Below are 71,431 nucleotides of genomic sequence, written 5' to 3' on the forward strand. Positions count from 1 at the left end.
GCCATCACGTGGCGCGATGGCTAGCAGACCAGCAGCTGCCATTTGTGTTTTCTTGTTGGTTCTTTTATCCAAAAGTCGGTTTTTACACACTAAAACCTCTTGTTTAACCCTTCAAACCTTGTCCTATAAATACAAGACCCTTTCCTACATCCATCCCTGCTCTTATTTCATTTTCTCACTCAAATTCAAGAGTCTTTATGGTTGTTTTTTCTTTGTTCTTGAAGGTTTGACTTTCAAAAGTCAAACTGATCAAGTTTTGCATTTTAATTAGTTTACTTAGTCTTAGATAATACTTGTAACTTATGGCACCACATATATATAATACACCCCTTGTTACCTTGGTGGTCACTTCCCCGGTCTCGGTCGGTGGAGTGTCGGGCCTCGTAAGGCAAGGCTTCATGGAGGACTTTCGTGGTCCTTGATATATATTTAACTATCAAACCATATAACTTTATTATTGCTTACTAACCATGCTTAAATTCTGCTCATCTTGCTTATTCATTAAGTTCCATGGTTACGGGTTTGAAGAGACTAGCCTCGGTTTAACTGTATATAGCTCTAAACCGTAAACCGAACTTTGTTTACTAGTTATGTTAAATAATTGTTTAAACATGCTTATTGTTAGATTTAAGTTTCTAAAATCATTTTTATAAGTTCTATGGTTATGGGTTTGTAGAATCTTACCTCGGTCTTAACCCGAAACAAGATCCGAACCGAAAAAACCGAACTTTCGTTTAAAGACTTTATTGTTAACTGTTTGGTTGTAAAACTTAAGTATCATAATTTATACTTAATTATAATTTCTTTGATATTTGGGCATGTGGCAACCATCAATGAACTTATTGGGAGATGGAAACCGAATCAAACTGAACTAAACACACCAAAATGGAATTACGATCCTAATTCCAACGAAACGAGCATGTCGTGTCATGTGATTTTAATTCCAATTCTTTTGAATTCCCACGAATTATGTGAAATGAACACGCCCTAGGAGTTCTTTCAGTAAAAGAATTTATCATCCTTTCGTATATGCAATGAAGGAAATAACCAAGGGATTAGAAAAACTGCTAAAAAGACGGGTATCAATTATCCAGGTGCTTACCAATTGATTTTATTCATAAACCCAAAAAATGTTGAAATGTTTTAAATTACCGCCATGTTTCAAAATATAATTGGTTTGATGGAAAAGCATTACCAATCATCGGTAAACCGTCAATAAAATTTTTATTAGGTTTCATGGATAATATTCCCGCGCATTCTTTTCACGCAATTGTCGATGTGGGCTTAGTATTCCTTCGCGTAAGACAAATTTAAAGTGTAGTCACTGTGGGATGTCAGGCCATACTAGAGACCAGTGTTTATAGCTCGTTGGCTTCCCCGAATGGGCAAAAGTTACCACCGACGTCGGCAAATCAGGGGCTCCGGAAAGGTGACACCAGGGCCTTTGGAGGTATGGCAATTGGCACCAACCAAAGATGGAATCCAAGAACTATCTGATAGCAGCAGTCATACAAGTAATGGGTTTGAGAGACTTACCTCAAACCCTGTTATTTACAATCACAACTTTATTAACCATATGATTTTACAATTGCTAAATGTTCCCCCTTGAAGAACTTAGCGATTCTGAACAAACATCTAAAGTATTCATTAATTTTGATACTTACCAAAATTTTAAAATAATTAACACCGAAGCACCCGATAATTTATTTTTTTTGAAAAAAATAACACAATTAAAATTACGAGGAAGCTAATATGGTTAAAACATGTGAAAAATTTAGTAAATCATGGATTTTTTTTATTGTGGTGCTACTGACACCATGACTTTCGATCCATCCGACATAGTTTTAAAGCCTAAACCTAAAATTGATCACATTAAAACCACTAATGGGGGGGGGGGATAGTTCCCGTAAAGGGGGGAGGAACTATCGAAATCTCCCACTTTAAAACTTTCAAATTCTCTCTATGTTCCGTCTTTATCACATAAACTATTATCCATAAATCATGTAACAAAAGAATTATATTGTTCGGTTTTTAATACACCTGACATTATGTATTTTACAAGATATTAGGACGAGAGCGATTATTGGGTGTGGCACTGAACATTATGGATTGTAATATATAGAAGAGGTGACTCAGCATGGTACTTTAATATTGGCTCATGGAACTGTCAATAGAGAAGACATGGTTATGACATAGGAGATTGTCACACTCATCTATATGTTATTTACATCTTTTATTTCCAAAATTATTTTCTTTAAATGAAACATTAAATTGTGAAACTTGTATCTTGGCTAAAAGTCATAGACATACATTTAAACCAGATAACACAAGAGTAAATTTACCTTTTTTTCTCTTATCCATTCGGATGTATGGGGACCGGCACAAGTTATTGGTGGACAAAATTTTCGGTTTTTTGTTCTTTTTGTTGATGATTGCACTCGTATAACATGGGTTTATTTTTTAAAACATAAATATGAAGTTTTTGATAAATTAACTATGTTTTACGCCATGATACAAACACAACTTAATACCAATATCCAAGTTCTTAGATATGATAATAGAGGTGAGGGGGGGGGGGGGTCATAAATGATTCAATGAATCATTTTCTCAAACAAAAGGACAATTCACCAAACATCATGTTCCCACACTAACTGGACAAAACGGTACCGTTGAACTAAAAAACTGCATTCTTTTAGAAATAGCGCGTACCCTAGTGCTCAAATCACAAGATCCTAAGTCCTTCTGGCCCGAAGCCCTTGCTACGACTACGTATCTTATCAATTGGATACCAACAAAAGCCCTTGACCTAAAAACCCCTCTTCACGTCCTTTCAAAATTTACCGACCTTCCACCTGCTGTCACGTTACAACCACAAATATTTGAATGCTTTGTTTTTGTCCACATACAAAAAAAAAATCGAAACAAACTTGATCCATGTGCTGAAAAATGTGTATTCGTTGGCTATGGTGTCAACCAAAAAGGGTACATGTGTTATAGTCCAATATAACGTCATGTGTACACCACCATGAACTATGACATCCTTGAGAGCAAATTCTTTTATACCTCCCAACTTAGTGGTGAGAGGGAGAAAGAAAATCGCACACTAAGTTGGCTATAGTGGGTTCCAAAATGGGCCTCATCATCCGAAGAAGTTAATCACAATACCAAAGATGAATCACCAACTTCACACCAATCTAATGAATCAACAATTAGTGCTACAGTTCTAGTACCTCCCGACCTAACGTCCGAGGTAAGTAATTCCCAAGTATATGAAAATACTACAAATTAAGGATCTCATGAAAATATTGATATAACTAAAAATCATGAGATAGAAATAGAACAAACAATGCAGCTGGAACAAGAAGAGCATGTACAAGAAGAAACAACAGAGAGCTATGTCCTCCCCCCAAGAGTCAATAGAGGAATTCCTCCAAAGAGATACTCACCAGAAAAAACAATCCAAATCCTCCAAATATCCCATAGCCAAGATAGTAGAAGCAAACATATCTAAAGAAGCTAAGGCCTTTAACACTTCTCTATACGCTGAACAAATTCCAAACTCTGTGGAACAAGCATTAGGATTAAAGAACTGGAAGGATGTTATGGAAACGGGGTAGAAAGCATTGATTAAAAATGATAAGTGGGAAATAACCGTCCAGTAGGTAAGAAACATGTAGAATGTCGGTGGGTCTTCACGATTAAACGTAAACCATACGAACCATTGAAAGATACAAAGCACGGTTGGTGGGTAAAGGCTACACTCAAATGTATGGAATTGACTACCAAGAAACTCTCCGGTATCCAAGATTGACACAATTAGGGTCCTTTTCTCGATAACCTCAAATGAAGGATGACCCCTTCACCAATTTGATGTTAAGAACAGTTTTTCATGGATAATTAAAACAAGAAGTATATATGGAAGCTCCACTGGTTTAACGTAAAATTTCAAAGCAAAAGAAGTTTGTCGCTTTAAAAAATATCTATAGGCTAAAACAATCCATGGAGCTTGGTTTGGCAGATTCACTCTAGCAATGAAGGGATATGGATTTAGACAAAGCAATTCTGATCATACGCTCTTCCTTAAATCCAAAGGTAACCTTGTAACTTGTCTAATCATATATGTTGACGACATGATCATTACAGGGAACGATGACGAAGAAATGAAGAAGTTGAAAGCAAACATGTTCAAAGAATTTGAAATGAAGGACCTTGAAAGGCTTAAGTACTTTCTTGGAATTGAAGCGCCATGATCTAAAAATGGTTTTTTTATATATAAAAAAATATATATATTCTTGACCTTTTAGATGAGACAGGAATGATCGACAACAAACTGGCCGATACGCCAATGGTGGTTAATCATAAACTCCATATAGAAGAAGTAGGGGACCTAGCAGACAAATAAAGATACCAACGCTTGGTAGGAAAATTAATATATATCTCTCTGATGTGTGGGTAAAATTATGTGAGTTAAGTATGTAAATTCGTGTGTTTTGATTAGTTATATATTGTGAACACGATTACTTTGAGTGTGTTTATGGTTACAGGTGTGCGGAGCTTAATCGGAGCTCATTTGGAGTGTTTAAGGATGAAAGAATCGAGAGAGGCGATCGGGAGCTTAACCGGATGTTTGAGAATCAAGAAAAACAAGAAAACGGAGTTTTGGAGGAGGTCCGACCGTAAGCTACATTCTCTAGACCGTAGCATACGGTCTGGTAGCAATCCGTAGGCAGAATCCAAGGGCCGTAAGCTACGGCTGAGCCGTAAGCTACAGTGGCCCCAACCGTAGCTTACGGTTGGGTCTGGCGGAAAAAGGGATTTTGGTGAGTTTCTTCTATATTTAAAGCATAAAACCCTAAAGTCGATTTCATTCAATATTATTCAGTTTTGGGACTTCTTAGAGGCGATATTACACCACCAACACTCACCCTAATCACAAGATTGATCCATGAACACCTTCTCCAACACAATCATCAAGAGCATGAAGATCAAGATGAAAGGCTAAGGACTTCATAACCATCTCCGGGTGTAGGGTTGAGTTGCATGTTAGGTTTTGTTATTCTATACTTCAACTTTGGATTTGTAATTGATCAATCATTCAGTTGATCAATTCTTTGTGTTTGCTTTTATGCTTAAACGGCTTTTATTAATTGATTACTTAATCTTTTGTTAGTTAATTGATTTGTGCTTATCAACAAATAGGATTAAGTTCTTTCGTCATTGACTCGTTTATCATTAACCATATTATCATTAACTATTAGGATTAAGTTCTCTTGCATACTTGTCCAGACATTGCATATGAGTGGTGGGTAATCTCTTCCAACCAAATAAACAGTATGGAGAATTGTTAGATATCTCAAAGGGATAACAGGCCCCTGGGTTTTCTTACAACCAAATAAACACCTAGAAGTTATGTGACATTCGTCAATTTCGAGTCAATCGTATCTTCGTTTCATACTTGTTTATTATGTAAACCGACCCATTTTCCAAACCGAAACCCTCAATATATTCAAAATGGTAAATTTTATGTTTCATATTTGTTTTACACTTGATGGGTCTCAAAAACATCCTTTTCGGTCCTTAAAACGCGTTAAAAACACTTAAAACCAAATCCATGGACCATTTCTGCCATTTTGGAAAAGTTTGATCATGCTGGCCATCCACCCCATAGCGTGGCGCGGTGGGGGACACCCTCTGCCATCACGTGGCGCGATGGCTAGCAGACCAGCAGCTGCCATTTGTGTTTTCTTGTTGGTTCTTTTATCCAAAAGTCGGTTTTACACACTAAACCTCTTGTTTAACCCTTCAAACCTTGTCCTATAAATACAAGACCCTTTCCTACATCCATCCCTGCTCTTATTTCATTTTCTCACTCAAATTCAAGAGTCTTTATGGTTGTTTTTCTTTGTTCTTGAAGGTTTGACTTTCAAAAGTCAAACTGATCAAGTTTTGCATTTTAATTAGTTTACTTAGTCTTAGATAATACTTGTAACTTATGGCACCACATATATATAATACACCCCTTGTTACCTTTGGTGGTCACTTCCCCGGTCTCGGTCGGTGGAGTGTCGGGCCTCGTAAGGCAAGGCTTCATGGAGGACTTTCGTGGTCCTTGATATATATTTAACTATCTAACCATATAACTTTATTATTGCTTACTAACCATGCTTAAATTCTGCTCATCTTGCTTATTCATTAAGTTCCATGGTTACGGGTTTGAAGAGACTAGCCTCGGTTTAACTGTATATAGCTCTAAACCGTAAACCGAACTTTGTTTACTAGTTATGTTAAATAATTGTTTAAACATGCTTATTGTTAGATTTAAGTTTCTAAAATCATTTTTATAAGTTCTATGGTTATGGGTTTGTAGAATCTTACCTCGGTCTTAACCCGAAACAAGATCCGAACCGAAAAACCGAACTTTCGTTTAAAGACTTTATTGTTAACTGTTTGGTTGTAAAACTTAAGTATCATAATTTATACTTAAATATAATTTCTTTGATATTTGGGCATGTGGCAACCATCAATGAACTTATTGGGAGATGGAAACCGAATCAAACTGAACTAAACCGATTTTCACTAGCTTAAGACACACATGTGTGTTTTTAGCTATCAAGACTTGTATAAATCTTTAAAAATACTTTATAAGCCGATTCTAATTATTTTCTTAAGTACTTAGAAATGTTGGATGCAACTTGATCTCATAACAAAGTTTAGACCGACAAAACCGAACACTCGCTTAACGGACGTTGTTACTTCTAAAACAACAAAACTACATACTTGGTTAAGTCTTATTAAATTTTATTGAGTTATCTCATAACATTCATTATTTTGGAAAGTTGACTTTGGGTTTGACCACCTATCAAGATCTGAACCAACAACCCGAAACACTCGTTAAAACCCGTTTTAGTATTTATATTACAAAGGGACTTGCATTCTTGCATTTTTAACCGCCTTATTATTTAACATAGGTTGAGTAAAATTAAGGGCTAGATATTTTAACCCGGTTTTGAGCAAACTTTTCATTTTTAAAAGACTATTATTATGTTTTTCTTATATATTTATATTTTAAACCTTAAACTTTAAATTGTTTACTTTTCCTAGCATTTATTTTATTTAAAGACTTCCTAAGACAACCCTTTTAATACGAGACTTCCTTTCACCTAGACTTTGCTCGTTAAACCTCATCCTTCCGGTTACTCATCAATTTACCAAATCAAGTTTGTTACTTGAACGTGAGTACTTTTCATACCCCGTTTTTCATCTTTCGTTTCGGGGGTGATATTGCATACTTATTCAAACTAAATGTTTTATACTTGAGTCTTAAACCACAAAATTTATTGTATACTTTACTTAAATAAATGCTCGATTTGGTGTTATATGCTTACATGCTAATGTGTTTACCGCTTTTGGTTGGTTGATTCACGAAATCTGAATCTGTTTGGTATTCTCTTATAGACGGTGTCGTTAATGTATTCTTATTAACGATCTCACATGAAATCCGAATCTATTTGGTATTCTCTTATAGACGGTGTCGTTAATGTATTCTTATTAACGATCTCATATAAAATCCGAATCTATTTGGTATTCTCTTATAGACAGTGTCGTTAATGTATGTTTATTAACGATCTCATACAAAATCCTAGGCTATTTTGGGCAATCCGTTGCACCGCGGCATGTTCAGCCGCCTTTGGTCAGGGTGTGACGGATTTGTATCAGAGCCACAAGACTATAGGATAGGTGGTTAGACGTAATGACCTAGTATAGTTTTTTTTCTTTAGGGTCCTTATACGTGTTGCCTATACATGTTTACCCTACTCGATTGTTCATTACACTTATTTATTTATATATACTTATTTATTTCATCAAATCGTAAATATACCCAAACACTCGAAACATACTAAGGTATCCTTACCTTACTTTAATTTAATTTTATATATACACATACACACATTCTCATAATAATCTAAGGTATCCTTATCCTGCCACAAAAACATTAGTTTTTATTGTGTTTTATGGATCACGAGCTTAACTTGGATCCCGTTGTTTCAAATCTCCTTAAAGATTGTCTCATATGAGACAACCACTTTAAGTTATAAAATGCAAGCGTTCCGGTTGCTTCCTTATATTTTGATGTTAAGAAATGAAAGCCCCGGTGGTACGTGGACTAGTGTTTTGACATCCCGTTGTATCTCGATTTATTAATTTTTTTTTCGTTATCGTTATTTGAGTAGAAAACATGAAAAAGACGCGGTGGTGCGTGCATATGTTTAGACTCTAACATGGTATTTTTGTAAAGAGGTTTTTTGTGTCGGAATATCAAGTCATGGTGATTCATGCACGATTTTTCCGCCTTTAAATCTTAAGACATTATTTACAAATTTCAAAGATTTAAACAAATTTACCTTTTTACTTTGTCATATAAGTTCTCATCACAAAATTCTCATTTATATAATTTTATTTGTCCGTTATGATTAATTCTCATATGTTTTGAATTCACATAGTAAAGTTATTTTATTTTTATTTCACACCACTATTTTCATTACAAGATTTCGACTATTGTGATTTTTCTTCAATTTAAGTTAATATATTTCGAATTACTCCTAATGATCTTCTATATGCCATATTTGTTCATTTAGACTTTTTACAAACAAGACTCTTATCACATGAAGTTCATAATATTAAAAAGGTTTTATGATAAATTTTACCTTGAAGTTTCAAGTAAATTCCCATTATATAGATTTTAAATTTTCTTTAAAGTTCTCATACAAGATTTCATAACATTTTATTTTTATAACAATCCCGTTTATTTTGAAACTATCATCTCACAATAACGATTGTTTAAATTTCTCACGACATTTTAATTACACTATATTATATGATGCACATGGTAGAATTTTCATTACCCAAATTTATTTTCATAACAACTTTCATTATGCAATCTTTGGTTCATTATAAATTTTCACAAATTAAATTTGCATTATACAATTCAATTTGTTTTAAATTTCGTAAGATAATTTTGCCTTGATTTTTTTAGAAATTCACAAACTCATAGCTTGTAATTTTCCTGAAAATTCTCATGCAAAACTTCATAGAAATTCTAATTGTAAAGAAAATGTCATTTAATTCGATTTCTCGATTTACAGTGTCAGTCATTTTAACTTACCATGATATTTTAGTTATACGATATTGAATAACAAACTTGGTAAAAATTGTCATTACGCAAATTTGTATTTCCAAATGACATTCATCATTCATATTGATGCCTCATAACAAATCTCGACATTCAGTTCACTTATTTTAATTTCCTAATAAGCAAAAATTTTATTTTGATCCTTATAAAATTTATTTTGCTTCCTCATAACAATCTATTTTTATTTTTACAATAAACTTTAAATTAAGCAAACCTTATTTTCTTAGTTTCCTATGATGTTTTCCACTACTCAACTTTAAGCATAACAAGAACGATTTATGCGAGTTGGATTTATTCCAAATTTTCTCGCAAATTATTTTACAACCTAAGCCGACCCGGCGTATCGTAACAACTCTCATTTTGGTGGAAAAATTTTAGCAAAGAAATTGTGCTGATTCACAAGCTTGAATCTCAATATTTTTATAAAACTTTACGTGTCAAACATTTGTAGGAATCTCCTAAATAATTTTCTCTAACTATTATAACAACCCTTTTACGAACATGAGTTTGCTAAATCGCGAACAATCTATGGTGGTTCACGAAGGTTCCGTTTTCTCGCTATATATATATATATAGATTAATTTGTAAATTTTATTATCAAAAGTTTCATGAATGTTTCCATCATTATTTATAAATTATGATATTTTCAATTTAAAAATTGTTGTTAGTAAAAAAAAAATTTAAACGCAACCTCAAGTTTCCAAACACTCGTATTCCAACTCAACCTACCACCTTAAACCAACCATCCTTACACTTCAAAAGTTTTCACACGCACTCAAATATTTCCCCAATATGAACGAAACCTAACATACCAAGGTTATACCCTCACCAACTCAAACCCCAAGCAAATCCAAGATGTACAATATCAACCCAACAAAAAACCCTAAATACCGACACATTTACGCCATGAAACCCTATCAAAAACTCACTATCTTGATACTCCGAAGACTCCGACAAACACCTCCACAAATGCCTTGAACATATTCAAACCAAAGTTTACCCAACTATGACTCAAATCCTTCGACCCATACTATGTCAAATCATCAACCATGTCGCCACACCATTTCCATCCAACCATAGAGTTCGATAACAAAATAGCAATCCCAAACACTCCTTGCAAAATACATGTACAAACCAAATCTCAACCCAAACTAGTCAAGACTTATATAACCCATCAACTTAACCCGAACTCTAAAAAAAAGGCAAACTCTTCCAAATAGCCCAACCACTACTCACACAAGCCATCTAAGCCTAACCCACTCAAACGACCTAAACTCAACAAACCCCATCAACCCAACTCAAGAAAACCCAATTTCGCAAGACACCCGAAACACACTCATTCTTCACCAAATTTCCAAACCATTCACCATTCGAGGCCTAAAATCTCTCCATACACAAGCAAGCTTCATTTTTCCCTTAAATGTTTTTTATTATATATATACAACTAGCGTATTTATAATGACCACATGTGTTCAAATAGTCATTTTTTTAATTATAAACTCTTTCAAGGATAACGATTTACGTATTATGCACATATTTTATAAATCATCTTTGTATAATATAATATTGTCGTGACAACAAAATTCGATTATGAGGAATTGTTTTCAAAGATTATTAAACAATTATATACGTGTTTTCAATATTTTCATCTAAGGTGATAATCCCATAATAACTTTATGAATACGAGGTTTCATTTTGAATGTTGAATTCGAGATTTATTCAATAACAAATACAACTTTCATTATTTTGCATAAACTCAAGGATCATGTCGTTACAAAATCTTTTTTTGGGACATACTCATAAATGCTTCATACATTAAATATTGTAACATGAATTTTGTTCGATAACGGTTTATGCAAAATTTACTCCTTATTATTACAAGCATCGTTCTTTCATGATTATTCTCGTCGCGACAACTTTACGTATGCTAAATTCCTTAAACAATTTAACTTGCAAAATTTTCATTTGATAGCAATTTAAATGTCTCTCTAGCTACGCGTTACCGCGATACTTTGTTATTACATACACTTTCTTGGAATTGATAAAATGGCTTTACTTGAGACTTCATTTTCGATGTTACTTATATAATTTTAAAAGAGCATATAATACGCGATTAACATATTTCGTCATTTTTCCGAGTCCCACTGTTATTACGATTTTCTTTTCAATTGATGAGATGTTTCGATGGTAATTTTTTTGCATATAAGATTTCATTTTGTTTTTTGATTATTCATGACCGAATTCAAGTTATTCAATAACAATTGGTGTACTACTTTCAAAGCCTCATTTTCGCTAAAAACTTTGTTTACATTTAAACGTTATTTTCATGACTATGTGTTCATGTTTGGGTATTATTCTTTTAAAGCGAAACACAATTCTATGCGTTTTGCCACATCATTTCATTCACTCAATCAACGGACTATGTGTGGCTGTCCGCAAGTTTTGGCGCTATTGGAAACCGTTAGTATAATCGTGATTTTGTGAATGGTTTCACAATAGAAGCCGTATTCACATTTTATCACATTTCATTGATTGGTTTGTTAATCAAAATTCTATTTATTTTTAGTTTGATACATGTATACATCACCCCATAGAACTCATTTAATTCTCATGTTACCACATTTCACACAATCATATCCTCAAATACTTATAACCTCAAGTTTGTTCACGTGTGATGTTATTGTTAATTTTATAGTTGTTTATCCCAACCTTAGGTGTTCATTTATTGGACTTCTCATTTTTTTCACTCATCGGATTCTCGTTTCTATTTAATGGACTTTTCATTTCCATTTATTGGAGTCCTCATTATCGGGTATCATTTATCGATTTTATTTAGTACCTCGATTTATAGACTTTGGCAATTATCTTGATAACTTTTGACTTCAAATCTCATTTCATATTTTTTACCCTAAAATTTATTTGTTAATTTATTTGATCGTTGTTACCGATTTAAACCGAATTGTTATTTCCTCCTTGATTTATATTTGCAGATTTTTGTTGTTTCAATTATTTACCCCATTTTTCTTTCTTATCTTATTTAAAAGTCAATCTCAAAATTTTCAACCGCTGGTATTGGCTTGTCCATATTGGTGAAATTCAACAAATTTATTTACACATCTACTATTTAAAGATTTCAAAATAAATATATCTCGTAAATCACACAATGGAACGAACCATGTGAACCATACGACAATCTAAATAATTATGGGTGCACACTTAATTATCGAAATCCCCGTATGAAAGCCATAGTAAGTGCAGTTGTGTGCGATAAATCAGACCGATGATGATAGCGGAAAGACGGTAGAAATGCGAGTTATGATAAGGGCATGGTGGATACGCCGCTGGTACATCCTATATATAAATGCCTTTATTATGTTCTCGTTTGTGACGTTTTTCGAGTCATGCAAGGATTTGACGTTATTCTTTTGCTTAAAATTTTTCATACAATTGCTTTTCTAAAAACGACATTAGTTAATAATTACTTTAAGTTTATTTTAATTTTGGGACGAAATTTTCAAAAAGTTGGGGATACTGTGACATTCATCAATTATTGAGTCAATCGTATATTCGTTTCGTACTTGTTTATTATGTAAACCAACCCATTTGTAAACAGAAACCCTCGATATATTCAAAATGGTGGATTTTATGTTTCATATTTGTTTTACACTTGATGGGTCTCAAAAACATCCTTTTCGGTCCTTAAAACGCGTTAAAAACACTTAAAACCAACTCCGGGGACCATTTCCTACCATTTTGGAAAAGTTTGATCATGCAGGCCACCCACCCCATAGTGTGGCGCGATGGGGGACACCCTTTGACATCACATGGCGCGATGGCTAGCAGACCAGCAGCTGCCATTTGTGTTTTCTTGTTGGTTCTTTTATCCAAAAGTCGGTTTTTACACACTAAACCTCTTGTTTAATCCTCCAAACCTTGTCCTATAAGTACAAGACCCTTTCCTACATCCATCCCTGCTCTTATTTCATTTTCTCACTCAAATTCAAGAGTCTTGATGGTTGTTTTTCTTTGTTATTGAAGGTTTTACTTTCAAAAGTCAAACTGATCAAGTTTTGCATTTTAATTAGTTTACTTAGTCTTAGATAATACTTGTAACTTATGGCAAAACATATATATAATACACCCCTTGTTACCTTTGGTGGTCACTTCCCCGGTCTCGGTCGGTGGAGTGTTGGTCCTCGTAAGGCAAGGCTTCATGGAGGACTTTCGTGGTCCTTGATATATATTTAACTATCTAACCATCTAACTTTATTATTGCTTACAAACCATGCTTAACTTCTGCTTATCTTGCTTATTTATTGAGTTCCATGGTTATGGGTTTGAAGAGACTAGTCTCGGTTTAACCGTAAATAGCTCTAAACTGTAAACCAAACTTTATTTACTAGTTTTGTTAAATAATTGTTTAAACGTGCTTACTGTTAGATTTAAGTTTCTAAAATCATTTTTATAAGTTCTATGATTATGGTTTTGTGGAATCTTACCTCGGTCTTAACCCGAAACAAGATCCGAACCGAAAACCGAACTTTCGTTTAAAGACTTTATTGTTAAATTTTTTGTTGTAAAACTTAAGTATCATCATTTATACTTAACTATACAAGTTGTTTGATATTTGGGCATGTGGCAACCATCCATGAACTTATTGGGAGATGAAAACCGAACCAAACTGAACTAAACCGAGTTTCACTAGCTTAAGACACACAAGTGTGTTTTTAGCTATCAAGACTTGTTTAAATCTTTAAAAATACTTTATAAACTGATTCTAATTATTTTTTTAAGTACTTGAAAATGTTGGATCCAACTTGATCTCATAACAAAGTTTGGACCGACAAAACCAAACACTCGCTTAACGGACGTTGTTAGTTCTAAAACAATAGAACTACATACTTGGTTAAGTCTTATTAAATTTTATTGATTTATCTCATAACATTCATTATTTTAGAAAATTGACTTTGGGTTTGACCAATTATCAAGACCCGAACAAACAACCCAAAACACTCGTTAAAACCAGTTTTAGTATCTATATTATAAAGGGACTTGCATTCTTGCATTTTTACCCGCCTTATTTCTTAACATAGATTGAGTAAAAATAAGAGCTAGATACTTTAACCCGGTTTCGAGCAAACTTATATTTTTAAAAGACTATTATTATGTTTTTGTTAAATATTTACATTTTAAACCTTAAACTTTAAATGGTTTACTTTTCCTAGTATTTATTTTTTTAAAGACTTCCTAAGACAACCCTTCTAATACGAGACTTCCTTTCACCTAGACTTTGCACGTTAAACCTCATCCTTCCGGTTACTCGTCAATTTACCAAATCAAGTTTGTTACTTGAACGTGAGTACTTTTCATACCCCGTTCTTTATCTTTCGTTTTGGGGGTGATATTGCATACTTATTCAAACTAAATGTTTATACTTGAGTCTTAAACCACAAACTTTATTGTAGACTTTACTTAAATAAATGCTCGATTTGGTGTTATATACTTACATGCTAATGTGTTTACCGCTTTTGGTTGGTTGATTCACGAAATTTGAATCTATTTGGTATTCTCTTATAAACGGTGTCATTAATGTATTCTTATTAACGATCTCACATGAAATCCGAATCTATTTGGTATTCTCTTATAGACGGTGTCGTTAATGTATTCTTATTAACGATCTCATATGAAATCCGAATCTATTTGGTATTCTCTTATAGGCGGTGTCGTTAATGCATGCTTATTTACGATCTCATACAAAATCCTAGGCTGTTTGGTATTCTCTTATAACAAGGTGTCGCTAATGTATTCTTATTAGTAATCTCATTTATCCAGATTCTTTCTATTATTTATTGTTCCGTATACAAGTTGTGGGATTTCATATTATATACTTAAGAAATTGCTCACCAACCTTTGTGTTGACAAATTCTATTTAATGCAATGTTACAGGTTTGACTTTAGTTTGACTCGAGAACTTGAAGAAAAACATTATCAAGACTATTAGGATATTAGAAAAACGAACAATATATTACTTATTGGTTGAATTCGATTATTGTTTGAACAAGTTATGTGATTCTTATGATTTTATGAAATTAAATGAGTTGATTAAAGATTGTCACTTTAATAGTGTTTGTGTTTTGGGCAATCCGTTGCACCCCGGCATGTTTCGCCGCCTTTGGTCGGGGTGTGAAGAGTTCAACTGTATACTAATGCAAACTGAGTAGGAGACAAAGAAGATGGAAGATCAACATTGGGTTACTTCACTCTAGTTGGTGGAAATTTAGTTACATGGAGAAGAAAAAAAGTAGAAGGTCGTAGCATTATCCAGTGTCGAAGCTGAATTATGAGGAATTGCACGTGGAATTGCAGAGGTTCTATGGATACGTAAACTTATGATAGAAATTGTTTTTTTTTAATTTTCAAAATGAAGCTAGTAGAATCATGTGTGACAACAAAGCCGCAATACAGATTTCAAAAAATCTTGTCCAACATGATTGCACAAAACATATTGAGGTTGACCAAAAGATTATCAAATAAAAACTTGAAGCTGGAATTATAGAGTTGCTATTCGTCTGTTCTAAAGACCAATTGGCAAATATTTTAACGAAAGCGGTCAATGGAATAATAGTCAACGAAATTCTTTGCAAGCTGAGGATTGGAGACTCCACTACTCAACTTGAGGGGGAGTATTAGAAAATAAAAGCAAAGGAAAATACAAAAGATACATAAGGCCTCATTTCCTTAGTTAGAAGACATCACAGCCTAATCAATTGACCGTTGTATTCCAAGAATCAAGGCTCGCAATCTTTTTATTATTGTATTTCTTTTTATAGAACCTTTTTGTTCACCTTTATATCTGTAATTATTTTTCTTTGTAAACACAACTCAAACACCACAATGAATATATGAGCAGACTCTCATGTCCAATTTCTAATACTTATCGACCTCATCTTTTCCCACTACTCAATACTCACTCACTTTCACTCTACGAGCAACACACAAAACTTTGGTCAGTAAAACCGCGTTCATTTTGTTTCTCGGAAAAAAGCGGCCATACAATCGTTGGCACCCCACATACCACACTATCTAGTATCAAGTTCCACCCATAGTGTGTCAAGAACCCTCCAGTAGATCCATGATTAAGGATCTCAACCTAAGGGTCCCATGATGACACAACCAGACCCATGTCTTCAACCCGCCCTGAAAACCCGACCGGTAAAGACTCAAACAGCACAATGGGTTTGAGCACTGAAACAACGTGCATCTTATTTTCCAAGTGGACTTTTTACAACCCAAAGAAATCTATAAACATTTTACTCCCACATAAAAGACAGTTCATTGAGCAGCTCTTGGAATAGAACACCACCACTTCTAAATTACAAAAACAAAACCGACCCAACTCACTGCTTATCCAACCACCTCAAACATTCAAACCCTTCACCAATCTCGTATCAAGGGTCCAACAGGGTAAAATTTGGGTTTACAGATGTCACCTTCTTCCATGAACTTAAATGGACTTGGTTCCAATTCAAGAAAGTCATTCACTAATGCATCCTTTGCCTTCCAAACATTTTGGTCGACTCAACCATCCGTAAATATTGCTCCCTCTACTTATCATGAAGCGCCTCATATATATCTTCTCCTTGAAATGGAACACATCTGGGTAATCTCACCGGCTTAGCCAAGTCTTTATAATCACATGCATACATTTCCTCTAAATTGGTGTGTGGAAGACACTAACCACTACCATAGTGAATGTGTACAAAGCAATTAGACTATGATATTGAACTATTTGACAATTTTAACACTAGGTGGGCTAAATATAGCTACAATCAAAGATGTGGGTATGTTATTGATCGAGTCGCTGACTAACTCGGTTAAGGTAGGTATGACGTAGAGCATGAATTGACCAAACTATAGTATATGAGAGCTGCTAATATGATATGGCTTTAAGGATGTCGTTTTGGGGTTTAATGGGAGATCTAACGGTTGTGGGATAAAGAAGGTGATGGGGAAACGGTGGTGGAGGAGAATGTAGTTTGGTAACCAGATGCGAAAAACACAAACACTATTTTATATCATAAGCTCGATCTTTGTAATCTCATTAGCTCGAAAAATTAAAATCCTCAAAACTCTTATTGATATAACTCACAAGCTCGGGTATATATACTAATTTAAACTTGAAAACCTAATTAGACTATAATACAAAAACTCATCATACTTAAATACTAATTAGTAAAAACAAATTTATATACTAATAAATAAATTCCTTGTTGTCCAAGTTATTTGTTTAACTTGTTCACCAAGTAATTTATTCCATGTAAACCAAATTATTGGCTCAACTTGATAAATAGGAAACTAACCCATCATAGGCTCGATGAGTAAACCCAACCCGCCTCATTGACTCGAGGACGAGAATTAAAGCCAGTAATCCACCCCCTAATTTCCGACTTGAAATAGGTGGATCTTTTTATTCCAAACTTGTCTCCTTTGACATGTCTAGTTTGACCCAAGATATTGACATTCTCGGCTTTAAAAACCGTATTGGTCTTCATCATCTCGGTCATTTTTTTCTCTTGATCCAAATCTCCCGAACTGACTTCCTTTGTGACCATGTGCCCAACCATTCCATGATATACACTCCTTTGATTGTGATTATGGTCATCTTGTCTAGTGAACATCAATATTCCTTGATCTCCTCGCCATTCTTCAAGAGACAAGTTGCTTTGCGCCAAATCTTGAAAACAAAAAAAACAAAAATTCTCAACGTGAATTAATTGTTGTGGAACAATTAATCGTATTATAATAAAAGAAGCCTCCCATCATGATCACCAAACTAATTCTTTGAACAAAAAAGAATTTTTGTTGAACAAAAATAAATCAAATTTGATTTTTATGATTCCTCTTAGAACTAATAAAATTCCTTAAGAAAGAGAAGCCCAACCTTTCTGTTGACTTTATGTTGCACCTATATGAAACCCCACTTCAACAAAACTCGGAACCCAACTTTGTTGAGCCAAAACAAAAATCAACCAAAACTTTGGACCTTAAACCCTTTTCTTTTCCTCCTTGTTTAGTCTTAAAATAATTTCAATCGGAAACCAGTTGTTTCTGAGTTGACGCCGAAAGAACAGAAAAGAACGTTGTTGTCTACCAGTCACCAAATCTCAGTATGTCACAAACCCTTGTCTCGATCGCCGACCCTCACCTCGATTATTCGATCACAGCCTGTTTGAACTTGGTTGTAATTCCAATCACAAGTTGACCAAACCCTTCGTATTGATCATGACGTTGATTGATGTCTTATGCCTTCGGTCTCCTCTTAATTAATCACGGATTTGATCGATAAACTCCCAATAGCGTCACGGCTCTGATACCAATTGAAGTTTGGTAACCAAAACTGAAAAACACAAACAATATTTTAGATCATAGCTCGATCTTTGTAATTTACATTAGCTCGAAATATTACAATCCTCAAAACTCTTAATGATATAATCCACAAGCTCATGTATATATACTAATTTAAACTTGAAACCTAATGAGACTAGAATACAAAACCTTATAATACTCAAATACTAATTAGTAAAAACAAATCTGAATATTCCATGTAATCCTTGTTATCTAAGTTATTTGCTCGACTTGTTTACAAAGTAATTTATCCCATGTAAACCAAACTATGGGCTCAACTTGATAAAAAAAAACTAACTCATCATAGACTCAATGAGTATACATAACCCACCTCATTGAATCGAGGATGGGAATTAAGTCCAACAGAGAAGCCTATTAGCAAACTCAATGGGTATTTACAATCATAATTTACCATTAAGTACATGTGCAAACCTACTCTTGTAAAAGGAAACCTTAAACCCATGAATTAAATCCTTTTAATCCCTTGAATTATTAATCTTTTATTTATTTTTAGGACACTCATAAACAGGATGCAGTACCTGTAATCGAATATATGACCTATCTAGCCTCGCACCAATTAAGTTAATGGGGTCACTTCAATCACATGACGAATGGACTAATAGAAGCTTAACTAAGAAGCAAATAAAAGATGATTAACAAGAATTACAAGTAATGGTGGATCGACCACAAGTTGGGTATGGGCTAAATGGAGCTAGAGATAGAGGTAGAAGCCCTCCCTGAGGTAAGGACGTGGCAGAAGTTTTGATAGGAATAGAGTACCATAAATCCACAATGTACTTTATGAAAAAAATTGGGCATTTAAAAAGAGATTGTTGGTTATGGACAAGCAAAGAGTACCGGGTGCTAGTATCGTACTGGCACCAAATCAGGTACTTTCGGTACCAATTCGACACCGTGTTTTTGACATTTCCGGACGGTACGGTATTGGTATTCTCCATAATTATGTCCTTCGTTACCGATACCTACCCAAAATTTTCAGTGTTGATGCCCATTTTCAGGATTTTGGTATTAGTACTTTCGATACCTGTACCGAGTTTGTCCTGTTGTCGGTACAACGATGAGAAACATGAAAATGTAGCAGCTAATAATGAAAATGCACCAAAAGACAATGCAAATGAGGAACTGCTACTTTTCGTGGCCTTTGCACAAGAAAACAATTATTGCTTGGCTACTCACATCAGCATTGGATTGATTACTATGTGACATTTGCTCCTATTGCCCAATTTGAAACAATATGTGTTGTGATTTTTGTTGCAGCTCAACTTGGTTGGGTCGTCCACCAACTATATATTAAATATACATTTCTTAATGAAGAATTAACCGAGGACGTATATGCATGCATGGTAAAGACGACAAGGTATGCAAACTAAAGTGTGGAGTGTTTATCTTTCAAGAGGAGTATGCGTAGCTGAAAGTTGAAAGGTTAGGTTTACATAAAACTAAAACAACTTTCTATGAAAACTTGCAATAAAAAGTAATCAATAATATTTTAAAAACAAAATATGAACGAATGGTTGTTTTTAAACCACCGTTACAATTCAAATGCAGAAGAAATAATAATAAATTAAATAATAGCTAATAACATGAAATGAACTTACGAAAACAAGAATACCGATATAAATGAAAGTAAAATAAGGCATGTGCAGGCTGAGGATTTATGTTAATCAAAGGTTCCTTAAAAGAGATTTTGGGCCACCTAAGTGAACCTGTCTATCTTTCAGGATATAACGACCGAATCAGTGTATACTGACGGGATTAACCTAGCACCCAAACTATACCAGATATAAGAGTTTCTATGAACGAGAAAGCTGGAAACAACTATGTTTGAGGATCGGTTTGCATGAACGATAGTCTTTCATCGTCCTACTATATATTGCAAGTGTAGTATACTTAGGAGGTGACACTTGGCTGCTGACTAATCTCTCAACTCACCAAGTGATGAAACCTATGTTGCTGACTCATCACTGGATGATGACAAGTGTCACGCAACACGACTAGATGACCACAAGTGTCACACACGTAGGTATACTGGGTTAAGGTGTTGACACATAGCGTGATGACTCATCACTACCGATGTCATGTTTCTCACTACACCAAAAAATACTAAGGCGTGCGTGTTGGGTAATGCCACTGAACATGTCTCGTCATACTAAAAAAACAATCTTTCTTATAAGTCGTTCCAAAGTTTATCATTTCAATGCGGGACAACCCCATTTTCCTATTTTACCATTGTGGGAAAAACCCATTTTTTTGGTTCACGCTCTCAAATATATAACTTGAAGTATCGATGTCACATATATCATCACTCCACCTTATAAGCATTAACAATAATTATACCATGGGAAACAGACTCATTCATCTATAAAAGAGCTCGAAATATGTTGACCTGTGTTGAACAAGAAACCAATAAGCCTCAACATATAAATTTTTCAAAGTCTTGTAGCCAAGAACAAAGAAGACACCTCTCGTTGAATATTCTGAAATATATTGACCAACTGTACTAATTCGTCTTAGGTATACAATACGAACATATAGGACTATAAATTTCTTGAAAAATTCTCAAAATAGGCCATTTGAGGAGAGAGAGTCTCAAAATAGGCCACAAATTTCAAAACGTCCATTAATAATCCATCTCTGCTGGGACATTTGGTTTCGTTGTGACATTTGGTTTTGTGCCAAATTCTTGAGATTTCAAGCCAAATCTGCCTGACCCATGAGATTTCAAAGAAAATCCGTCTAACCCATGAGATTTCATGCCAAATCCGCCTGGCCTGTGAGATTTCAAGCCGAACCCGTTTACTTGAAAACCATCTCCTCCGTGATATTTGAAAAAAGTTTGAATTCACCTCTTTTTGATTCACCACCACCTCATTGCTTTGTAATAATCCCGATTAATCTTTGTAATCTTCTCCGTCCTTCAACATCCAACATCACCATCTGCGGCTACCGTCGGCTACTGATGTGCGGATAATATATATATAAATAATAAACACGAATCGCAACTAAGTTTTAAAAACCAAACAACATATCCTAGTTTACACAAACGACAAGTGTACCAGTCGTGTATAGCAAAGATAAGGAAAGTCCGGATATCGAACTCGAAGACACGTGAGAACGACTCCAATTATAAACCCTAATACAAATCCTACCCTGAAAGATTTTAATATTATTAATAACTACTTGACCTAATTTACTTTAACTAACTTAATTAATTAGACTTAAGTAATTGGACTAACTGACAAAAATTACCAAACTTAGAACACTTAAGAACCCTTAACTGATACGATAGAGAACACATCTACCTAGGTAAGAATCAAATTGACTACTCAACAAGTAAATGGATTGAATGATCTCACGACACTGGTATCTAAAGATGACACTACTAAGGTTCGCTCAAGCTAGCTAGATCACTTCTCGGTCTCACTAACAAACCGTAACTTCACTTAATTGATTAGAAAAGCATACCGGAAAACGATTACTAAGGTGTTCTAATGTCGACTCTCCTCTCAGAATCACCGACACTCAACCATAATGGAAATGAATACTACACAACCAAGGATAGAGGAACAATTCAATTGAACACAAATTAGATCAATTAATCTCTCCAAAACCCCAAACCCGACAAGAACCAAACTCGCTCTCTCGCAATCCTAATCCTAGCATGCAAAGGCAATGAGACAACCCTAACTTCTTATCACCTCTTGGTCTCTAAGAAGGTTTAATCCCGCTGATTTATATTAAATAACTTACTTAACAAAACCCTACGGTTGTACATACCGCAAACAAACCCTAAACACGAAGTTTAGAATCAAACATGCAAAAATCAATCAAAACACAATCAATCAATTAAAGCATGAGGTTAATGAAGTAATATTAATAAAATCCCAGCAACTAAACATAAACTAATTCATATATAAATCAAACTTTACAATAGCAATTCAAGTCTTTTGATCAAACAATCCACAAAACTCATCAAACTTAAACAATTATCATCAAACCTAGGTAGAACTAACATGATTAGCCAAGCATCTTAATTGGACAGCATCATATACTTATAAAAATATTTATATTACTCATCCAAATATAAGTAAACTCATTCAACAATCAAGAATAATCAAACAGAACTCAATACTTATTTCAATTGCAAAAGAATTCAACTTTATGATAAAAAAAAACAAGGCAATTATGAAACTTAAATCAAACCAAAGTATATGATGAAGTATGATGATGATGGCTGTCTTTGAAGGCTTAAAACACTTAGAAAACACTTGTAACTTGGTTGCAAAACTCTCTTTTTTTCCTCCAAGCTGCTGCCGATCAGAACCTTCACCAAACTAGGGTTTATAATTTTTTTCTTCTTTTCTTCCTTGCTGCTGCTGATTTTGGGATTATGGGGTTGGTTAGGGTTTATTTTCTTGTTGTTTATTATATTAAAACACATATGGGCTTCACAAAATGGATATGGGTCGGGCCTTTGACTTGGTTCTTCAAGAATAGTGCATAAATAGCCTTAAAGTGTCTTGAAAAGATCGGTTTCTTATTCTTTAAACCCATAACCTACAAAATACATATTCATGTAAGATCATACTAAAACAAGTTAAAAACATTAAATATTAGATAAATAAGATTAAAACAATGATAAATAGCGCGGGAAACAAGTGTGTTTTACAACACATTAGCTACACTATCTTCGACCACCATCACGTTCACCATCTCCGGCCATTTTCGTATTCACCATCCAACATCAACATATCCGCCCACCGTCTCCATCCAACATCACCATATTCGGCCACCCGCCATCATCATCCAACATCAATATATCAGGCAACCGTTGTCTTCGTGCTAGCCTCCATTTCGTGGTGAACCAACTCTGTAGTCTTCCAACATCAACATATCTGCATCACGTCATCTTCTCTGGTTTCCGACAAGTGGCGGCGGCGGTGGTGGTGAATCAATGGTTCCGTCATCCTCTCTAGTTTCCGGCAAGTGTCGGTGGTGGTGGTGGTGGTGTGAATCAATGATGGAATGATGTGGATTCAATTTTTTCAAAAACTCACGTAGGAGACTGTTTTGGTTTGAAATCTCACGTGTCAGACGGTTTTCCTTTGAAATCTCACTGATCAGACGGATTTGGCTTGAAATCTCACGAATTAGGCATGAAACCAAATGTCACTGTGGGAAACCAAATGTCACAGCTGAGAGGGATTTTGGTGGCCTGTTTTGAGACTCTCTTTTTCTCAAATAGTCTATTTTAGGAATTTTTTTTTTCAGTATGATTTAAGGAGAGTATTTTTATTGTATTTTTATTATCATTTTAATCAACATCGATTAGTTTCGTATTTTAATCAGGCGGGCTAGTTGATGTTTTATGAGAAAAGATATTATCATCACTAGGTGACAAGGGTAATTAATTAATGAAGGTGATAACTCACTTAAGTGAAAGATAAGAGGTACCTTTTCTGGACTCATGTAGAACGGCCATGTGACCATCTTATTATTGTCTGATGGGATTCCTCAACCACTAGATAACAAGGGGAAAAATAAGAGGTGTACAGAAAACCCAAACTTGGAACAGGAACTGAAATAAAAATCTGGAATCGGTTTTTTAATACCCGAACTCGTACCTGATTTTACCGTAGGGTACAAATAAGGTATGCATTTTGGCACTAAAACCCGAACCCGAACCCGAACCCGAACCGGACCCGATTTGTACCCGGTAATACCCGAAAACCCGAACCGGTTCCATACCCGGAACCGGGTTTTTCCAATACCCGAAAGCGGGTATTTCAAATACCAGATGTATACCCGAAAAATACCTTAAAAATACCCGAAAAACACCCCTAAAAAGTGTTTAAAAAATCCAATCTATACCAGAAAAAATACCTGGAAAAAAACCCGAAAAAACTCGTAAATAGGGTTTTTTCAATACCCTATAATAAGGTATTTAAATACCCGGTTTTAAAATATCCGGTACCATACCCGACCCGAACCCGATGCATAGGGTATGGTTTTTAGAGATAATACCCGACCCGAACCCGACCCGGTTATTATTTATACCCAGTTCTATACCCGAACCCGGTTATTTATAAAACCAGATTTGTGCACCTCTAGGCGAAATTGCCGTTGGCGCAATTTTTTGTACTATAATCAATTGGGTTGGATTGGATCAACATTTATTAGATCATGTGTGATGGATGGAGTCATTTTATAGGTGTTTTGTGACCTTTAACGTCACATCAGTGTAGTGATTTTTGGTTTAAAGGCATACAGTGAATGAAGCCCCAACAATCGTTACCTTATTATTATTTATAAAAAAATAACATATACATGTGTAGAGTTAATTTGGTAAAAATGTGAAAAGTTTGTAAGAACCTCCAGGATATATCATTAGTTGAATAATCACACAATATACATGTGTCTATCTTGATCATATATATATATATATATATATATATATATATATATATATATATATATATATATATATATGAATATACAGAGATAACATGTATATCTTTATTCACTTGAGACCAGACCTATCACACCGAATTGGGCCCTTGCTTGTTCGATTCGCATAGGTTTAACCTTCCGAGAAATAATCTGATAGTTTTAAACTTTGAGATTCAACTGGTGAACCGTTAGGTTGGGTAGAACAAATATTGTGCTGTGCAGTTTGTTCCAGTCCGTTTGCAAGATGCGTTCAAAAAATTATTTGGCTCCTTTTTATAGAACCTGAAAGCGGATGAAGAGCAAGACGAAATAATAAAGTTCAATTTAAGAGGAATAATGTGACCAAAGGTTGTTTGATCTAGTCATGAATACCAAAAAAGGTGATGCATGTATAACACCAATAAATATAATATTAGCCACACAACATATGAGCCACTTCTACAAAAGACTTGGTTGATGAACCATCTGGACTTAGTGCTGCTACACCAAGACCTTTGAACTCACTAATTTTCACCCTCATCTTGCGCCCATCTTCTCCTTCAATCAAACTTCTGACGCACTTACCGATTTCATCTCTTCCCACCAATCCATTTTCGCCCACTTTCACCCTACGAGCAACGCCCAAACCATCAGAAACTAAAACCGCGTTCAATTTCTGCTCCGCAAAAAGTGGCCACGCAATCATAGGCACTCCATGGACCACACTCTCCAGTATAGAGTTCCACCCACAATGAGTCAAGAACCCCCAGTAGACCCATGGCTTAGAATCTCGACCTGAGGGGCCTAAGACGACACAGCCAGTCCCCGATCTTCAACCCGCCTCAAAAACCCTTCAGGTAAAAACTTAAACGGATCAAGATGGCTATGTGCAGTGAAATAACTTGCGTTTGATTTTCCATGTGGACTTTTTATGACCCAAAGGAATCTTTGACCACTTTGTTCCAACCCGAAGGCTTGTTCATTGAGTTGTTCTTGGGACAGTGTACCACCACTTCCAAACGATACAAACAAAACCAACCCAACCGGTTGCTTATCCAACCACTTCAAACATTCAAACCCTTCTCCGGTCTGGCTCTCCGAACCAGACCGTATCAAGGGTCCAACCGGGTAAATTTTCGGTTTGCACCAATCACCTTCTTCCATAGCCTTAAACGGACCGCATTCCAATTCAAGAAAGCTGTTAAGAAATATACCCTTTGGCAAACTATACATCTTGGCTATCCCAAGCGCTTCGAAATACGTCTCATTCTTCTTATCTTGAACCGATTCCAACATATCACTTCCTTGAAACGGAACACACCCGGGTAACCTCACCGGTTCATGCAAGTCTTTATACTCACATGCATACATCTTGTCTAAAATCGGTGTTTGGAAGACACTAACCAATACCATAGCAGAAAGTGCACAAAACATGTAGGCTGGAATATTAAATTCTTTAGAAATTTCAAAGCTAGGAGGGCCAAACATATCAACAATCAAAGCCGAGGGTCGTTTTCTAGTCGACTCGCTGGCTAACTCGGTTAAGGTACGACGTAAAGCAGGTAATGAACGAGTAAAAGTAAGTAATATCCGACTTTCTAAGGTGGTATCTTCGGGAATGTCGTTTAGGTCTACAGGAGGGAGGAAAATTGAAGCAATGTTTTCTGGCATGTTGTTGAGGATGTCGTTTTGGGGTTTAATGGGAGAACCAGCGGCTGTGGGGATAATGAAGGTGATGAAGAAAGGGTGGTGGAGTTGAAGCCGGTGACCGAACTCAACGAGTGGAATGAGGTGACCCATTCCTGGACTCGGGAACATGGCAATGTGAGATTCATTTTTTGAGTCCATCATTAAATCCTTATTTCACAATTTCTCTTGCAACATATTTATAGAGCTATGTTTCATTTTCCCCGTTTTATAATACATAATTTTTTTTAAAGACAAAAGCTATAAAAGTAACAATATAAAGTACACTATTAATATTTATGCATATGAGAACTTTCTATATATTTTGGAATTTCTATTTTAAACTGACTTAGAACATCCACCACAATATACGTTTAAGAAAAATACAAAAATAGAGCATCATATATATTGATATATAAAAATAAATATTTAAAAAAATACAAAAATAGAGCTTTGTTTTCATTGTATATGGTTGTATTGTATTTTGTGATCTATATTACTGTTGTATTATATGTTCTGCCTTACTGTGTAGCATATTTTTGTGCGTATTATGTGCTTCAATTTTGGGGTATATTGTTGTATTGTATTTTCATGTCATGTATTTGTGAGACATTTTACATGTATTGTTTTAACCTTTTAAGCATGTTGTTTTACATGTTAGTTTTTTTATTTACCCGTGTGACATTTTGAAATTATAGATATTTCCCAAAATCAATAGTGCAACTCGTTTAGTTTTTCGAGGAGAACACAATTATAGTGTTCAATTTCACTCTAGAACTTAAAATAGAAAACCCCTGAACTGAAAACTCTAAGGTTCGTCGGACAATTTAAACAGTCAGATCCGACGAAAGCATGAACTGAACCGTCAAATCCAACTGTTTATTATTACGTCGGTTTTTTTCATTAATCCGTCGGACAAAACCATAAACCGTCGGACCTAGTGGAAGAGTATGCTACGTGATGCGTCAGGATAGAGTAAAAATTATGTCAGATCAGGAACGACTTCCGTTGGATTCAACGGATTAGTTTAGCTATTTTTGAAATTTGTTTTGGTCTTGGGCTAAAACTAGAAGAAGTGCACGGTCAAAAGTGGCTAGTTTGGAATTTTTCCAGTATTTAATCTTTGTTTTAAATATGTGTTGCATTTCAAATCCAACACAACCCCTTACTCTTTGATTAAATCCAGCACATCTCTTACATGAGGTGGATATTCAGGAGTAACTATGGATAAACCTCTTAAGTATTGAATGAAGCTAAATTAAAAATATGATAGTGGTGCAGTTGGATTGATGGTGATATAGTTTTGTCATGCACGACATTAGAAATCGTATGAAGTTTCATAAGATATTCTAACTTCATGTCTTTGATGATAATACGGTAGAAAGCATTAGCTATGCTTTCACGATAGTGATGAACTAATCGTCTTCCAGTAATAGGTCAAGAAAGATCAAACTATTGCCTCATGGATATAAAATACGATGCTGCTGAGGCTCTGGATTAAGTGTATGTGGTAGACAGAACAATTTAGATTTGTGGGAGCAGAATAGAATGTGCTGGATTTTGAACAAAAGAAAAACTCCCTCCGTCCCATTATAAGTGTCCTAGTTTGACTTTTCAAGTCTTTCTTTTGCAACCTTGACCGTATATATTTTTGTTCGTGTCATATAATACTTGATGAAAATTATGTCAATGTAAAATACATTTAAAACCCAACCTATTCATATATTTTACATCAAGTATTATATAACACAAACAAAAATATTATCGGTCAAAGTCAAACAAAAAAAACTTGAAAAATCAAACTATGACACTTATAATGGGACAGATGGAGTAACATTTTTGTTTGTCATATGTCACTCTCTCTTTCATTCTTCGCCAACTTTCTATTTGATTCACGGGCTATATATATAGAGAGAGAGACACACACACACATCTACCTTAGCAAATTGTTTATGATACTTAACCCTCTTAAACATCATAATACGAAAACGGAGATGATATAATTATTAATTCAACAAAAGGTAAAGGCTCATATACTTTTAAAGAAGCTCCAAATTGGTAAGTTAATAACGTTGCTAACATAAACAAGTCATGTCCGTACCTATTTTGCTAGATGTCACAAATACGCGTACCTAGGGTGCAATACCAATCTCCTTTCAATAAACTTACAACATTGCATAGCATTATTAACAATTTAACTCGATTGAACTATTGAATAGATCTTTAGCATCGATTGATCATCTTTGATATGTTTGGATCACTGTTCTTAGATCATATACCAGTGATGTATATAGATCTCTTCATCTGTCTCTTTGTATTTTTTTAAAGTTGCTTACGAATTATGATACTCATTGCTTAAACTTCATGTATAAAACGTAGACCCAAATGAAATAAACAAAACATGTGAAATAAACATGTGAACTTTCAGAGTTGAATAAACAAAAATAAGATATTTTCAAGTTTGTGGATATTAAATGAAATAAACAAAACTTGTAGAACAACTGAAATAAACATAACTTTTAAAACAATTGAAACTTTGTGGTCGATCAAATGTAACATTCTAGATTTTAAGGATATCGATTTGAATAAAATTACACTAAGTTTAATGCGATGTATGAAAAAAACATATAAGGATTGAGTTGGATAGGTTGAGAAAATTAAGAAAATATGGAATACATGCATGTGGCTTCTATCACTTAGTTTTGGGTAAACAATTAAATTCAATAACCGGTCATAAACAGCCTACTAGATCGTGAAACTGAATGCAACAACAACATACTAGACAATGACGAGGAAAACACCATAATTGATTTGATAATGTAAAAGTGATAAACATCAAGTACTTGAAATTATATGTAAACAACCGAAACATAAATTCTGAAGATCTTGAGTACAAGGTATTTATTGGAAAGACATAAATGAAAAATGATAGATTGTAAGGTTAACGTCCTTCCGGGTAGCGGTAGAGACTTCAACTTCCTACTGATTGATTACTTGGAATTCATTAGCGTAGATCATTCGTCCTTAAGCACCTTAAGTGGCTTGATCTCCTTGAACTTGATTGAATGGATTTGGTTGGGCTAGTGTGTAACATCCTACTTTTGATAATAATAAATAAAAGAATTCCATTTACTTAGTGTGTTATTATTTAGTTTAGTTAGATAAAAATAATAGAGTGTGGGTTTGGACAATAAAAGATGGAATAACAGATGGTGATTGGTCTTAGGTCCATAGGCTTAATGGTATATAAACCCCCTTAAACCTCCCCAAAACCCTAAAACCCTCATTTCCATCTTCTAGCCTCCATAACACACTCAAAAACACACACAAACACTCTCATCATTTTGGACCTATATCCGAGCTGAAGAAAGGTTGAGTTTCGTGCTCAATATCATTAAACAACAAGATACAAAATCCAGATTTACGTGTTGAATCCAAGCCGAAGCAAAACCAAACCTAAAAGGTACGTTTTAGATGTAAAGCTTAAGTTTTTGAGGTCGGTTTGCCCTAGAATTTGATACTAAGGCAAATCGGGCCTTATTATGTAATAAAAATATGAACTTGAAAGTAAACAAGATGTTGGTATGAAACGGGACAAACGTGTAACGTTTGAACCAAGTTAGTGCAAGGAAACAACATGGTTAAAGTCCTAGGCTCATTTATTATACCAGACGGGCAAAACGAGTCGAAAAGAAAGGCTGGAAAATAATGGGAATAAAATTAGATTCAAACGAAAAGTAATCGAATCGAGTGGGCAAAGTAATCGATCGAATGGACAAAGTAATCGAACCGAAGGAAAAAAGTAATCGAATCGAATGGAAAAAGTAATCGAATCGAATGGACAAAGTAAGAGAATCGAATTGACAAAGTAATCGAATCGAATTCGATTCGATTAGAAGCTATCATTCGATTAAAATCTGCCATTCGATTAGAATTTTTTATTCGATTAGAATTTCCATTCGATTAGTTCAAACTTAAGTTTTCTGATGAATTTTTAGTAAATGACTGTTAATGATTCTTTAGAATTTCCAGCTCGACTCCAGCCAGGGGCTCTGCCCTTTGGACCCTTCTAGGGGCTACTGCCCCTAGACCACACTGCCAGAAGCGTTGTCCCCGGACCCCTGTTAGCTAGGGGTTACACTAACCTAGACGTATGATATAGTTAGAGATAGTTAATTGATATTTAGAATTATTGCACAGTTAGTCGTGCACAGCTAAGGAGGGGTATTACATTTAACTCTGAGAAGCACAGGACACAGGTGAGTTTCTAGCCTCATTTCCTTGTTATGTTTTCAGGGTTGTGTGCATACTCGATCTGATTAGTTAATACACTTACCTTAAGTGGTATGTGTATGTTATGTGAATGTTTTATGAATGATGTGTGAATGATATATGAATGATATATAAAGGATAAAGAGTATGTATAAAAGTATATAAAAATAAATATAAAGAACATACGTATGGTTGTATGGTAAGAAGGTGGCATACCCTATTAATATCTGTGAAAGGAGGGTGTCAGACCCTAAAAATACCTGAGAAATGAGAGTGGCAGACCCTAATAATATCTGTGAGATTATAGAGCAAAATGCTCTTTAAAACGTATAAGTATATCTGTAAAGTAAGATAAAATATGAAAGAATGAAAGAACAAAAGTATGAAAGTAAGAATGAAGGTATATACTTGTGTATGTACAAAAGGAAGTAAAGCAGGTTATGTATGTAGTATATGGACGTATAGTATGTTACCTGATTAAATAGAAATCACTCAGCGTAGCTGACTTTTAGTATGCACGCAGGTGAATAGGTTAAAGGAGCTAGCTTGAATGAAGACACATGGCATTGGACTGAAGATAGTGGCATCTTGAGAAGAATGTTATGATGTAATTTTTTATTATGTTTTTATTTTGAAAGACAAATTTGAATGATGTTAAGTTAAGAATTAAAAAATGTTATGTAATATACGGTTGACTTGTTAAATTGCGCAAAAAGTTTTAATTAAATCTGATATTTATAACTATGTTTATGACTGATTCCAATGCCAAAGTAGGGCACCGGGACCGGGGCCTTACATAGTGATATAATGCTAAATACATATGTTTCCCCTGTATAGTTTGTATAATATTTTATTAGTTTTCGTGTGTTTTTATCTAGAATTTGTATTATTACTAACGTATGTGTAATATAGGTTTTGGAACTTGAAAAGGCGTTAAAAAGAGCAAGAAATAATGCTAAACGAGCTAGCATCAAGAACCGGTTCGAACTATAAGTGAATTAACATTTAATCGACATGAGAATCGAGAAAAAAGGCAAGTCTCGTGTCACACCATGCCATTAGGGGGGGGGGGGGGTCGTTTTATGGAAAACTAGATACCATTGTAAGCAGCGGAATATTATTGATAAAATAAGCTACAAGGTTTAATATATATATATATATATATATATATATATTTAAAACAAGGTGTAACTACACAACTATCTATTCTTTGACACTGCTGCAAACTCGTGTTAGTTTCTAATAAACTTGGCCCCTAATCTTCATTGTTACTATTGGGCCTACACCTTAATCCTTAGTCATACTAATTACAATGCTAATCCAAAATCCCTATCCACAACACAAGTACTTGAATACATGCTAAAAAGCGCCAACTAAAAAGTTGGTGAGTTAGTGAGTTTAGCTCACATACACATAAAAGAGTTCAATCATAATAGTGTGCAAGTTTGCGTGTACGTAAGTATAAAGCATGGAACATCAATCAAGTTCAAAATCAATCATGCATCCTATCATAAGTCCCCGACTTACAATCAAATGCCACCCATCCCCAATTATTACCCTGCCAAGCAATAATCAAATGTTTAGGTCATATGCCGCAATGGTTAGCAGACCTTAGTGTGATTTACCTAACATAGGGTCACTGTACGTGAGGGTCTTCCAAATAGTACTACCCATAAGAGTCATAGGCTCACTCCCTGAGTTAATGATTGTGTAATTCAAAGTGGGACAAAAACATGGCAGAAAACAGTACTTGATAAAAATCACACCACCCATAAAGCAGTTCACAACATGTATCCAGCCCAAAAAGTTTAAGTAAAAAGTGGAGCACGAAACTCACCTTGGTCCGTATGAAATACGTATATGAAAGATAATCAATGAGCTTGAACTATGCTAGAAATCACCAAGTACGCCTAGTATATGTATTAATCAATAATAAGTTATCGAAGAACAATGTAAAATTCGTTATTGGTATTAACTACTAGTTAATTTTAAGTTTTTGCCAACGTGTTTTGTTCCTGATAAATAAAGTTTCCTTTTATAGGAGGCTTGTACTTAAATAACTTAATAGCATTGATGTTTTGTGTTTAGTTATATAATTCAAATTCTGTCACACCCACATCTACGGCGTGGGCGTGCGACCAACAGTTGTTACCTCTTTTGTAATTAAATCAGAGTTGAGGATTTTAATGAGAAAATATTAGCGTGGATTAACATATTTTTTTACATAACAAAAGACGGGATTATAAAATACCCGTTATTTACAAAATGATTACTTGTTTCATAAACCACCATTTACATATATTTTAAAGTTTATAAAATGGATCTGAGCCATCAGATCATCTACCATCAACTTCTATTCTTCAAGCGCGGCTAACCTTCATTACCTATAAAAATGTTTTAAAATACGTCAGCAACACATGCTGGTGAATAAGATGACACATAAAATATTTTCTTTACTTGATTACCCCTCGATACATAACTTAGATACCATAAGTATACACAATTATAAACTTAAGTTCTACACGAACCACTCAGCAAACACCTCAGCGTTCGATATTACTTAGAGACCATCATTATACACATGATTACCCTCACTCGGACGTAACTTAGGTCCGGCCCATCATGGCGGAGGCTCATAACCAGGGGTGGCGTAGTGTGCCCACCGACTTACCACATATGTAAGGATCCAAACAAACGTACACGACAACCTGAGGGCCAATGATTACTTTTTTTATAATGTTTTAGATATAGGTAATCTCATGTAATCAATTTATTTGACTCAATTAATACAAGTTATAAAAGTTGGGCATATTCACCTTTCTTTGAAAAGATCAGCTTCAATACACCGATCAGTTCTTTATTTGACCTATAGTACTTTTCTTAAACACTACATTTCTTCCTTAAGAAGAAACTATACTTTATTTCTTTACTTATTATTTAAGAAATTCAAATAATAATAATATCAATAACAAAGATATAATTTATATCATATTCTTAACTTATATTTTTCTTTGTTATATTTTCTTTATTTTCATTTTCGAGGTATCGATTATATATTCGACTTAGGGTTTTAAGCCTTTAATATTATATTCGGGCATTATCCCTACCTTGACTGGCTTATTAATTCTTAGGCACTCGAGCAGCACTTCGACGCCTTTACATTTCCTTGGACATCCTTTGATCAACACTTTCTTTGCACGTAAATCGAGGCACACCAATCTTCGAATCTTGTTAGCGCGTACTACGAGGTGGCGTCAGGTCGTCTCTTGAGCATTGCGTTCTTCAAAGCATCGTCACTTTATGGTTTATAGGGTATAACGTTGGATTTATGGCACGAACAACGAGGAAATGAGGGTAGGGTCGGTGGCACGCAAAATGAGGTAGTTAGAGAGTATGTTTTCTAGAGAGTGAAAGTGTGTTTGGGAGTTTGTGTGATGAATGAGAGGGTCGGATGCCCATATTTATAGGCTGATCTCGGGGACCCATTGCGATACGCGATGGTCCATAAGACAGTTGTCGCGTTTCGCGACGTAGCTGTGATGAATCATCACTAGCTTTGCCACGTGGAGGCCGCGGTGCCACATGGTGACACGTGGCGGACATTGTGCCACGTGGGGACACGTTGTAACATTCGTTACTTTTCAAACCCGAAAACTTGACCCATTTTAAATTTTCGGTTTTGTTTCTATTTAAATTTATATATTTTTATAATATTATTAATTAATCTCAATTTTTATTAATGTATTTTATGTGATTATTTCTATGCAATTATACATTTCACCACCTTTGTAGTGTTACATACTCATTTATAACAATTATAATCTAGATCAAATATTTATGTACATGTTCCATGCAATTTACTATAATTATTATATAACTACAACTCTACTTTTATTTTTTATTATTATTAATTTTATTATTATCATCATCTTTTCATATGTTACTAATTTAATAATAACTAATGAATGTTTTAATTCAATAAAATTTATTAAAATAGTTAAACCTTTTGAATACCTTATTAAACAATTTTTAATTTGTGTTTTAATTATATTATATATGATTAATTTTCATTTTTTTCTTAAGACATAACAACTCTATATTTTCAATATAAAAGGAGGACAAATCATTCATTATTTTCACACCTCAATCCATCCTTTTCTTAAGTTTAAGAGCACTAACAAGTAAGTTGTTACCATTTCAAGCATTTTATAGCTTTTGTTTTGATTTTATCTTGAATGTTCATACTTGTTCATAAGTTGTTCTTCATGATCATGTTACTTTTATCATAAAAATATTATATTTTGGTTTTAAGAATCATTATGATCATGGATATCCAAGATGAACACTTTGATTTTTCTAAATCTTGGATCAAGCCTAGTTATTTTGCAAGAACAAACATGAATATATATGTATCTAAATCTTATGATTCGTTGATCATCATAAATTATAAACTTTCTTTAAATAAGATTATTTATCAAATTTCTATTATCAAAAATATTTTATAATAGATATAACATACTTCATATCTTTGAATTAATAATTGAGTAAATTAATTATTATTTATTTTATTTCAACATAACTACTATTTATGATAATTAATTAATTAGTTAATTATGTTACTTGGAAACAAATGTTTAATCATAAATTGTTATTAATATTATTATTTAATCTTATATTAATAAGTTATAATTATTTGTCTACAAAACATTCTTCAACTAATAAACATCAAATGATTTATATAAACTTTATTCATTTTTGTTAAACTCATTAAAAATCCCCAAGTCCCCATTTACCATAAGTTAATTAACTTAATAATTCCGGTTACTAGTCCTTGATTTTTTGTATCTTCATTATTATTTATAGTTTCGTGAGATTTAATTGCTTCGTTTGTTAACTCGCTTTCGGCTATTTATTTCAAGTTGTCTACAATATCAAAGGTGAGTTTCTCACACCCCCTTTTTACCCTTTTTAACTATTTTGGGGGTAGCATATATATCCTACAAAAATGCAATTTATTTTATTTATTATTACAAACTACAATTCGCATCACGGACTTGTGTGCTTACTTGTTACTTGCTCAATTATTACGTGTATGGATTTCTTCGATAAGTATGATCATACGCCCCCCTTTGCACCCCATGGACCATTTGTTTCGGGTGGAAAAGGGACTCCGATCTGAGTACGTTGGTGCACAATCCCAACTGGAAAAGACCTTCATTTATTCTTTACACTCATGGACCATTGTTTCTAGTGTAAAGAACCCTTATGTGTTTTTCACAAGTTTTCATGGAATTGTATGGTTTTTATATATTATTTTCAACTGTGTGAACTCACCAATTATTCAGTTAGTTGACTTTATTTTATATATATGCTACAGGTACTTTCATTAGAGGATGAAATGACGAGTATACTAGAAGTTAGGTTATCTAAATAATAAACAAGAACATGTTTGTTTTGTTCCTTTTCCCTTATGTTTGTTCATTGGAAATAACTTGTGTACTTGATGCTTTGGAATGAATTAATGATAATATTGTCACTTAATAGTGTCACATGTGTTTTGAGCAATCTGTACATCACACTCAGGCGTTTCCACTTTAGCCGGGGTGAAACACGTGGCGAGACACGTGTCCGGCTGTCAGACCACGTGATCGCGATACGCGATGACGTTGTGTCCTTAGCCGTCGCGTATTGTGATCGAACGTGAAGGCGGATTTTTTTTCTTTTTAGTCCTTGAACTTTTAAAACTTGACATTTTTTATCCGAAATTTTCATAATGTTACAACTTCCGGGAGTTTTTGATTCCTTGTTTCATTTGTCGGGTTTCGACAAAGTTTCCATTTTTGGAAAGTTCGGGTTTTCGGTTAGGTTTTGGGTCAGATTGTATATCATTAAAATATTATATTTGGGGCTTCAAGAAGATATCATATTATTACTTTGGTTGCACGGCTTATTCTTATCGAACGTGCCACCAAAATGTTAGTTAATGTGATTTTTAGTACTCGGTTTATTATTAATTCTTGGGGATAGTCTTTACCAAGTTTAAGGCCCCGGATATGTAAACTTAACTTTTGGAAATTTCATTAAATATCCAAAAGTTAATAAGGTTGCATGTCGGGTTGGTTTTCAAGTTAGTTTTCACTTAAACGAGTTACCGGATAACTATAAATTGGCTACGGTTTTAAGGGCTGAACTTTGTGTAACTTTAAGGGGTTCATTGTCAAAGTTTTTTTGTAACACCCCGGCTAAAGCGGAAACGCCAGAGTGTGATGTACATATTGCACAAAACACATGTGACACTATTAAGTGACAATATTATCATTAACTAATTTAAGCATCAAATACTCAAGTTCGAAGATAAAGAAATACAAGAAAAACAAGAACAATTAACAACATGCCCATTTATTAATATAGCATAAGTTCTAGTTTCTTCTTCAAGTCTCATCCCCTAATGAATTGTATTTGTTGCATATATATAAAATAAAGTAATGTGAGTTCACACAAGCTTGATATAAATACGTAAAAACCATACAATTCCATGAAACTTGTGAAAATAATAGCGCAAGTAAGGGTTCTTTACACTCGAATCAAGATCCTAAGTGTAAAGAATAAATCAAGGTCATTTCGCGTTAGTATCAACCAACATACTCGAATCGCGGTCCCTTTTCCACTCATAACAAAATGGTCGGGGAGCGTATGATCATACTTATCGAAGAATCCATGCACATAATTTTGAGCAAGTAACAAGTAACACACAAGTCCATGATGCGAATTGTAGTTTGTAATAAAAATAAATAAACAATTGATTTAATATATGTTACCCAAAATGTATAAAAGCATAAAAAGGGGTGTGAGAAACTCACCTTTGAGATTAAAGCTAAACTTGAAATGACAATCGAAAGCACGTTAAAGAAAATAAATGATCGAACCTCACGAACTATAAATAAAAAAATTATAATAATTAAAGACTAACTAATGGGATTATAAAAGTTAGAACAAATTAGTTTTAGGTATGTTGCATTATTTTAATATGTATTTTTATATTATAATATTATTTTAAGTTTTAACGAATATCTTAACGATTTTAAGATTAATGCATATTAATTAATAAGTACTATATTGAGGATTATATTATTTATTTAATATGGTTTGAACGATATAAACTTATTTTAGCGAGTTATGAAGTTACCGAAAAGTTAAATACTTTTGTTTTAAGGATTGTGTATTATTTTTAATATCTTTTATTACTTATGGCATTTTATATTAAAATATTAATTTTAGACTTTAACGGAATTTTAACGATTTAATATTATTTTCTTGTTAGTTTATCACTAAAACGAGATTTAAAATATTTGAGGAATACGGATTTTATCGGTCAAGTTTTTATCTCGGAAACGATTATTTAAATATATTTTAAATTTAACAAATTGATAACTAATAATATATTATTAAACGAGTTTCGCGAACTTAATGAAAACAAAGGTTGGTTTTAGGTGAAAAAATGATATATATAATTTATAACAATATTATCTAACTTAAAGTAATTTTATTTGACTTTTTTAATAATTTAAAAAAAAGGTTCTAAAAATTAAAACAAAAATAAATGCTCTGGTCGGGTTCGAACCAGCATCCTCATGGTGGTATACAAGGGACTTAACCATTGGACCAGTTTGTTAATTTGCTAGAAGATTAGATACTGATTGATATATATATATATATATAGACACACACACAAAAACATTCAACTTCATTATCTTCATTCAAAAACCCTAGGTTTTGATCTGTTAAATCGTTCCATGTTTGCCCAAATTAGGTTAGGTATTTTATTAATCGGCTTATAAGGATTCAAAAACACATAAGAATTACCTGGAATGGTTATGAATTTATGGTGAACCATGGTGTGGCCGGAACAAACTTTTAAGATCAATTATGGTTTACAGAGAGTATGTTAGATTAGTTTGATAATAGGGATGAATTTAGATGATGATTAGGCGCCTATTTATGGATTTAATTGGAGCTTATATGGTTAAATGATCGTTAATGGGCTTTTAAATATTATGCAGCGGTTTTGGATTATTATTTACGTTGTTTAAACGTTTGTCGTTATGGTAAAATAAGTTTACGAGCTTTTAATTGAAATAATATGCGTTTAAACGAAATTTATTACGGCCGGAGTCGTTTTCTGGCGGCCAGAAAGCCGGAACGGAAAAACGAGCGGGGAAAGGCTGGTAGGTTGGGATTTTATATTTTTATATTATATTTAAATACCTTTACACAAAGTCCCTCCAAGTTTCATATTATTTAAAAAACAGGATTTAAATTAGATTTACAGTTTGAAACTTGTACTTTAAAATGTTTTATAATTGTAATAAAAGTTAATATACTTGGATTATTTTCGAATTGTATCCTTATAGTTTGGAACACGATGAAATAAAGACTTTAAATAATCGTAATTCATTGAGCATAATATAGTATTGTGTAACATCCTACCTTTGGTTATAATAATAAAATAAATTTCGTTTATTTATAGTGGGTCGTTATCGGTTTAGATAACTAGAATATGAGTTGGGCTAGTGTTGGGTTAAATGGATATGAGTTATGGACTTGGGTATGAAAGAAAGAAGGAAAGACCATGGGCTAAGCCCATGATCCATAAATATATAAACCATAATCACTATTAATTCCCTCATTTTACACATATTCCATACACCACCAAAACACACACTTAATATCTCTCTCTCTAGTCTCTCTCTATAGCCGAAATATAGAAGAAGAAACGGATCCTGACCCAAGGTATGATAGTATTTTGTTGTATGAGTTTAAATTCATTAGTTATGGTCACGAAACGACGAGCCGACACCGTTAAACCGTTTAAGTAACGAGATCCTGATGGAATCAGGTACAAACCGAACCTATGATGACCTTAGGGGTCACCCTAGCTTAGATCTGGATCGAATGGGATGAAAAACGGTGAAAAACGAGTTAAAACTCGTTTTTCCGACGTGTTCACGGTTTTCCGGCAAAGGCGGCGCCGTAATAGTGGTACGAGGATAAGGAATGTCAGGGAATGTTCTGACATTCCCTGACCTAACCCTAGTTCGCTATGGGGACTTAACGAACTTAAGGTGATTCGTTAGTTGATTCGCATAAGGGGGAACAACGAACTAGCTCTAGTTCGCTTATGATTCGTCTCTGATTCATTAAGGGAAAAGGGTAACGAATTACCCTTGATTCATTATGAATAGTTCGTTAAAAGAAATAATGAATTAGAAGGTCTGATTCGCTACTTGGACTGGTTCGCTATATGGACTGATTCGTTAAGGAGTCCAGTTCGTTAAGGGTTCAATTCGTTATAGGAACCAGTTCGCTAGGATAATCCAATTCGCTATGAACCAGTAACGAATTAGAATTTTAACAGAATGACAGAATGGTCCCAGGACTTAAAAAAGAATGATTTAAGTACAAATAAGCCCTTGAACTTTTAAGTAGCAAATTATTCTATGATTCAAAATGCTAATGGAAAATGTGTTAAGACAGCTTAACCCCAGCCAGGGGCTGCCGCCCCTAAAAACCCCGGACCCCCGTTCGTTGTGGATTATATAAAGATAGATGTACGATCTGAGTAGCAATAGTTAATTGATGCATGTAAATTTTTATACAGTTAGCCGTGCCCAACTGAAGAAAGGAATAACTATTAACGGTGAACGTAACCGACTTCAGGTGAGTTTCTAGCCCCACTTCTTTGTTATGTTTTCGGGGCTGTGTGCATACTCAATGTGATAGTTAATACACTTACCTTAAGTGGTAAGTGTATGCCTTGTATGATTTATGTATGATGATAGCTTGATGGTGCGTGAACGATCTTCGGATATTGCATGTACCGTCAGGTGGTAGATAAAGATGTGATTGCCATGTATGACGTAAGATAAGATGCATGTATGAATATATATGATGTATGCATAATGTACATATGATATGTTAATGGTACGTGAACGCTCTTCGGAGATTGCACGTATTGTCTGGAAAAGTATTTAAGAACAGGTATAGTATGAAGATATGGAAGAAAGGGTACCGGACCCTAATAATATCCGAGGATGAAGGGTACCGGACCCTAATAATATCCGAGGATGAAGGGTACCGGACCCTAATAATATCCAAGGATGTAGGGTGACCGGACCCTAATAATATCCGAGGATGGAGGGTACCGGACCCTAATAATATCCGAGGTATGTAGGGTGAAACGCCCTTTATAATGTATGGTTAGATATGAATGTGTATGGACGAAGGCTGAACATGATATGCATGTAATGCGTACCTTCGGGCACGTGTATGAAAAGTAAGTTATGTGATTAACTAGAACTCACTCAGCGTAGCTGACTTTTAGTATGCATGCAGGCAAATAGGTTGAGGTAGCTCGCGTGACTGAAGACACATGGCATGGAATCGAAGATACTGGCATCTCGGAGAATTGTTGTGATGTTTTAAAGACTATGTTTTGTTTTAATTGACTACGAATGTTTTATAAGACATAATTTGATGGTTATGTAAAATGTTATGGTTGAAGTTTTATTATTCCGCGATAGTTTTTATTAACTCTGATATTTAGAACTGCGTTTATGAGTAAATCCAACGTACAAAGTAAGGCTACCGGTAACGGGGCCTTACACATTGATAAACAAAGAATAAGAATACATTGAAACGACAAAATGAGTTGGTTTAACGAATAAAAATACCAAAAACCTAAAATACATGAAACGAAACTTGATAATTATATAATGAATATATATAAAAATAAAAACAAAACCGAAAAATTTAAATGGGTCGGGTTTTCGGGTTCGAAAATTAACGAATGTTACATTTCTGTTATAAATTTATACTTTTCTGTTTCAAATTTATAAGTTTATACCCAGCTCACTTTATTACTGAAAATTCCCTTCCCCTTATTTGTTTATAACTTGGTTTTAGTTGCGAAACATGCCGGGGAACCCTGCTATGGTTTTGATTCGGTTTGGGCCCGTTAGCGCGCACCTTTATGATATATTTCTAACAAAACTCATTTTTGGTTAACAAAATATGTTAAGACCTGCTATATTATAGAAATAACTTGTTTTAATATACCAAGAAATTTTAAAATTTTACTTTTGGTTGCTGTTGCTCGTACAGGGGTTTTGGCCCGTTGGGGACTAATTTGGTTTAAAATGTATGTTTTCACTTCACATCAAACAATTTAGGGTCAGATCATATGTCATTAAAATAATATATGTGGGACTGTTAAAACGGTATCATTGAAGCAACTAGACAACATGGATCATTTCTTGATCAAACGAATCACTTATGTGTCGTTTGCGGGTGTTTTAAGGCACGGTTTTATATTACTATTTTAACTTCATTAAAATACTTTTATACAAACAAAATATGATACTTAATTGCTGGAACATGTGTGATAAAGTTCCAGAGGTTCAATGGTTTTAAAACGGATTTTAAACTAGTTTTCGCTTAAACAAGTTACCCGAAAGTCTCCAAGTTGGTTATGGTTAAAGGGCTGCACTCAATATGATTTTTACAGTTTCAAGCCGGTTATAATCTCTGCATTTTTTTGGAAATATTAACAAATTTAAATGATTTAATTCACATCCCATTAATTTGGTTTAAAAAAACAAAAAGTTGAATTTAATGTTAAGATTTTATGCAGACAAAAGTTTAGTTAGTTCAAGTTGCATTTTGGTAATAACCAATTTTGATTAAGGTTTTGTGTTTGTTATGAGCATGGTTAATCAAGGTATTTGAATTGTTCATTCACAGGTTTAAAACACGTGTTTAAAGCGTAGAATGATAGATAAACCAAAATGAATAGGGTTCATGGGTAGGATCGAGTTTAGGTTCCAGGAGGTTTGACGAGCAAAAACAGAAACTTTGGCCCAGAATTTTTGTCCTTGGGCTGAATTCACGAGCACAGAGAAACATAGATTAGCGTTGGCGGTTTTCCTTGTGATTCTTGGCAGGTTCAGTCTCTAGAGAGAAAGCAGAGAGAATTCTGATGAAAGTTTGCAAATGGGTTTGATGTGTTGGGGTTTTTTTTTTTTTTGCCCATGAGAAATCCCAACAAATATTTATCTTGCATGAGTATTATTATTATTGTATTATTAAAAATAGAAAAAAAAAAAGAATGTATGTGGATTACGGGTGAGCACTGAGCAGATTCACACAAAAAAATTGATTTTTGTGTTTTGTTAAAATTTGGGTCGGCATGCATGTGCACCTCTTGGGCTTTTTGACTTCTTAGTCAAATAAGAAAAATAAAGGGTTTAATTTTTTTTGGTGCACATCATTCAGCCGATACACAAGTTCCATTAGGGTGAACGTTTTTAAGAGTTCTTTTGGTGATTGTGCTACCGCCGTCGAAGAATAAAAACAGAGACGAAGACAAAAGAGTTTTTCTTCTTTTTTGTTGTTTTGTGAAGATAAGAGACGTTTCAAAGACCGGTATTTTCTCGTTGGTGTTACCTCTTATTCACTTATTTTTATTCCATATACTTGATGTTAGTTTGCACCAAGTATATGATGATTTGTGTATGCCTCTAGTTTTACCTAGAGAAGAACTTTGTAATGCTATTATTGGTGATAATGGATTTGAAGCGGCTCTAGTAGTCCCATGATTTTTTTCTCTCGCATTGAGAGATTTTTCACGCTAAAATTATTGTGTCCTATTTACTTTTAGATTACCTATTTGTTTGCATCCTCATTGGTTCATTCGGGTCAGGAAAAAGTTTAGCCAAACGAAGATTAATTCCGTAATTTTTGTTTACCGTTCGTGGCTAGGTGGTCGTTTTTTCCAACAGAGTGGTATCAGAGCTTCGGCTCTTGTTCCTGGGTTAAGGATTGTTTGAACGATGGAAGCTAATACAGGTAGGATGGTGAATTTGAATGGTTCTAATTATCATGTTTGGAAAGGCAAGATGGAAGACCTTCTTTATGTGAAGGATTATTATTTGCCTGTTTTTAGTACCGATAAACCTAAAGAAAAATCTGCTGAAGAATGGAATATTTTGCGTCGGAAGGTTTGCGGGTATATTCGGCAATGGGTTGATGATAATGTTTTGAACCATATTAGCGGGGAGAGTCATACTCGTACTCTATGGACCAAGCTTGAAGAGTTGTATGCTCGGAAGACCGGGAACAATAAGTTGTTCTTGATTAAACAGTTGATAAACTTGAAATACCGTGATGGAACTCCTGCACCTGATCATTTGAATGTTTATCAGGGTGTTATTAATCAGCTTGCAGGTATGGGTATTAAGTTTGAAGACGAGATGCAAGGTTTATGGATTCTTGGTACTGTACCGGATTCTTGGGAGACTTTTAGGACATCGTTGTCCAACTTCGCAGCTAACGATATTATTACTATGGAATTTTCTAAAGGTAATATTATAAATGAAGAGATGAGAAGAAAGTTACAAGGTTCCTCTTCACATTCAGATGCCTTGGTTACCGAAAGTAGGGGGAGAAGCCATAGCAGAGGTCCGAGAAATATAGCAAAACACCGCAGTAAGTCTAGAGTGAAGTTTGAAGATTTTGAGTGTCGTCATTGTGGTAGAAAATGACACACAATAAATTATTGAAGACAACCGAAAAAGGAAACAAGAAGGCTAATTACAACAATAAAAAGAACAACCACAAAAAAGATGACGGTGATGAAGGTACTTCTGAAACTAGCACTGCCACCGAAGAGTTTCATATTTGTTGTGATTATGATAGGGTGAACATTGCATGTGATGATTCGAGTTGGGTTGTTGACAGTGGTGCTACTTGTCATGTGACATCACAAAGGGATTTTTATTCGTCTTATACTCCTGGTGATTTTGGGAATGTCAAGATGGGTAATAATGGGCTATCGAAGATCGTTGGTGTTGGGGATGTTTGTTTGAAGTTTGATACTGGGATGGATTTGGTTTTACACAATGTAAAACATGTTCCGGATATTAGACTTAATTTGATATCCGCAGGCACATTAGATGATGATGGTTTCCATAGTACATTTGGTGGTGAAATTTGGAAACTCACTCGTGGTTCGTTGATCGTGGCAATAGGTGAAAGAACTTCAAAGTTGTACATGGCACATCCAAAGATTTCCAGAGACTCGGTTAATTCATTGACGAATTCTGGTGTGACTGATATGTGGCATAAGAGACTTGCTCACATGAGTGAAAAAGGGATGTCTATTTTATTGAAGAAAGATGCCTTGTCCGCTGTGAAAGATGTTCATTTGAAGAAGTGTTCTCATTGTATGAATGGTAAGCAAAAGAGAGTTTCTTTTCATAGTCATCCGCCTCATAGAAAAGAAAGTATACTTGACTTGGTGCATTCAGACGTATGTGGTCCTATGAAGACTAGAACACTGGGGGGCTGCTTATATTTTGTCACATTTATAGATGATCATTCGAAGAATGTATGCGTTTATACTTTAAAGTCTAAAGATCAAGTATTTGATGTGTTTAAGCAGTTTCATGCCCTAGTTGAGAGACAGACTGGGAAGAATCTCAAGTGTGTTCGTACAAATAATGGAGGTGAATACATTGGTCCTTTTAATTCTTATTGTAGAGAGAAGGGTATTCGACACCAAAGGCCACCTCCTAAGACACCACAGTTGAATGGTTTAGCATAACGCATGAACAAAACTTTGGTTGAAAGGTTTAAGTGTTTGCTCTCACATCCAGGGTTGCCTAATTCCTTTTGGGGAGAAGCTTTAAATACAGCGGTACATGTTATTAATCTTGCTCCTTGTATTCCTTTGCATAATGATGTTCCAGACAGGGTTTGGAGTGGCAAAAATGTTTCGTATCGTCATTTGCGGGTCTTTGGATGCAAAGCATTTGTGCATATTCCCAAAGATGAAAGATCAAAGCTTTATGTGAAGGCCATGCAGTGTATATTCCTTGGTTATGGACAAGATGAGTTTGAATACAGGCTATATGATTCGGTTTCAAAGAAGCTTGTTAGAAGTCGTGATTTTGTGTTTGTGGAAGATCAGAGTTTGAAAGACATTGAGAAGACACAGGTAGTTCCTCAGTACACTGATGATCTCATTGATTTGGATCCTAATCCTACTCAGCAATCTGAGCCACATCATGAAGATGGTATTCATTATGACGAACAACATGGTACCAATAATGTTGATAATCAAGAGGAGGTAGAGTTGGATGAGGATATTCATCCCGAGTTACCAGTAGATATGCTTGCATTTGTCCCACTCAGGCGGTCTACGAGAGATCGTCAACCTTCTACTCGTTTTTCAGCTGGTGAGTATGTCTTACTCACTAATGGGGGAGAACCCGAGTATAATAAAGAGGCCATGGAACATAAGCATAAAAGAGAATGGTTTGAAGCCATGCAAGATGAGATGAATTCCTTGTATGAGAACAATACTTTGAGTTAGTGAAGTTGCCTAAGGGCAAAAGAGCTTTGAAGAACAAGTGGGTCTACATATTGAAGACTGAAGAACATACCTCACGGCCTAGGTACAAGGCAAGATTGGTGGTCAAAGGGTTCATTCAAAGAGAGGGTATTGATTTTGATGAGATTTTTTCTCCAGTTATGAAGATGAGTTCCATCAGGGTGATCCTTGGTTTAGCTGCTAGTCTTGATCTTGAGGTTGAGCAAATGGATGTCAAGACAGCATTCCTTCATGGTGATCTGGATAAAGAAATCTATATGGAGCAACTTGAAGGTTTTCAGGTTAAAGGTAAAGAAAATTATGTTTATAAACTTAAGAAAAGTCTTTATGGGTTGAAGCAAGCACCGAGACAGTGGTACAAGAAATTTAAGTCAGTTATGGGGAAGCAAGGCTACTGAAAGACTGCGTCTGATCACTGTGTTTTCTGTAAGAGGTTTGGTGATGATGATTTCAACATTTTATTGCTTTATGTTGATGTTATGTTGATTGTTTGCAAGAATGCAGAAAGAATTGTCCAGCTGAAGAAAGAGTTAAGCAAGTCGTTTTCTATGAAAGACTTGGGGCCAGCTAAGAACATTCTTGGCATTCGGATTACTAGAGATAGAGCTTCAAAGAAGTTGCACATGTAACAAAAGCAATACATTGAAAAGGTGCTTAGCAGATTCAAGATGTCTAAAGTTAATGTGGTTAGTACACCTCTTACTCCCAACTTTAAGTTAATTGAAAAAGATTGCCCTACTTCTGAGAAAGAGATTAAAGAGATGGATGGTGTTCCATATGCATCAGCGGTTGGAAGCTTGATGTATGCAATGGTATGTACACGGCCTGATATTGCCCATACAGTAGGTGTTGTTAGTCAGTTCTTGTCAAATCCGGGTAAGAAGCATTGGGAAGCAGTTAAGTGGATCCTTAGATATCTACGAGGTACTTCCAAATTGGGTATAACATTTGGAAATGGGAAGCCGATGCTTGTTGGTTACACGGATTCTGATATGGCAGGAAATAAGGACATCATGAAATTCACGTTTGGATATTTGATGTTATTTGTAGGAGGAGCCGTGCCATGGCAGTAAAGACTGCAAAAGTGTATTGCTTTGTCAACTACCGAGGCAGAGTATATAGCAGCAACAGAAGCATGCAAAGAATTATTGTGGTTGAAAAGATTTATGCAAGAGCTTGGCTTTATGCAATAACGCTACGTGATTCTTTGTGATAATTAAAGTGCTATTCATCTTGCTGAGAATGCTATGTTTCATAAGAGATCAAAACATATTGATGTGAGTTATCATTGGATTAGAGATGCTATTGAAGACAAGTTGTTTGAACTTGATAAAGTTCATACCGATGATTATTGTTCCGATATGACCAAAGCTTTGGCAAGGGAGAAGCTGAAGATATGTTGCTCGCTCGCCGGGGTGGTGAGTTCTTTATAATAGATAAAAACGGGGAGATTTGTTGGGGTATTTTTTTTTTGCCCATGAGAAAGCCCAACAAATATTTATCTTACATGGGTATAATTATTATTATTATTGTATTATTAATAATATAAAAAAAAAGAATGTATGTGGATCACGTGTGAGCACTGAGCAGATTCACACAAAAAAAATTGATTTTTGTGTTTTGTTAAAATTTGGGCAGCATGCATGTGCACCTCTTGGGCTTTTTGACTTCTTGGTCAAGATAAGAAAAATAAAGGGTTTAATTTTTTTTGGTTCACATCATTCAGCCGATACACAAGTTCCATTAGAGTGAACGTTTTTAAGAGTTCTTTTGGTGATTGTGCTACTGCCGTCGAAGAATAAAAACAGAGACGAAGACAAAAGGGGTTTTCTTCTTTTTTGTTGTTTTGTGAAGATAGGAGACGTTTCAGAGACCGGTATTTTCTCGTTGGTGTTACCTCTTATTCACTTATTTTTATTCTATATACTTGATGTTAATTTGTACCAAGTATATGATGATTTGTGTATGCCTCTAGTTTTACCTAGAGAGGAACTTTGTATTGCAATTATTGGTGATAGTGGATTTGAAGCAGCTCTAGTAGTCCCGTGGTCTTTTTCTCTCGCCTTGAGAGGTTTTCCATGCTAAAATTATTGTGTCCTATTTACTTTTAGATCATCTATTTGTTTGCATCCTCATTGGTTCATTCAGGTCGGGAAAAAGTTTAGCCAAACGAAGATTAATTCTGCAATTTTTGTTTACCGTTCGTGGCTAGATGGTCGTTTTTCCCAACATGATGTTGATTAACGATGGTATATTAGGAAGATGATTATATAGTAGAGGATTTTGAAAATACTTTTCATGAATTGTAATTGGATATGGATGTGGATTGTTGGCAGGGGTGGCAATTCTTGAGAGGAGACCAAACGCATGGGGCTGATTGGGGGTTGGGTTTTGATAATAAGATAATATCTTTTGTTATCATAAAAATTTGATATCATTGATAAATTTCAAATAATATGTTTTATATATATCATATAGGTAACATGTTTTTATATATAGCCGATGGATTTACATATTGTAGGTGATAATACATATCATAATTCTCGTTAACTGGTTCTCGTTTCGTTCATTTTGTTGACCAGATGGTGATATTTGAAACCATTTAATGTTTGGTATATATATATATTGGATATTTTGTATGATTAAATATTTATTTAATAGTTTGTATACCTTTTTAAGCTATCGGGTTCGTTTGATTTGTTTGGTCCGAGCCCATGTTTTAAAATTAAAGAGTTAATGTTGGCTCATTCTTAATTCTATTGGATTATAAAAAATCATTAGGCCGGTCCCATTAGTTATCTCAACGGTTTGGGAGAAGCCCATTAACTTAAAGTACGTTTTGACTATTTGACCAACATCACACTCGATATCTAATGATAGTGTTCTCTTAAAAAAATCTAGCCCAAGTTTTGGGGTTGTTACATCGCGCCACGCGACTAGGGTGCTCCTCCCTGCTGTGTGACGCGGAGTGGTGATGAGGTGACCATTTGTTGTTTTTGGTACGTGGCGTCACGCGAGCATGCATTGTTGGCTCTCTGCGAGACTCGGAGAGCCTAAAATTCTAGAAAGATTCGACCGTCTGAAGGGTTTTGAGCCTCTAATCACTATTTAAACATACTAAACCTTAACTCTAAGGGAAGACACGAATAAGTAGCCACCAAAGAAGTATTTTAGAGAAAGGATTGCTTATTTTGAAGATTTTGAAGGCTAGGAATTGTTCGATGAAGAGCTTGTTGAGGAAGATCGAAGATTCACGTGTTTTGTCATTCTATTTACTTCGTTCATCATTATAATTGAATGGTCACCATGAATTCTTTCTTTGTTTAATTTGATTTAATAATGCTTGGTTAAACATTCTAGACCACCTAGGTTATGACTTTCTTGACGTTGGATTTTAAGTTTGGATTTGTTTTTTTTTTATGGTTTATGATTAAGTAAAAGGTTTCTTGATTTTTATTCGATGCACATGTGTGCTTAGGATTGTTTGATGAGTTTTATTGTTTCACAGAGTCTTTGGTGATTGTTTCGTATGATAGGATTCTGTTAGGTCATATACTTTGTGTTTTTGACTAGTTTGTGGTTGATATGCTTAAAACCATAGAAACAATATTAATTAATCATGTAGACTTAAGTGTGTTGTTAATCTTAATAGTTGTGAGGTGATAGATTATGTCATAGTTCTTGGTTGATAAATTTCTAGATTTAGTTCTTCGTGAGGAATCCGTCTAGGTTTGGTTTGTTTGCCTTGTCTATCTAGACGAGTAAATTCATTAAACTACCTTTGATTCCCGTGCTGTGAGGTAGGATTTCTTATAGAGGTACTTGTCATAAAATAAATTAGCGACCGTGAGCGAGTCGAATTAAAACGGTAATTTTAATAGCTTATTATGGTTCCATAGGTGTCTCATTAAGAAGGGTCGAGGACCTTGTTCGGTTTCCCATTAAGTGAACAGTTAAAGATCCTGGTTCCATAACATACATTTTCCAACTATTTGATAATTTATAAATTAGAGATTCTAGCCTAGGTGGTTACTTGTCATTATCTGAATTATATATGAGTCCTAAGTTAAGTCATGTCTAATTTTATTAATTAGTTTTAATTAGTTTAATTTAGTTTATTAGTAAAACCCCACTAGAAAATAATATAAACTAAGTAATCGGGTAAGTTAGTTGAGTCTTATTAGCTATTGTACAAAATTTAAAGAGTATGTGGGTTCAATATTCGGACTTACTAAATTGTACTAGAGTCGATGGTACACTTGCCGATTTGTAATTGTAGTTAAGTTAAAGAGTCTAAAATTATTATTTAGTGTCTAGATTTGCGTTTATTTAGTTAAAAAAATACAACTACTTTTAACGCATCAACTAGAGTGACTTGAACCGGCTGAGCTTGAATTGGTTGGGTTTGAGCAAGTGAGGCTTTATTGAATTGGGCTTGCAGGAAATGGTTTTATGGGCTTGGATTTGATAAGCTTGACCTTGGTTACCTTTAGTTGGATAAATTTGAGCTTAATTCGCATAAACGAGTCTAAGGCACGCATTGCAAAGATGACTAGTGTCACACCCCAACCAGGACACCACAATTGTAGTAAGATCGAAGTAGGGAGTGTGAGAGAAGAGATTTTTGCATATGACATTGTGCTGGGTTGAGTAAATGACAGAACAACAGGTTGATTCATTGGTTGGGTTTGACTAAGAGCACGACATTCATTGCGGAGATGTTCGAATCGTCCACAGCTAAAGCGTTGTCGGCATTGGATACCAACGGGATGGCGACGTTTGTAAATGTCACAAAATGGGTAGGGGCCTGAATATGGTTTCTTGGAAGGAGCTTGACGAACTGTAGAAGCTTGAGATTGGGTATAGTTGGTTACAACAAAATTCTTACGTTTCTTGGGGTTGAAGTTGTTGTAGTAGTTTGGTGATGAGGAAGATACAGCCTTGAACTCCTTATCAGTTTCGGTAGCATCTTTCTCTACAGGTTTCTTAATATCATTCTGCGTCAAGGTCCTGACCTTAACGTGATTTTTGGATAGGGTAGCAGCAAGGGAAATGGCTTCAGCAATGCTGGATGGGTTACGACTAAGCACCACATCTTGGATTGTTATGGGTAAACCCTTGATGTACTTATCAATGGCCCAGTCAAGTGGTGTAACAAGACGAGGAACCAATAAACTTAACTCATGGAAGCGGTTTGAATAACTTTCATGGCAAGGCCATAACAATCTCGGCACTTTGGGTATTCATGACGGTATTCCACCAAGTTAGAGCCCTAAGTCGAAGACACTAGAGGCGAAATTGGTATTTTTAGGGTCGAGGCCATTGGTGGAGTTTGGTGGCATTTTATTTTCCAAGGTATTTGGGCGGGTTGGGAGTGGTGAATTGTTTGTATTTACAGGTAGCGAAAGTAGCAGTTGAGGATGATGAGTTGTTGGCATTAATGGCTTGGATTTAGGTCAAAAGGTTTGGGATAACAATAGTGATTTCCTTGTTAAATGAGCGGTCAAGTGTCAATCAAAACTCTTTGTGGGACTGTAAGGCCCCGTTGCCGGTGCCTACATTTGGACGTTGGATTTACTCATCAACATAGTTCTAGACATCAGAGTTAATAAAAACAATCGCGGAATATTAAAACATTCATAAAATGTTACACATTAATCCTTAAGTTTGTCTTAATAAACACATTTTCTTTCAAATTAAAACATAAAATAATAAACGTCTTGAATCTCCAGATGCCAGTCTCTTATTAGTTTGCCACGTGTTCCCCTCAAGCGAGCTGCTTCATCTAACTCACGTGCGTGCATACTAAAGTCAGCCACGCTGAGTGAGTTGTAGTTAATCATAAAATATACAATACATTCATTACTACATACTTTCATACATACTTCATAATCTCATATTTCGTTCATAACATATATACTTACCTTCATACTTTATCTAAATTCTACTAAACATTATTCTATTATGTCTCGGATATTATTAGGGTCCGGTCCCTTTTTCTGCATCGGATATTATTAGGGTCCGGTCCCTTTCCTGCCTTGAGTATTTTTAGGGCTCAGTCCCTTTCTGCCTCGAGATTTATAAAGGGCTCGGTCCCTTTTCTACCTCGGATATTATTAAGGTCTGGTCCCTTTCTACCTTGAGTATTATTAGGGCTCAATCCCTTTCTTCTGTACCTGGCTATCTCTTACATTCATTTATAACATATATACATATCATTCATACATTATAACCTGACAGTACGTGCAATATCCGAAGATTGTTCACGTACCGACAAGCAATCATTCATACCTTTCACATAATCACATAAGGCATACACTTATCACTTAGGATAAGTGTTTTAATAAATCACATCGAGTATGCACACAACCCCGAAAACATAACAAGGATTGGGGCTAGAAACTCACCTGAATTTTGTTTCTTTCTCCGTTAATCGTTATCCCCTTCTTTAATTGAGCTCTGCTAACTGTATATAGGCTACACGTATTAATACTTGTCTTATTTATATTTCAGTCAAAATAACTAAGTCTGGTGTAAGCTGTTAGCCTTGTTTAGATTACAAATACTTAATATATTTTATTCCAAACCCTAATGTATAAGATTTTTAATTATTTTTTTATTATTTTCTCTTTCTTTGAATATTCTATTACTAACCCTAATGTATTTGAATTTAATGTTTTCTTTTATTTTACATGTTTCTTTCTTTCTCTCTTTCTTTTATGTAAGGATTTACGTACATGGACTTTACACTATGTAATCGGTCTTACATATGTGGTCTCACGGGTTGTATGCGAGCATATGGGTATTCACTTACATCCTTCCACGTAGGTCGTCCCATGCATTTGAGTTGCACTATGTATGCGAACTATCCCCTTTTTAGTCGATTACATTGAAATCAATTTGGTTCATTGCATCCAAGCTAGGCTCATGTAATCGAAACCCATTTGTAATCGAGTCTCTTAGATGTAATCAAATTTAACATGTAAGTGACTATCATTAATGTAAGAGGCCATCATTGTATTTGAGCTCAATGTGAACGATAGCTCAAGTGATTGAACATATATAATATATATATATTGTGATCGATTATAGGTTGTATGCAAACCCTAAAGTAATCGCGCATAGTGTTGTAAGATAATCACAATGTAATTATCCAATGTATGCGAATCAGATTGTATACGACTGCTCCTTGTGTGCGAGCTGGTCATTGTAAGCGGTCACAAGCTTAGTAAGTGAGTTTCACATTGTAAGTGAACTCCTAAGTGATCGAGTATATTGATGTGAGCGAGTTCTAGTATGTAAGCGAGTATGGCCTTAGCAATATGTATGCGAACACATTGTAATCGGGTCCCTTATTACGAGTAATCGACCCTCGTACTTGTGTTTGAGTTAAGGATTGTAAGCGAGTTGTTCATGTATTCGAGCCTTAGGGTGTATGCGAGTATAGCTTGTATGCGAGTTTCAATGTAAACGAACCCTATTGTAATCGATCGTCTAAATGTATGTGACTACTACATTGTAATCGACTAGGGATGGCAAAAATCCCCGAATCCGACGGGGAAACCCGAAAACCGGCTTATTTCGGGTCGGGTTTTGTTTTTTTCGGTTTCGGGTCGGGTTTCGGAGATTGTTTCGGGGATTGTTTCGGGTTCGGGTTCGGGTTTGGGTTCAGGTACCCCCGCCCCGACCCGCCCCGATATAATATATATAAATATAAATATAAATAATATATATATATATATATATTAAAAACCTACATCCAGTTTCAATTTCATATCTGCATATTGCCCCGCCGCCCCCGATTGTGTGATTCACACTTCTCTTCGGCCGACGCGGCCGTGAATCCAGCTCTCCGGCAATCCAGCTCTCCGGCCCACTTCTCTCCGGCCGACGCGGCCGTGAATCCAGCTCTGATCTGTTCTTCGGACGGAGGTAGATCTGATTTTCACACTTTGATTTTGTAATTGCAATTGTTAGATCTGATTTTGTTTATAGCCCACCCCAACTTGTTAGATCTGATTTGACACCAGGAACTTTAGTCTGCATATAACGATAATGTCATGTATGGTCTGTTAGATCTGATTTATGCATCAACTTGTTAGATCTGATCTGATTTTCACACTTTGATTTTGTAAGAACTTCCTTGGGGTTAAATTCACTAATTCAGTATATCGTTTAACCGAGGCTATGAGTGGTAAGAACTTCCTTGGGGTTAAATTCACTAATTCAGTAACTTCCTCACAATCACCCTGTGCTTCAGAACAGAAGCAAGAGATTTGAACTTGGCCCTTACCCCCATTGAGTTCCTTTAATTCTTCTGCCTTCTTGTTTAAACTTGAGAAAGCAGAGAAACCAGTGTCATAAATCATTTAAAGCCTGAAAATACTTTGTCAGATTCATTTTTTATTTAAGAGAAACAACTTTTAGAAATTGTACAAAGATCCTTAACTTCAATTGAGGAATTACATCAATAACAACTCATGATGGAAGTTTTTAATAACAATTCTGTGTCAGCTACAATGCAGGATAAAGCTACAGCCACTGGACTGGATCTGGATCAAGATAAACTTCATAGTTACATTGCCTAGCACTAGTTTTGTAACTGATATCATTGTGTAATTTAGAGATAACTTTATAACAACGATCAATTATATCTCCTTGCACGTAGGATTACTTGTATAGATACAGATCCTTGCAACGGATGGTCATGAAAGAGTTTTGATATATTATTTCGGTAGTGTGAATGTGTACTGGTCATGAAACGGATGGTCATGAAAGAGTTTTGATATATTATTTCGGTAGTGTGAATGTGTACTGGCTTGCTTTTAAGAGTTTTGATATATTTTTTTACAAAGTGTTTGAACAGGAGTTGGGCTATGAAAATTCGTTTGTAGTGGGTTGATGTAATTGATATTACACAATGATTTAATTGGTTTATTTCAAACTTCTTCTTTGTAGGTTTTTACAACTATATGGCATCACAAGGTGATAAATTTGCTTCAGACACTTGTACTCCTACTCCCGTTGCTTCAAACACTCCTACTTATTCTACTCCTCAAGGAAGCAGTGAAGGGGTACATGATTCTAATGAACCACCACCAACTAACTTTACTACCCACGATGAGTCTAACCTTGATGATACTTTTGAAGATGGTCAAAATGTCGGTGGTAAAAGGAAAAGATCTGCCGTGTGGAACCATTTTAAATTAATGAAAGTGAACGGTGAAGATAAGGCGGAATGTAACTATTGTAAGAAAAAGCTAGGAGGTTCAAGCAAAAACGGCACATCGCATTTACGAGATCATTTTGAACGTTGTCCAAGACGAACTGTTAAAGATATACGACAAAGCATCTTGATTATGGAGCAAAAGAAAGTTGATGGTAGTTCATCATATCTCTCCAACTACACGTTTAATCCAGACAACTCAAGGAGAGATCTCGCGGAGATGATTATTGTGCACGAGTATCCTCTTACAATGGTGGACCATCATGGTTTTAGAAAGCTTGTTCAAGTTCTTCAACCTTTGTTTAAGGTTCCGAGTCGAAATACCATCAAGAGCGACATTTTAAAAATTTATGAATATGAAAGGGTGAAAACTAAGAAACTATTAGGGAGGATCACAAGTAGAGTGGCAATAACTACTGATATGTGGACAGCTAGCCATCAAAGAAAAGGGTTTATGGCCGTCACTGCACACTTTATAGATGACTCTTGGAACTTGCAAAGCCGAATCATGAGGTAAAGCATATATATTGTACAAGTCTAATATAAAGTTAGTTTAAAACTTTAAATGTATTTTACACTTATATTGATGCATAAATTTTATATAGGTTTATTTATGTGCCTGCACCACATACAGCTGATGTTCTTGCAGATACGCTATATGATTGTCTATGTGATTGGAATATTGATAGAAAAGTGTCTACTCTTACCGTTGATAATTGTACCACAAATGATGCAATTATCAACAAGTTACTACAGAAGCTTCCATTGAGATCACTCATGAGGAAAGGAGAGTTGTTTCATATGCGTTGTTGCGCGCACATTCTCAATTTGATTGTTCAAGATGGTTTGTCTGTTATTGAGGATGGGATTGAAAGAATTAGAGATAGTGTTTTATTTTGGTCTACATCAGGAAAAAGAGAGCAAAAATTTGAGGAAGCAGCCAATCAACTTGAAATGGAATACACAAAGAAACTGATCGTTGATTGCAAGACTCGCTGGAACTCTAATTATTTGATGCTTAGTGTTGCTATACCTTATAGACATGTTTTCACGCGATTAAAGCAAAGAGAGTCCAGGTATACTAGTTTGCCTACGGACCTTGATTGGGACTTAGCAACTGAGATATGTAACAAGCTACAACTATTCTATCGGGTAACTCTTTTGTTTTCTGGTAACAAGTATCATACTGCTAATGTCTTTTTCCCTTTGATATGTGAGATTCGTTTTTCTATGCGGGAGTGGACTAAGTCTTCTATTGTTGACATTAGTCTAATGGCGTATAAAATGATTATCAAGTTTGATAAATATTGGTCTGTAATTCATGGGATTATGGGGATGGCTGCGGTTTTAGATCCACGTTACAAGCTAAAATACGTAGAGTTGCTTATGCCTGCCTTATACGGTGAAGAAATGGCAAAGGAAGAGTTTAAATCTCTTGAGGATTTTGTCCGAGCTTTTTTTAAAGAATATGAATCTACCAACTCACGTGGTAAAAACTACTATGAAGGTATAATCATATTAATATTTAATGAGTATAAATATAAATAGCTAATATTTGATTTATCTTGATTCACATTAATTTATAGGTGGTGGTTTTAGTTCATCTTTATTCAGTTCGGGGTTGTCAGCGTGTTCTTCTGGTGGATTCAAAAAATTCCTATCTGACATTAAATCGAAAGCTAAGGTGAATGATGACTTGAATGATATGGCGGAGTTAGATAACTACTTGAAAGAAAATCTTTTGCCTGATAAAGTAGAACTGGATTTGTTGCTTTGGTGGAAGACAAATGGAGGTAAGTATCCGACACTTCAAAGGATGGCAAAAGATGTATTGGCAATTCCAGTTTCCACCGTTGCCTCTGAATCTGCGTTCAGTACAAGTGGAAGATTAACAGGAATGGCAACGGGGCGGGTTTGGGGCGGGTTTTGCTTAACCCGAACCCGAACCCGAAACCAAAAACCATCCCCCTACCCGCCCCATTACCCGTCGGGTTTAATTCGGGGTTTGGTTTTTTGTACCCCCCCCCCCCCCCCGCCCCGCCCCGTCCCCGAACCCGAAAACCCGAAACCGATCTGACCCGACCCGAAATTGGTTCATCACATAACTGAACATTTATCGAAATAAACTTCTGCATCACACACATGAAAGCTGAAACAATGTGTTACAAAGGAAATAAAACCAAGTCTACATGGCCGAAAAATCATGCCAAATACACAAACTACAAACTTGCGACCAAATCTAAATACCAAATCAAACCAAATCATCCAAAGTCGTCGTGCCACTTTCTTTAGTACCTACCTACATTAAGAATATTTATCAATAAATCAACCAAGTTAAAAGAATAAAAGCTATGTTACAAAAATAGTAAATTTTATAAATATTATTACCTCTTCCACATCCATTTCATATTCAATGGTGCGGCAATATGCCTCGGTCTCTTCCGAACAAGTTTCTATATTTAATAGTAATAACATAAACATATATTCATGATTATGAAGATAAATAACATGAGTAATAATGTAATATTCAATATAGCGTTACCTCGAATCTCATTCAACAACCAACTTTGAGCACACATTAAAGCCTCCAAAGTTTTTGGGTGAAGTCGACTTCGGTGAGGACTTATTAATCTTCCACTTGTACTGAACGCAGATTCAGAGGCAACGGTGGAAACTGGAATTGCCAATACATCTTTTGCCATCCTTTGAAGTGTCGGATACTTACCTCCATTTGTCTTCCACCAAAGCAACAAATCCAGTTCTACTTCATCAGGTAAAAGATTTTCTTTCAAGTAGTTATCTAACTCCGCCATATCATTCAAGTCATCATTCACCTTAGCTTTCGATTTAATGTCAGATAGGAATTTTTTGAATCCACCAGAAGAACACTCTAACAACCCCGAACTGAATAAAGATGAACTAGAACCACCACCTATAAATTAATGTGAATCAAGATAAATCAAATATTAGCAATTTATATTTATACTCATTAAATATTAATATGATTATACCTTCATAGTAGTTTTTACCACGTGAGTTGGTAGATTCATATTCTTTAAAAAAAGCTCGGACAAAATCCTCAAGAGATTTAAACTCTTCCTTTGCCATTTCTTCACCGTATAAGGCAGGCATAAGCAACTCTACGTATTTTAGCTTGTAACGTGGATCTAAAACCGCAGCCATCCCCATAATCCCATGAATTACAGACCAATATTTATCAAACTTGATAATCATTTTATACGCCATTAGACTAATGTCAACAATAGAAGACTTAGTCCACTCCCGCATAGAAAAACGAATCTCACATATCAAAGGGAAAAAGACATTAGCAGTATGATACTTGTTACCAGAAAACAAAAGAGTTACCCGATAGAATAGTTGTAGCTTGTTACATATCTCAGTTGCTAAGTCCCAATCAAGGTCCGTAGGCAAACTAGTATACCTGGACTCTCTTTGCTTTAATCGCGTGAAAACATGTCTATAAGGTATAGCAACACTAAGCATCAAATAATTAGAGTTCCAGCGAGTCTTGCAATCAACGATCAGTTTCTTTGTGTATTCCATTTCAAGTTGATTGGCTGCTTCCTCAAATTTTTGCTCTCTTTTTCCTGATGCAGACCAAAATAAAACACTATCTCTAATTCTTTCAATCCCATCCTCAATAACAGACAAACCATCTTGAACAATCAAATTGAGAATGTGCGCGCAACAACGCATATGAAACAACTCTCCTTTCCTCATGAGTGATCTCAATGGAAGCTTCAGTAGTAACTTGTTGATAATTGCATCATTTGTGGTACAATTATCAACGGTAAGAGTAGACACTTTTCTATCAATATTCCAATCACATAGACAATCATATAGCGTATCTGCAAGAACATCAGCTGTATGTGGTGCAGGCACATAAATAAACCTATATAAAATTTATGCATCAATATAAGTGTAAAATACATTTAAAGTTTTAAACTAACTTTATATTAGACTTGTACAATATATATGCTTTACCTCATTATTCGGCTTTGCAAGTTCCAAGAGTCATCTATAAAGTGTGCAGTGACGGCCATAAACCCTTTTCTTTGATGGCTAGCTGTCCACATATCAGTAGTTATTGCCACTCTACTTGTGATCCTCCCTAATAGTTTCTTAGTTTTCACCCTTTCATATTCATAAATTTTTAAAATGTCGCTCTTGATGGTATTTCGACTCGGAACCTTAAACAAAGGTTGAAGAACTTGAACAAGCTTTCTAAAACCATGATGGTCCACCATTGTAAGAGGATACTCGTGCACAATAATCATCTCCGCGAGATCTCTCCTTGAGTTGTCTGGATTAAACGTGTAGTTGGAGAGATATGATGAACTACCATCAACTTTCTTTTGCTCCATAATCAAGATGCTTTGTCGTATATCTTTAACAGTTCGTCTTGGACAACGTTCAAAATGATCTCGTAAATGCGATGTGCCGTTTTTGCTTGAACCTCCTAGCTTTTTCTTACAATAGTTACATTCCGCCTTATCTTCACCGTTCACTTTCATTAATTTAAAATGGTTCCACACGGCAGATCTTTTCCTTTTACCACCGACATTTTGACCATCTTCAAAAGTATCATCAAGGTTAGACTCATCGTGGGTAGTAAAGTTAGTTGGTGGTGGTTCATTAGAATCATGTACCCCTTCACTGCTTCCTTGAGGAGTAGAATAAGTAGGAGTGTTTGAAGCAACGGGAGTAGGAGTACAAGTGTCTGAAGCAAATTTATCATGTTGTGATGCCATATAGTTGTAAAAACCTACAAAGAAGAAGTTTGAAATAAACCAATTAAATCATTGTGTAATATCAATTACATCAACCCACTACAAACGAATTTTCATAGCCCAACTCCTGTTCAAACACTTTGTAAAAAAATATATCAAAACTCTTAAAAGCAAGCCAGTACACATTCACACTACCGAAATAATATATCAAAACTCTTTCATGACCATCCGTTTCATGACCAGTACACATTCACACTACCGAAATAATATATCAAAACTCTTTCATGACCATCCGTTGCAAGGATCTGTATCTATACAAGTAATCCTACGTGCAAGGAGATATAATTGATCGTTGTTATAAAGTTATCTCTAAATTACACAATGATATCAGTTACAAAACTAGTGCTAGGCAATGTAACTATGAAGTTTATCTTGATCCAGATCCAGTCCAATGGCTGTAGCTTTATCCTGCATTGTAGCTAACACAGAATTGTTATTAAAAACTTCCATCATGAGTTGTTATTGATGTAATTCCTCAATTAATAAGTCCTCACCGAAGTCGACTTCACCCAAAAACTTTGGAGGCTTTAATGTGTGCTCAAAGTTGGTTGTTGAAGGAGATTCGAGGTAACGCTATATTGAATATTACATTATTACTCATGTTATTTATCTTCATAATCATGAATATATGTTTATGTTATTACTATTAAATATAGAAACTTGTTCGGAAGAGACCGAGGCATATTGCCGCACCATTGAATATGAAATGGATGTGGAAGAGGTAATAATATTTATAAAATTTACTATTTTTGTAACATAGCTTTTATTCTTTTAACTTGGTTGATTTATTGATAAATATTCTTAATGTAGGTGGGTACTAAAGAAAGTGGCACGACGACTTTGGATGATTTGGTTTGATTTGGTATTTAGATTTGGTCGCAAGTTTGTAGTTTGTGTATTTGGCATGATTTTTCGGGCATGTAGACTTGGTTTTATTTCCTTTGTAACACATTGTTTCAGCTTTCATGTGTGTGATGCAGAAGTTTATTTCGATAAATGTTCAGTTATGTGATGAACCAATTTCGGGTCGGGTCGGATCGGTTTCGGGTTTTCGGGTTCGGGACAGGGCGGGTCGGGGGGGTACAAAAAACCAAACGGGGAATCCCCGAATTAAACCCGACGGGTAATGGGGCGGGTACGGGGATGGTTTTTGGTTTCGGGTTCGGGTTCGGGTTAAGCAAAACCCGCCCCAAACCCGCACCGTTGCCATTCCTGTAATCGACTATATTCTTTGCAGGTGAACGAGCTGGACAACCTTGGCCACGAGTTGGACTTGTTAACATCATTATTTTACTTCTTTTTGACTCTAGCACCTTATTATGGTTTGGTAACATCTCCTATACGTTTCCTTGACCATTTTCGGCTAGAACTTAGCCCGTTCACCCATAAAGTTTGAGACTTTATGAGCTAAACGTGCTTGGACTAGATCTAGGGTTCTTTAAACGAGCCGTAACTCAAACCGTGTTCATCTTGTTCATTTTAAACGTCAAGTTTGTATTTTTAAGGCTTATTCATACCCGATCTACTCTATGTCTAAGTTTCAAGGCTAACCGTTCATAAAACTTAAGCTTTAAGATCAAGAACATACCTTTACGTGTATTAAAGCTATGGTTTTTGCTTGGATATGAACCTTTATCTTGTATCTATCTTGTACACCAAAGATTTATCAAGAATCTAAGTTTGGTTATCCCTTGAATCTTTCTTTCTCTCTCTCGGCCGCAAGTGGGGGTGTATGTGTGTGTGTGTGTGTGTTTGAGTGTGTAGAGATTAGGAAAGGATGGAAATGAGGATTTAAGGTTTTAGGGTGGTTTAAGGGAGTATTTATACTCCTTAAAGCCCATGGACCTAAGGCTCATCTCATCCATTATTCCATTTTAATTAATCAAAGTCATCTTTCTTTCTTTATTTAAGATTAATTAAATATTATCACACGTTTCGGAATCATATACTTCCTTTTATTTATTTATTAAATTAAGGATGTTACAGGGACGACAAGATTTACGACGATACAGAGGCATTCTACAAGACACGAGAATACGCGAAAATAATGAGACATGGAAAGGTGTAACTTTATAGAGCTTATCAACATAACTTGTGAAATTTATATTCTTTGAGATTAAAATTCGAAAATGTAAAATAATTGAACATCACATGAAACTAAGACTTTTAAAAAGACGTGACCATAATGAAAAATAAATAATATGAAATAGTTTATGAAACTTGAGAGCGTATCTTGTAATATTATTGGAATTATAGCATTTATTGAAATTGTGAATAGAAGATAAAATTTAAGATAATAGATGAAATTAAATTGCGTAATTGAAATATTCTTGAAATGTGGAAATTTAAGTACTAAAATAAATTGAAAGAATTATTGTAGCATTAGTGAAATGTGAAAATTTAAATATTCATATAAATTCAAAGGAGATGAAATTTGGAAGTGAAGATTCTCAAACTGTGCAGTTAAATCGGCCGATATATCGTTGATATATCACCAATATATCTGCTATCGGTCATAGGCCAGCGCATCGGTGAAAAATATCAATTTTTATATCAACACCGAGAATATCGATGATTTTTCTTGATATATCGACAATATTTAACGATATACCGGCGATATTTTGAGTCACAAATATCAGTGATGTCTCCGAGATATCGGGTTGGCCCATTTTTATTAGTTTAATGCCTAAAATTTAGTCCACATTTAAAATTGTTGGCCTAAACACATTTCAAGCCGGTCTGTTGGCCAACAAAACATCCCAAAACCGTCTTATGATTAGATATTTAGATTTTAGCTCATGTTTTGAATCTTAATTATCATCATATACTCACATATGATGTTTCTATTAACTGTTATGAATGTTTTAGTTTGTTTAGTTTATATATATATATATATATATATATATATATATATATAGGGTATGGATAGAACTCTTTACAAATTGAGAACTTTGAGAACAATTTTGGACCACTAAAACCACATTTAAAAAAAATATTTAAAAAAATCATAAAACAAAAAATAATAAATATTTTAAAAAAAGTAAAAAAACCAAAATTTTTATATTTCATTCCGGTTTTATTAAAAAAATAAATAAAAATAAATAAAAACGTCGTATTATACACATATGTATAATTTTATTTAATCTTTAGTTACGTAATATACACATGTGTACAGTATCATTTATCTTAAATTATACACATGTGTACAAAAAAAACATGTAAATGTACATATATGTATATATTATACATATGTGTATATAATTTAGCTAAACCGAGTATTTTTTTTTATGAAACCGGGATGATAAAATAAGAGTTTTGGTTTTTTTTACTTTTTTGATTTTTGTGTTTTTTTTTAATTTTATGATTTTTTTTTTAATTTTGGGTTTTTTGTGGTCCAAAATGGTTCTCATAGTTCTCAATTTCAAAAAGGTTTTCTTATGATTCTGATATTATATATATATAGCCTTTAGCCCGCGTGTCACGCGGGTTATTTTTAGATATTTTGTTTATATTATTGTGAATATATATTTTTTATTTTATTTTAATTTATTTTAAGAGATTTGTTATTGGTGTAATACTTCGGGCCTACATACATTATCTTATGTTTGTTTGGATTTGTACGTTTATTTATGTTCGTAAACGTTCATTTATTTATGTTCACAAATGTTCGGTTATGTTTGTTCATTTTAACTCATTTATGTTTGTTTGTTTCTATTCATTACATTTCTTAAAGTTAGTTCATGAACGTTTATTTAAAGTTTCTTCATCTAAATTCGTTTATTTATGTTAATTTTTCGTTAGTTTATAATATGACCGCTTAATTTTCAAAATTTCATGACGAAATGGCCTTAATAGTTTAGGTGTGGGATTTGAATATCAGATATGACACAATATGACACAGTTGCACACATATTTTTTTTCTAGATGGATTTTTATGTACTAACAAATTTAATTAATTATAAAATCCATAATTTTACGTAGTTAAACGGCTTAAATTAGCGTAAAATGACGAAAAAAACATACGAATATAAACGAACAAACGTAAATAAAGGCACACAAATAAACAAACATAAAGAGACAAATGAAACATAATGTTTGTTTTCGTGTTCGTTCGTTTAAGTAAATGTAAAAAAATCTTTCTGACCAAAGATTATGAATGTTTGATTCATTTATAGGTTTACATGATTTACTACTTTTTAAGTTAATCCAAACTTCTAAGTTACATCAACCCTAACTGATCCTAACATCCAATCATCAATCAATTATGTGCCCTAGAAACATCAATTGGATAACAAATTTATATAAAAAAAATACCTAACGAAGTTAATATGAACATCGAGGCCTACGATGTGTGTCATAGCTATCAATACATAAAAAATATCCCATAGGTCACCAACGCCCATGTAGGAATTCTTTAAAATTGAGAGAAAAACAAAGAAATCAGGAGAAGGAGAAAAACCTTTGACTAATTACCTAACCGACCCATAATTCCTTCAATCTTTAACATATGTTTCTTTTATCTCATCTTGAAACGTTTTATTTGGACACTTTTGTCCATCTTTACCTTGCAATATTACAATAGAAACCGTTGCTAGATTGAATTGGCACTCATTGGGACTCTCATTTAAGATGCCACGAATTTCATTTAGAAAGGAAATTGCAAACTTTCCATTATTGGACCATTGATGTCAAATATAGTTAGCTACCCTTAGAGATGCTAAAGATGCTTTGTTTATAGAAAAGGGAAGATATAGCGCAAGGTTAAAATAAGAATTAGATTTTTCTTAAGAAGTGTAGAAAGTGTGTTTTCATCACTATATCTATTAAAACACACCGAACAAAAAACACACCACAACTAAAATAAAACACACCGAACAAAAAACACACCACAACTAAAATAAAACACACCGAACAAAAAACACATTCCAGATCCACCGTCAGATCAACATATCTAACGCACCAGATTACTTCTTAGACAAACTCCACTTCTTATTTTAACTTGAGATTGCAACGTGATGAGAGAACCATCAACGCCTATGGCCTAGGCGCCTAGCGTGTTCACATTTTAGTGTTGCTTCTTCTCTTTGTTGTATCCTTGCAACTTGCAAGTGCCTCATTCTTCGTATCAGAACCATCAGTACATTCCACTAATGTAGATACTCAATCAGTGCATAACATTTAGAGCATTATCATACGACATTAACTTTTAACTTTTAAATAAAAAACATTCCAATTAATCATATATAAATAATGGAAGATAAACAGAAAACATTATAGATTTAAAATTTTCTTATATGTCTTTGTTTGTTGAGAAAAAAAATGTGTTCATTCTCGTTTATGTTTGTTTGCTAATGTTCTAAACGAAGGATTCACGAACATAAACATATACCAGCTAAAATTAAACGTAAATATCCAAACTAAAGTCTAAAATACCATTACTATTACATCCAACAGTTCCAACCTTTTGCTTTGTCATATTTGACGCCTCTTCTTTTGAAATCAAATCATCTTCGACACCATCCACTGAATCCTTCCTCGCATTCAACCTCAATCGATCTCTCAGTTGAAACTTATGTAGCAACTCCTTGCAGAATATACATGAGATACTAAAAAGAAACACAAGTCATTAAAGTTTAGTCTAGTTCTATAAAATTAAAAATATCACTTCATACAATTTATGTATTTATATTATTTTCCGGGCCCAATAGACTGATGTTCACGACTTCACGTTTACTTTTAACTGGTTTTCACTCGGTCATGTTTGTTCATCTACATTCATTCGTTTGTGTTCATTGATGTTCGTGAATCGTTCGTTTACACTTTTAACGAACGAACATAAAAGAACACGAGCATGCTCATGATGTTAACGAACAAACACGAACAAAAAAAAAACCATGTTCGTTTAACCATTTGTGTTCAATCATTTGTCCAATTAAAGTTAAACAAACAAACATGAACATGTTCCACTCGTGTTCATTTGATTCGTTTACAACCATCCCCTGCCTAAGACACGGTCCTTTTTTCCAGTTTGACTCACCAATCACCATGTTAGTAAACTTATAAAACACAATGTTAACAGAAACTATTAACACATATATGGATAATATTGGTAAAAACAACCAATTTAGGTTTAAAAGATCAAAAAGTTCAGGTAAAAATTACCTTAAATTTTTCCAGCATTTGTGAGCTTGTAAAGGCCTTTAGTATCTCTTCACATATGTGTATTTTTTTCTAAACTTAAATACTTTATATTAAAAAAAAATTAAAATATAAACTAATTTTTATGTGTTTTTGTCTAGTTTCGATTTGAAACTGATCAGACCGGATCAGATGGGCTTACTTTTTTCACAAAATATATGCTCGACATTTCGAGAGTCTATTTGGTTCGAGTTTCAAAGAGTACTAAAAATGTTTATGTTTAGTTTCATTTTGATACCGAGCAGATCGGATCGAATGAGCTTTTATTTTCACAAAATATATGCTCGACATCTCGAGGGTCTATTCGGTTTGAGTTTCTAAGAGCCTGACCCGTTTTTTTAACATCCATAACTAAGAAAGTTATGAATTGACCTTCATATGCCTTCATTTCTAATTGTGAAAATCTTAACAAATGATACATCGTCTTCAGGTCCCAAATATTAACCGGCGCAAAACAAAAGTTAAACCAATCTTCAAGAGAAAGCCCATTAACCTTCTCCGACACATTAGCAACCTTTTATACATGCTTGTGTTTCACAAAAAGTACAATGTAAGATTATGTTATTTGTTTACAAACATTGCATGATTATAAAATTAAAGGTAAACAAGAAAATTGACCAAACACAGATTGAAAAAGAGAATGTCTTTCAAGCAATAGAAGATGATGGTGGTAATAAAAAGATGTCGAATGACTGACACTCAGAAGCACCAAAGGGGTCTAGGCATTCACCACAAATTCAAGTATTTACACATACCTTTCAATTATTTCTGATTTGCTTAAATTGAACAACATCTGCAGAGAAAAAAATATCAATATTGTAATTAAAACATTAAACATGTTTAGATCTTTGAACCGATAAAGCGTAACATTACAAGATAAAAAGAAGCATACGCATCATAGCTAAACGTGGAAAGGTAATCGGTCAAATTTAGACCTTCCGCGTTAAGACAAAAATCCCAAGCTGAAACCTATTAACCCCGCTAATCAAACAATTTGTGCAACCCCTCCTTAAAATCAGATTGATAATGGTTATTCAACCTTGTCTTCGGCATACCATTTGTTCGGCGAAGCAAAAATAAGGCCAGTAACCCCCCCGAAAAACAACCACCTCAAAAACGATTAAGAACTAACTAAAATTAACAGATTCAGTGAAATTAAACCTTGGTGTTGGGTGGATTTGTGCTTTAAGAGAGGGTTACGGCGGCATGTCAGGGAAGAAGAAATTGAGGCAGGTGTTTTGATAGGTTCAGTAGGTGGGGATGAGTTCTCGTTGAAGCTCAGAAGAGACTGGTTGTGAATATTAGGGTTTTCATTAAGAAACGGGTTATTTGACATCCGGGTTAGTAGGATCCGACCGTATGACCCGCGAATTTTAAAAGGTTAAATCAATTAGAGCTCTCCATTTTAAAATCAAGCAATTTGATGGCTTTAAAAGGGGTGAGAATCGATGTGAGAACAACACATAAGATTTTATGGTAGGTAATTATATAGATAGTTAGATATATATATATATATAACTATTTTCCAAATTTAAAATCGACATTTTATGGCTTTTGATCAGAAGAAATATACGACTTGACTAATGCAAAATTTATCTTGAAATGGTGATTCAAATGACTTGATTTTTGTTAATTGGAAATTCAAACACTCGAATTGAAACAATATTTAATCGTTTTGATCACAATTTCAATATAAGTTTTAAATCAGTCAACTCGTATCCTTCTTCCAATCAAAAACTCTAAACCATCTGTTTGAAGTTCAAAAAAAACTTAGGCCCCGTTTGTTTTTTAGAGATTTAAGTCTGAATCTGAATATCACATCTGAATGTTAAGAGGTGGTTCAAATGTCTGAAATCTGAATCATTAAGAGGTGGAGGCTAGAGACGAACCTCTAGTCGTCGGAGATGGAGCCTAGTCTCCGGGTTAGAAGTTAATGGAGGTCGGAGACAAACGTATGTTTTTTTTGGGTTAAGAGGTTTTCAGACCCACTAAAAACTCTTACTGGTTCAGATGCTATTAAGACGCTGAACCTCTTAATGCCAGAAAAAAAACAAACAGCCTCACGTCTGATTACGTCTGACCGAATCAGACGTTTTCCTCTATTCAGAGAAAAGAGGCAAAAACAAGCAGGGCTTTAACGTTTTAACAGATGTCCAAAGGTTGGACTGCTGGCAGAGAGTTTTAAAGGTTGGATTATTATTGGCCAAACACAAAAGGTGAGATTTTTTATTTCCAAATTGCTTAAATATAATATTGCATCGACACTGATAAGAATAAATATTATTATTATTATGATCAAGGATAATAAACATAAATGAGAGAAAAATAAAAAACTAAAATCTTTATAGTTTTTAGTTTAATATTTTAAAGAAAGACTATAAAGTGCAAAAGAAAAATATTACTCCGTATAGAAGAGTGATACGTGAAATAAAATTGTTAAGAATTTAATAATTCAAAGAGAGAGAGAAATAAGTACAAATAACCTTACCATCTCTTTAAATGCCAAAGTTGACAAAAAGTCTAAAACGGTCCGGTGTCCCGGTATGCAATAAGTAAAGCCATCAACAGACTACATCAAAACCACAAGCTTTACCTACCATACAAACAAAAACTTAATTCACATGGCCTTACATACGTCCACGTTTTTTGCAACTTTTTTTGGCAATAAGTATCCTTTTAGGTAACTGAATTTGGTTTCAAAATTTGCCGTAAAAGTATAAAAGAATCCTTTTAGGTTTTCAGAATACATTTCAAGTTTTTCATACAAACCCCTTACCTGAAAATGTAAAAACCGATAATACGATTAGATGTCTTGTGACCTCTCCAAACTTTACAAAGTTGGCTAAGGTATTATAAAAATATAATGTAACTTTAAAATCGCCGTCTATGAAATCGAATATAAAAAGATGTGTTATACATCAACACATCTTTTTATATACTAGCATTGACATTTACACTTACATTATCCCGTGTGCAAACATTTACCTTTTTAACCCGTTTCTTTTTAAATTAATTTAAGTTTTTAAATATAAATAAATATTTAAAGCCGTCACCGGAAAAGTGAAAACTCCGTGGAAATAATCGAATGAGCAATCTGTTGTAAATGTGTGTTTTGGAAAGAAGCGAAAAGGTAAATTGAGACAGGAGACGTGTAAAGCCTCCATGGACAGGTGGAGACACTAACCATCCTCACATGAGACCACGTGTATATGCTTGTAAAAAGCAGCTGTATTAAGCTGAAAGCACATTGTATAACTTGAAAAGCAAAATGTACACAACTACTTGTAGGAAATACAACTATTAAGCGGAAGTTTTTGTTACCAAAGTTGTCTTTTAATATATATAACTAGGTTTTACAACCCGCGCGTTGAGCTGGGTTGGGTTACGTATACTATAAAGGTCATTCATAAAGCTACTGAAAATACACTTGAAAAAGTAAAGACTTGGATGATTAGCATTATAAGCTTCATCGTTGTTACAAAGTTATATAAGTATTTGTTGAATGTGTACTCCCTTAAAAAAAAAACGACCAACCCTTACAGTTGTGCTTAGACAGCTTAAGCCTATCTTCATAACGTACAAAATGCGGTTGTCATTTGGCTATTCATGTATGCAGTGCTCTATCAGAGTTTTGGCTTACTTTTAGCCGAATGTCCCTGTTTCTTTCATTATTTTCTTCCCTTCATCTGCATCTGTTTCAAGTTAGATTTTTTTTATGCTTATGATTGTTTGGAAGTATGTATACCTTGTGTGCTTTGCATATATAGATATAAATACTGCATAAGCGAAAAGACATACAGTTCTTCTAAAGAATCCAATAATAACAAATAAAGACATACAATTCATATAGTTCCTCAAAAAACTCTTAACAATGACAAATAAAACTACACAATACAAAACTACATATAGCCACCAAAATCCAAACAATAAAGAGTGCAAAATGTATCTGTTCAAAATTGGTATTTCAAAAGTAGCTGAATTAGATAAGTTCATGAACCTTTTCATATTGGTGGGTATTAACCTGTTGGCATTCTCTATAAATAATCATAGAAGGTTGACATGAAAGTCAAGTAAGCAAATTTCAAATTTTGGTCCAACTTTTATTGTTGCAACCTTAGACAGATTCCACCCAAAACTGCTACAAAATAAATTTTACACCCAAAATTCATAACAGAAAAAGAAATGGTTCAATGGACCAAACACAGGCTGTGAGTCACTCAAGTTGTATATCTAATAAAAAAAAGTCTTCCTAAATCATTTTAACAAAATATAACATAAAACAAAGATGCAAGACAATTCACTTTGGTTATGCTATATGATGACTCCAAGTGGTCAAAATATATATATAACAAATGGATGGTGAAGAACACTAATTTAACAAATCAGACAGTCATCTAATGAAAACTCTTAAGGATCGTCAAAAAAATAACCTAATGATGTCAAAATAAACAATAAGCATTTCATCGAACACCGAATGAACAAAAGTAAAACAATGATAATAAATGCACACATACATGCATTCAGAAAATCAAATAAAGAGATTCAACTTATGAAGAGTACCTTTTCATTAGAACACAACAAATTCACATTAAACTTGGCGAAAAGTATATACCTGCATAAAAAAAACTGAAATCATAGAATGCATGAATAATGAATAATCTAACAAAACAACAAAACTCAAAAAATTAAAAGGCCCGTACCATACGGTACTCCAAGCAAAGAACCAACATGTAGCCTGATATGAG

The 71,431-nt window shown here is 34.5% G+C and overlaps 1 pseudogene; it reads right to left on the minus strand.

Moving 5' to 3' along the window:
• Window positions 1–25,478: 25,478 nt before the first annotated feature.
• Window positions 25,479–26,931, minus strand: LOC143603932 (hydroquinone glucosyltransferase pseudogene; annotated as a pseudogene).
• Between the last annotated feature and the right edge of the window lie 44,500 nt (window positions 26,932–71,431).

This window comes from Bidens hawaiensis, unplaced genomic scaffold (genome assembly GCF_021521415.1).
Source record: "Bidens hawaiensis isolate Kalapana, Puna unplaced genomic scaffold, B.hawaiensis_p1.1 tig00063370_1, whole genome shotgun sequence".
NCBI lineage: Eukaryota > Viridiplantae > Streptophyta > Magnoliopsida > Asterales > Asteraceae > Bidens > Bidens hawaiensis.